This window comes from Arvicola amphibius, chromosome 2 (assembly GCF_903992535.2).
Source record: "Arvicola amphibius chromosome 2, mArvAmp1.2, whole genome shotgun sequence".
Lineage (NCBI taxonomy): Eukaryota > Metazoa > Chordata > Mammalia > Rodentia > Cricetidae > Arvicola > Arvicola amphibius.
In genome coordinates, this window is record NC_052048.2 from 24,959,759 (window position 1) to 25,031,847 (window position 72,089).

The 72,089-nt window shown below is 44.7% G+C and overlaps 1 protein-coding gene across 8 annotated transcripts; it reads left to right on the plus strand.

Annotated features, from left to right (window-relative positions):
* The first annotated feature begins 6,219 nt into the window (after positions 1-6,219).
* On the plus strand, positions 6,220-25,593 carry Pex5 (peroxisomal biogenesis factor 5). Of its 8 annotated transcripts, none has more exons than XM_038318450.2 (16): positions 6,220-6,292; positions 6,873-7,039; positions 7,605-7,640; positions 7,942-8,074; positions 8,245-8,376; positions 16,177-16,282; positions 16,736-16,826; positions 17,215-17,325; positions 17,521-17,616; positions 17,986-18,105; positions 22,219-22,362; positions 22,485-22,555; positions 22,959-23,171; positions 23,488-23,653; positions 23,947-24,104; positions 24,244-25,593. In XM_038318450.2, exons 2-16 carry the CDS (start codon positions 6,893-6,895, stop codon positions 24,443-24,445), a joined length of 1,926 nt encoding a protein of 641 aa, XP_038174378.1. In that variant the 5' UTR covers positions 6,220-6,292; positions 6,873-6,892; the 3' UTR covers positions 24,446-25,593. The 8 variants fall into 8 exon arrangements, with proteins under 8 accessions (XP_038174378.1, XP_038174377.1, XP_038174380.1 ...); XM_038318449.2 differs by lacking the exon at positions 6,220-6,292 and adding an exon at positions 6,386-6,545; XM_038318452.2 differs by lacking the exon at positions 6,220-6,292 and adding an exon at positions 6,386-6,545 and having other exon boundaries at positions 18,010-18,105.
* The last annotated feature ends 46,496 nt before the right edge of the window (positions 25,594-72,089 follow it).

Here is a 72,089-nt window from a genome sequence, read left to right on the forward strand (position 1 = left end):
TCTGTTTTATAATGCTCTCTGGTTCTGGGATTGAAGGTGTGCACCACTGGGATCAAAGGCTTGCGCCGCCTGGTTTCTATGGCAACTAGTGTGGCTACTGGAATTAAAGGTGTGTGTTACTACTGCCTCGTCTGTAAGCCTGGCCAGTGGGGCTTTTACTCTCTGATCTCCAGGCAAGCTTTATTTGTTAAAATACAAATAAAATGCTACTATATCCTTCTCCTCCCACATCCCCCTCTTTCTCTCCAGGGTTTCATTCTGTAGGTCTGGCTGGCCTAGAAGTCATTTTGTAGTCTAGGCTGGCCTAGAACTTGTGGCAATCCTCCTGCTTCAGTTTCCTGAGTGCTGAGGTTACCCAGGTGAGCCACCATGCCCAGCTGCCCTTTTAATAAATGACACCAAGATATTACTGAGGTGTTTCCATCACTTTATTCAATCTTTCTGTATGACTTCCTGTGAATTACAGTGGGTAACAAGGCTGACCATACACGAGGTGGAATTAACCACGAACCAGAAGGTCAGCCTTAGGCACAGAGTAACCTTGAAGTAATTTAACAAATCTGAAGTATTCACACAGACCTTCTGGGAGGAAAAGCTAAGTTGTACATCTTGCTCTAGGCTGATTCCTAAGGAGGAGAGGCTATCACTGGGAAGTAGTGTCGTGGGGAGCAGCTCTGTTTTTCTAGAAGTCGCCACACCCTTGGTTGACAACAGGCTTAACAGATGCCCAAGATCAGCAGATAAAGGGAAACAAAATGAGTGGTTGCTCTCAATCCATCAGGAGGCATGGTGCTACTGGCCCCCATCTCCCACAGGAGGGCGAGCTATCTGACATCTGGTGAGCTGACATTCAGCAAGCCATGGTTTTCAAAGCAGGGGAAACTAATCTATGAGAAGTGTAAGAACTTCCTTCCTTCCAACAGGTCCGATGTTCTGGAAAACTGTATGGGCTCCAGAGACCTCAGTGTTCCCTGCGGAGCTGTGCCAAGCCCTGGAATTCCAACTGGAACTGTATCAGCAAGCTTGTCCCACAAAATAAAACTACATCCTCTGACTTCGGTTTAACGACTATAAACTGAAATTTGAACTTGACCTCCTATCTTTTGTGCTTTCTTTCTCTGCACTCAGAACATAATTATCACTGCTCAAAACCCAACAGTCATAAAGTCATTCTTTTATTACTGTTCTGCAAATATTTATTGACGATATTATCTCTCTCTCTCTCTCTCTCTCTCTCTCTCTCTCTCTCTCTCTCTCTCTCTCTCTCTCTCTCTGTGTGTGTGTGTGTGTGTTATAGAGTCTTCCCACAACTCTGACTTTTCTAGTTAGGCACGAGCGACCCTGTGGTTTGGATCCTTGGCCGGCTATTTAGGTGTTGATAGTTATAGCAGTATTTAGGAAAAAAAAAAAAGAAGAAGCACATAGAGAACCTAGGGGTATTCTGAGACCAGGCATAACTTTCTTCACTTGAGGAAAAGGTGAAAACCAATTGGTTGCTTTGACATCCTGGAGTGGCCTGTCCCACTGGGAGAAGGTGTGTTTGGGGTCCTCGTCCTGCCCTTTAAGCTTGTTGTCTGGCAACGTGGAAAGAGTCCCACATCACTCCCCAGAATTCCTCCTTGTTTGCACACATACTGAAGCCTATTAAGATTAGTTGAAGTCGGGCGGTGCTGGCGCCGCCCTTTAATCCCAGCACTTGGGAGGCAGAGGTTCCACTCCCATGTTGTAGACGAGAAAATACGATGAAAGCCAGAGCAGTTACTGCAGCTAATGTGATTGTAAGTGGAGGATCGTGAATCAAATTCTCTCCACTAGAGCTCAGACCCAGAAAAACGGTGATATGGTGTGTAGTACTGGATATGCCTTGGACTTTCTTCTTATTGTTACTTTGAACAATTTGAGCAGACTGCAGTTTCCCAGAGTATGTTCAGGGGGCCCTGGCTTTGGAAATGGCTGCATCTTATCACACACAGTTTTCTTCTGTTGCCTCATTGCCTCTGTCAGGGATGACTACTAAGGCTGAAAGGAGTGATCGGCAGTTATAACAGATCCTTCCAAACGTGCCTGTGTGAAGACCGGACCTTGGTTTTTCTATTTCTAGAGTATGGAGACTACTCGTATTTCTGCATCTGTCTAACTAAAATACGGAAGAAACGTAGCTGGGGGTGGCTCAGTGCTAGGGCACTTGTATAGCAAGGCGAGGCCCTGAGTTAGAGCCTCAATTTCTTTTTTTTATTCTTTTAAGACAGGATCTCTCTACATAGCCCTAGTTGTCCTGGAACTCATTATGTAGTCTAGGCTACCTCAGACTCAGAGAGCTGCCTGCCTCTGCCTCCTGAGTGCTGAAATCAAAGGTGTGCAGTGCCACCTAGTCTGGCTGGATCCTCATCTTGACAACAGCAACAGCAGCAGCAGCAGCAGCAACAAAAACATGGTAGGCTGGCCTCGAACTCGTGATCCTCCTGCCTCTGCCTCCTTCAGCAAATCCTACCTGAGTCGAGCCACCACAACCAGCTCAAAAACAAGCTAACGCATACCCCTTCAATAGAAAAGAATGTGGGCTTGAAAACACACAAAGACATTTGTTTATGCAAGTGAAACTGTGTACATTATTGGCACTTAAAGGACACAAACTACACAAAGTTATATCATGAGCTAGATTTCGTTACTGATTAGAGAATTGGCCTAGGGATCCATGGCAGGGACAGAGCTCATGTCTGAAAAGGAGGGTAACGGGTTAGACGTGATGTCACATGTGTGCAATGCCAGTTCTCAGAAGGTAGAAACGGACCAGGAATTCAAGGCTAGCCTGAGCTACATGAGAATGATCATAATGCCCCTCCCCCCCAGAACTAGACATAGCAGCTCATGCCCCATGATCCCAGCACACAGGGTGCTGAGGCAAGAGGACTGCAGTAAGTGTGAGGCTGGCCTGGGCTACACAGTGTGGCCACCACAAACATGAAAACAAGCCAAACACAAAGGCAAGTGTAGTATAGCCTAGGCTATAAGAATATGGATGTGGGTTGTGGTGGTGCATGCCAGCAGGATTTAATAAAGGAGGCAGGGGCAGCAGGATCATGAGTTTGTGGCCAGCCTGGGCTCACATTTAAAAGGGGCTGGAGAGATGGCTCGGTGGTTAAGATTACTGATTGCTCTTCCAGAGGATCTGGGTTCAATTCCCAGTATCCTTATGGCAGCTCACAACTGTCTATAACTCTAGGATTGAACACCCTCACACAGACATACAAACAGGCAAAACACTAATTAAAAAAAAAAGAAAAAGAAAAAGAAAAAAAAAGGACTATGAACTCTGAAACTGAAATTTCTAGGTCAGAGGTCAGCAAAGCAGGGCCTGGCCTGTTCCTTGTTTTTGCATAGTCTAAAAGCTAAGATTTTTTTTTTCTAGACAGGGTTTCTCTGTAGCTTTAGAGCCTGTCCTGGAACTAGCTCTTGTAGACCAGGCTGGTCTCGAACTCACAGAGATCCGCCTGCCTCTGCCTCCCGAGTGCTGGGATTAAAGTCGTGCGCCACCACCGTCCGGCTAAAGTTGACATTTTAAAGCACTTTTACTTCAAAGTCAAAAGAATGGTATGCCACGAAAATGATACAAAACTGTGACTTCAGAGCTCATAAGAACTTTGACTGGAACTCAGCCGTGCTGGCCCACGGCTCTATCATGAAAGGACAGCACAGCGGAGAAGCCGGGACAGACGACGTGGATCCAGATGTGCTCATTGTTTGGCTCTTTACAAACGTTGATGGTACTGGCTTAGGTTCAAATCCCAGCTCTTAAAACTCGTATCACAATCCTGGGCATGTCTCAAGGTTTCTGAGTCTCAATTTCCTCACCTGTTAAATGGGGACCGCGTAATATTAATAGTTATTAAGTGGATTACATAAGTCAATACTTGAAAAGTGTTTAAAAGCACAGCTGGTATGTGGCAAATGTGTCTGAAAATTAGAGAACTTCAGCCTGTTGAATTTGCTAAATATTAAGGAACATTTACCTTTATTTTATAAAAATTATTTCTTTTATGGATAAATGTATGGTTTTAAAGTTGAACTTAGAGATTTGATTTAGAACCTCGACAAGGGGCTGGAGAGATGGCTCAGAGGTTAAGAGCATCGCCTGCTCTTCCAAAGGTCCTGAGTTCAATTCCCAGCTACCACATGGTGGCTCACAACCATCTGTAATGAGGTCTGGTGCCCTCTTCTGGCCTGCAGGCATACACACAGACAGAATATTGTATACATAATAAATAAATAAAATTTAAAAAAGAACCTTGATAAGGTAAATGTCAAAATATTAGCACCCACATAACTTATCTAGTCTTTCCCCAGCACCTCTGGGGTTGTGGGCCAGGCTCTGTGAGAAGTCTTTGGCTTATATCAATACTTTAGGATCTACAAGAAAGATCTCTCTCCAAGTCTGGGAGGCAGAATTGTACATGGGTCAGTGTCTGGAGTTATCAAAATGTGGGGTGTGTGTGTGTGTGTGTGTGTGTGTGTGTGTGTGTATAGAGGTCAGAGGACAACTCTCAGAGGTAATCAGTTCTCTCTGCCACTTTGTGGGATCAGGGGATTAAACTTAGGTCATCAGGCCTGTGTGCAAATGCCTCTACCCGCCGAGCCATCTTGCCAGCTCTGTTTGAGTGGATTCTGACTTCCTAGATGCTTTATTTCGGGCGAGTCTTATTTGTAAAACATGGTTAGCGATATCTTTTTCATAGGAGTATTATGAAGATTATGATGATTAAAAGTGCTAATGTTCACCAAGTGTTTAGGGTAACACTTGGGGTTTAACAGGCATTTCATAAAGCTTCAGTTATTACACCCATTCTCCCAGGAGCGTGGCCTAGTGAATTACTGCTAATCAGTTTCTAAACGTCCTAGCAGAGCAGAAGGTTATATGTGTTGTGTGCTTTGAGTGCTATTGGGAGATGCTTTCCTGTTTCTCTGATGTTCTGAAATTCAAACATCACATGCGTTCCTTAAACACTGCTTTCTCCAGAAAGCCTCCTGTTTATAGTGTTCATCTTCCAAGAGGGTGTCCTTTTCTTGTTGGTGCGGTCAGTTTATGAGATGCTAGGTTTTTTTTTCTTTACAATGGTAGCTTGGGAACGGTGGGGACAGCCAAGGGCTGGGATTTATTGTCAATAGGAGAATGGGGTTAGAGCCTCTGAAAGATACCGACAATGTCCCAAAGACAGAAATATTGCACAATATTCTGCCTTGTTCAACACTAGTTTATAAGGGCAATTTCTAGCTTCCTAGGGATGAATTTAAACATCCCTTATTCCCCCAATGAAGGCTACCTTTGCTGCAAAGATCAAGCCTGCCCCAGGGCGCCACCTGCTGACTATCTCGGCTCCCGCATTCCTGGCTGGGACGGTCTGGCCTTGCTAGCCCTAATCTTAACCGAGCCCACCTAAAGGCACTCTGTCCCCCTCCCCTTCCCTAAAATGTCAGGGAGTCCCTTGGTCTGGGACCTAGGTGAGATCGCAAGGTTTGTTTCCCAGTGACCTTGAGGTTTGGCACCCAAGCCAGGCTCTCTGGCAGATGGTGGAGCCTGAGGCTTAGGTTCATATTCCCTCCTCAAAGGTATTTCTTGCCACGTTCTCCCTGCTTGGAGGAATCAGGCCATCATGACCTTGACCAGTAGAGATGCTGGAAGGAGAGGAGTGACTCACCGCACCGGCCCCATCCATTACCGGTTTGAGGTCTTAGAATGCGTAGGACCCTATTTTAGTCGCCCGAATTTGTCATCATCCGGCGCTATTTTCCTCATTACACAGGCACGGGAGAGAAACTGGGGGCAAGTCTCTGCCTCCCTGGAGGTTGTGACGCTGTCCAGGAGCACAGCGGTAGGGGGTCAGATCTACAAGGCCGAAGCAGGTCACAGGTTCTGTTTGGGCGATTTAGAGAAAGAGAAGACCCAGGAAAGAGAGCTGGGCCTTGGACTCTGCAACCCTGGTTTTCCGCAAAAGCCCTAGAAGCCTCTCCTGGCTCCATTCCTCCGCATTTTCCACAAAATAAATCCTGGCGTTCTAGGGACCGCTCGAGCGCTGCCCGTGCCAACTGCCCAGGACTTCCTCTTTAAGGCTCTTGGCTCCGCCCCTCACGCTGCGCCGCTGAAGGCCCCGCCCCCTCACCCGCTTCCGTTGAGCAGGGCCGCAGCGCGCCGGTCCGGGTCCCTTTAAGGCCGAGCCCCGCCCCCTGGCTCCCGCCCCCTCCCCTCCCCCAGCCCACCCCGGGTGGCCCGGTGGGTCCTACCGTGCGGCCCGCGGCGGTGAGCATTGGAGCCTAGGGGGCGCGGGGTCGGGCCCCGCGAGTCTCCGCTGCTGCGGTGGCCTTGCGGGGCGGGGGCGGGGCCAGCGGGACAGGGGGGCGCGGGGCGCTGGGCCCGGACGGGCACGGCGGGTGAGGGGCTCAGGTGACGCGGACCGGGATCGGGTCCCTCCGCGCACCCCAGACTTGGTCCAGGTGTACGGTCGGCGGCGTTCCGGCTCTCCCTTGTCCGGTCAGAGTCCCCGTCTAGCCGGGTTGGTGACGTCTTTACCCGTGCTCCCCAGGGGTCCGGGCCCATTTGTCTGGCTGCAGTGGGCGGGTGGTGTGTCTGAGATGCAGTTGTGACAGCTGCGGGAGGACCCCAAGCCGAAAGCCGTGGCTTGGAGTGGGGAGGCGGGAGGAATCAGACTCCCCTTGGGCTCCGGACACAGCTAGGGGTTAGCCAGCCGCAGGTCGTCTGGCCCCGGAGGCCTGGTACCCCCCATGGGACCGTCGTGGGCCCACCTGCTTTAGATAGGGGCTGGGGCGTGCGTTGGGAAAGTCTGGCCCTGGGACCACAGTTCTAATCTTCTGTCCATCAGGGAGCTAGCTGGTGGTCACCATGGCAATGCGGGAGCTGGTGGAGGGCGAATGTGGGGGTGCCAACCCGCTCATGAAGCTGGCCACCCACTTCACCCAGGACAAGGCCCTTCGGCAGGAGGGACTGAGGCCTGGCCCCTGGCCCCCAGGAGCCTCGGCCGCGGAGACGGTGAGTGTTCTCAGCCCAATAGCTGCTTTCTCTGTTGTCAGACACTGGAGTGAGCAGTGTGCATCTTTACACAGATGAGGACAACTATGTTGTGTGTGTGTGTGTGTGTGTTTGTTTTTTGAGACAAGGTTTCTCTGTGTTGCTTTGGAGCCTGTCCTGGAACTAGCTTTTTTTTTTTTTTTTTTTTTTTTTTTTTTTTTTTTTTTTTTTGAGACGTAGCTTTGTAGCTTTGAAGCTTATCCTGGAACTCACTCTGTAGTCCAGGCTAGCCTGCCTCCCGAATGCTGGGATTAAAGGCGTGCACCACCACCGTCTGTCTTGGAACTAGCTCTTGTAGGCCAGGTGGCCTCGAACTCACAGAGATCTGCCTGCCTCTGCCTCCCAAGTGCTGGGATTAAAGGTGTGTGCCACGGCCCGAGGACAAGTATTTTCTAGACAGAGAAGCTGAGGCTCTGTGAGGGCTCTTGGCTTGCCTCAGGTCAAGATTAGATTTAGAGTTGGGCTGTGCTGTGTAAGTCTGTGGCCTTTCTCAGTGTGTATATTGCCTCTTTTCTTCCTTTCTTAGGTTTCCAAGCCTTTGGGAGTAGGTTCTGAAGATGAGGTAAATAAAACAAGTTTCTTTTCTGCCTCTCTCCATGTTTTTCTTGTTGGTCCATGGTTTTATTTTTAAACCTTTAAACAGTCCACTCATACTTCACTTTGAACTCTCTTCACCAAATGAGATTTGTGTGCCAATCTTTTCTTCTACTCTTTTTGGTTTCCAAATTTACATATAGATTTTTTCTTTATTGTCTCCAGTTTCTGTTTTTCTTTCTGACATCAGTAGCCCCATCCAGTTGGCCCTACCCCTTTGCTGAGGCCCCCTGATCCTAACGGCTCATCTCACCGTCTCTTTACAATAGTTGGTGGCAGAATTCCTGCAGGACCAGAATGCATCCCTTGTATCCCGTGCCCCTCAGACCTTCAAGATGGACGACCTCCTGGCAGAGATGCAGGAGATTGAACAGTCAAGCTTTCGCCAGGCTCCTCAGAGAGGTGGGGTGAGGGCTTGGTTCCGGGAAGGCCAGTGTTTTCTGTGCATGGAGGCCAGAGTGCTCCATCCTTTGATTTTGCTGGTATCAGCAGACTAAGGAGACAAAGGAGGTGGCATCCAGGAGCGACGGGTGCGTTTCTGTTTTCTTTAGTGGTCTCTTGTCTCTCTGCAGCCCCCGGTGTAGCAGACTTGGCCTTGTCTGAGAACTGGGCCCAGGAGTTTCTTGCTGCTGGAGATGCTGTGGATGTAGCTCAGGATTATAATGAGACTGACTGGTCTCAAGAATTCATTGCTGAAGTTACAGGTGAGGCTTGTGGGGAATCGGTACTCGTGATGGAGCGTTGGAAGGTTCTGATCTGAAGTCCTGACTCCTCTTAGGGTCTGAGGTGATTTGGACTGTAATGACTTTTCTAACTTAATTTGTTTCTGTGGGGTGTTAGATGTGACTTCTTGACGGGTTGTAGGGAATGAAAACATTAAAGAGAAAACCGGGTTTGAATGAAGAAAAAAGGAGGGGGAGGAGGGAGAGCGTGAGAGAGAGGAGAATGAGAATATGAATGAGTGCTTAGGGTCTGCCTCTTCCCCAGAACCTTGTCGGCTTTAGTCTAGTGGAGAGGAGCTGGAGATCGGATGGTCCTGGAAGAGAGAAATCGTCACCGTAGCATCTGGGAGTCTGGCATCCAGCCATCTTGAGTAGAATTGGGGTCTGGGAAAGTAGGATTGTGGGGTTCAGAAACTTAAAGTGTAGCTAGGCCATCTGTGTAGCTGTAGGTTTCTCATCTGTAGATTGAACAAATTGTGGATGGAGAACGTTTGGAAGAATATACATACCTTTTGAGTCTTTAGACAGGCTGTTCTCCAAATCTCTACATAACTGAGATCTTCCTAGGATGGCCTCTTAGGTATGAACCACTGTGCCAGGCCATTTGTGTGTATGCGTGTGTGTGTGTGTGTGTGTATGTGTGTATTTATTATTTCCTAATCCACGTAATTACTATATACATAGCATTTATATTACATTGGGTATTATAAGTCATCTAGAAATGTTAAAATAATGGAAGGTTGTGTGTGGGTTCTGTGCAAATAGATCATTTCCTATAAGAGACCTGAATCTTCAGCATTTTGTGTCTGTATGAATTCCAGGAATCATTCTTTCATGGATATTGAAGAATGAATAGGTTTTGAGGGGAAAGACCATCTCTGATGATAAGAACAATATTAGTTTCTGTGTATTACTGTGTTCTGAGCTCTGTGTTGAGTGCACTGAATATGTTGCTTATTTAAGCTCCATGAGAATCTAAGTTCTAACTATTGTTTCTAGAACCACTTTACAGATAAGAATATTGAGTTTTTGAGGTAAAGTAACTTGCTTATGATAGCACTATATCATAGTATTGTAAGTGATTTAGTTTTTTGTTTTTAATAGAATAGCTTATATTTATTCTTAGGCATTTTCATACATGTAAACAGTTTATCTTGATTGTATGTAACCTCAGCTCTCTGGAAGAACTCCTGACTCCTCCCTCTACCCCATCTAGATAACCTCAACATGCCCTGCTTCCCTTTTGTATCCTTTCCTCTCTTTTCTTTTCCTTTCCTTTCTCTCTCTCTTTCCTTGTTTCTCCTTTTTTGTTGATAACCCACGGAGTCGGTTAATGCTCTCTGTCAGAGGTCACCTGATCTCGCTGACTTGCTCTAACAGCTGAAATGAGTCCGTGGGTGCACTGGGCATATCATGTCCTTAAGACAGTATGTCACAGCTCCCCAATCCATCCTCTGCTTTCTACATTCTCTCCACCCCCTCTTCTGAGATTTCCCTTGGGCAGGGGGATTAGGATAGATGTCCCATTGAGGGCTGAGTGATTGATACTTTTTCTCAGCACTTTGACCAGTTCCAAGTCTCCGTCTTCCCTGCTGACCACTGCAGAGAGAAACTTCCCTGGCCAAGGTTGAGGGCAGCACTGATCTATGGCCTGAGCGTAGATATTCAGGAGGTGTTTGACAGCACACATTGTTTAGCTTGCTCCCTGGGGTGTGGTGGGGGTTTTGACTGGGAACCAAGCTGTCATTGTGTCTTGCCAGGCCTGTACTTTATGTTCTTTCTCTCTTGGCTACACACTTAGTCTCAGCCCTGTATGGTCTTGGGGACATCTTCTGCTCACTGCCTCCCTGCGGATTGACTTTTCTTCCCCATACCTATCAGACTAGGGCAAAGGGGAAGGGCAGTCTTCAGCCTTCTTCTTCCTTACTGCTCACTGAGAGAAGCACTGTTTGTTTCTTTTGCTTTGAGAAATCCAAGGATGAGAAGAGATAGGAATGGAGAAAGTTACAAAGATTCTAGCCTTTCAGGCAGTCACGGTGTCCTGAACAGTTGAAGGCTTTTGATCTAATGGGACCTGGTTGGCTTCTCCTCTGACCATTTCTTGTCTCCTGAAGGTAGGGCTTCCTCTGCGCACAGGAGGAATGCTCAACCACTAGTGTAAGCTGCTCCAGACACCCTTTCCTCAAGTAAGGTGCAGACAGTGCTCTAGGGAGTGCTTTAGTTTTAAGCACTCCCTGCTAGGCGGAGGTTTGGAACCCTCTTACAAAGTGTTAGTAGGAGACATGATACCTAGGTGCCATACTTTTTGAACTATTATTCCAAAATCTCGATTTTAGATTACTCTCAAGTCCTCCCTGTGGAATTGCCTCAAGTCAAAATTTGAGCTATACAAAGACCTCTGCTGGACAGGGCCTTTCAGGTGTCCACATAAACCTTAACCTTAAGTGATACATCTGAGTACAGAGAGACTTCTGTTGGAATGGGTGGGCATTAGTCATTTCTATAATTTAAAGCTAGCCGACAAAAATACCAAAACAAAAACGAAACCGTTCGTGCAGCTAAGCACAATTGAGCCTGAGTTTATTGTAAGTAATTGCTTCCTGCCTGTGGAAGCCTCCCTAGCTCACAGCTGAGAGCAGCCTTAGGAAACATGTCGGACCTGCCTCACCTGTTTGCTGCCTTTGGAGAGCTCGGCTGTTTTGCACATTCGTTGGCACCTGTGCCCACTTCCCAGAGGCCTGGATGTGGGCACCTGAGGTTGCTGTGTGAAACTGGGCTCTGTAAAATTGTCCTATTGTAGTAGGCCTGTGATAGTGAGTGTATGGATGGATGGAGATTTAGGAGCAAAAGCTAAAAGAAATGGATTTTCTAGGAACTTATATTTTATTTATTTAAAAGGTTTGTTGTTATTTTATGTGTATGGATCTCCTGCTTGCATGGCTTTCTGTGTGCCACATATGTGCATTACCTGCAGAAACCAGAAAAGGGTGTCAAATCCCCTAGCATTGGAGTTTGAGACTGTTGTTAGCTGCCAAATGGGGCCTGGAAATTGAACTCAGGCCATCTGGAAGAACCCTTTAATAAGCCAGTGCTCCTAACCACTGAGCCATCTCTGCAGCCCCAGGATTCATGCTTTAAAATGGCTTTCTCAGTGCTTGTAGCTGATATGTTAGTGATATAAGTTAACTGTTGTTTTATGGATAAATAGATTTGAGACAAATTATTTTATACTCTTTAAGGTCTTATTAATTAATTACTTTTTTGGTATTTGTGAGACAGTAATCTCACTTTTGGATGCCAGACTGGCTTGAATTTGGCTGTCTCTGCTGACTATTAGGATTACTGGCATGTATCCTTATACCTGGCTTATTTTGTTTTGTTTTGTTTTTGTTTTTGAGAAAAGGTATTACTGTGTGGTTTGAGCTGGCTTTGAATTCACATCTGCCTCTGTGTCCCAAGTGCTGGGATTATAGGCACGTTTTGTAGGTTCTTGTCTTTTAAATTCCCATGTTTAATATTCTAGAATTATTCAAAAAGGAACATTGAAGTTCATCTTTTTATTTTAGTTGTTTTTTATATGGAAAATTTTATAGTCTTGCTGGTAATTGTGAAAAAATAAATAAGTAAACAGAAAACATAGAAGAAAGTTTTGTGTTTCTACCTCAGTCTCCCAGTGGTAATCAGGAGATCCACTTTGGTATAGTCCCTAGCTCATTGGTTTTCTTCAGTTTTACATCTGTGCGTGAACAGTATTATGCAACTTCATCAGATGTGTAGATTTGCATAAGTACCGTCCTAGTCAAGAGCTAGTACATCACCATACAAGACTCCCCCTCCCCCTCCCCCCCCTTCTCCACTTTTGGTCTGTCACACAGATGGAAGCATCTGTCGTGTTTTCTGGCCAGTCTGCATCTTGTGCTTACTCAGATCTGGAGATGAATACAGCCCATAGGTATTCTGAATTTAGACAGACTCACTTGACATACTGTGTGTATTAATCAGGGTTCTCTAGAGGAATAGAAACTTATAGAATATGCATGCGTGCACACACACAGACACACACAGACACACTCATAGCTGGGCGGCCAGGACGAACAAGCAGGCCCCCTCCCTCCTACAATAGGGGGTTTATTAGAGTGGTTTACAAGATGTGGCCCATCTAGTCCAACAATATCTACCAGGAGGCCTAAGAATCCAGTAGTTATTTAGTTCATGAAGCTAGATGTCTCATCTGGTCTTCAGTATATGCCACTATCCCAACGACTAGGTTCTAATGCCAGAAAAGGAATGGGCTTGCCAGTGATAAGGAGAGCAGACAGAGAGCAAGCTTCCTTCTTCCGTGTCCTTTATGTAGGCTGCCAGCGGAAGGTGTGGCCCAGATTAAAGGTGGATTGTCTCATCTCAAAAGATCCAGATTAAAAAGTAGGTCTTCCCATTTCAAATGATTTAATTAAGAAAAACTCCCTCACAGGTGTACCCCGCTTCTTGGGTTTTTGTTAATTCCAGATGTAGTCAAGTTGACAACCAAGAGCAGCTATTACAGTGTGTGAGGTTCATAGAGCAGCTATGAAATACCATCTTGTACTGTATAGGAAGGGTTGTAGGAAGCAGTGGCAGAGGCGGCCGGTGATAGTTCTTCCATGATTAGAGGAGGAGTGTGGAATACAGGAGCCACAGTCTCCCTGTGATGTTCTGTCAGGTGCCCTCCCAGACAGTAACGCTAGCAGTCCCCCTTTGTTTCTTATCTGTTTTATAGATAAGGAAGTAGAAACTTAGAATTTAACAACTCTAAAATCCACAGTGAATGATGTGTGGAGTTGGGGCTTGAGTGTGGGTGACCCTGGGCTTCCTGGTGAACCTACACTCTTCTCAGAGCCCGCACTGCTTAGGTAGGGAGTTCTGAGTGTAGGAGATGTGCTCAGGGAGAAGGATGGTGCAAACACGAATGTGACTCCTAGGCCGCTGGTCTCACTGTGCTTATTAATGTGGCCAAAGACAATCACTTTGTCTCCTTTGGCCTTTGTTGCTTCAGTTTCAGGTGTACCCAGGTGGATCTGGTTTTCTGTAATGATTTCTCAAAAAAGTTTGTGAGGCCAAATGTTCATTTGGTTATTTTGTCTGATTCCTTTGTTGGTCAAGTTCCCGGTGCCGGGCAGTTCCGGGTCTTGAGAGCAGTATGTGTGACCCAGAGACAGACTGTCAGGTTGCTGTCGCTATTACTATTACGTGTGGTCCTGAGACAAGCTGTGTCAGGTTGTTGTTGTTATTACTATTATGTATGGCTCAGAGGCAAACTGTGTTAGGTGGTTGTTACTACTGTTTTGAGCTGTTGGGGATTGAACTCACCCCCTTTCAAATGCTAGGCAGGAATTTAACACTGATGTGCACGCCTAGCCCCGAATTATAGCAGTTTAAGGATGATGCTTCTCACCTGTGTTTCTTTCCGCTGAAGTGTGGTGTGCATGTGATTCGTCCGGGCACTTTAGATTTTTCTTTGTTTTGTTGTTGGCAAGAACATTCTACAGAAATGGCTTGTGACTTGTGGTCTCGGGACCACTCACAGCCCGAGTGAGGGTAAGGAGGGAATGGAGAGTGGGCAGTAAAGAGTGGTTCTTTTCAACAGACCAGGACTACAGAGCTGGGGTGTTACTGAAGTCTGCCTCGATAGTAAACATTTGATTTTCAGTATTCACACGTAAGCCACAGTCTAGTTATAGTAAGGGAAGAAGAAAAATGTTACCTGCAGGATCTGAGGACAGAACCTGCAGTTGTTGAGGGTTCTTGAAATAAAACACAGGATCTGTAAACCTAAACAGTTGCCAACCATGCAGTTTTTGTTTCTTGAGACAGGATTTCTCTGTGTAGCCCTGGCTGTCCTGGAACTAGCTCTTGTAGACCAGGCTGGCCTCGAACTCACAGAGATCCGCCTGTCTCTGCCTCCCGAGTGCTGGGATTGAAGGCGTGCACCACCACCGCCCAGCTCAACCATGCTTTTTTATTACATTAATTATGCACGACTTCCTCCCATTAGTTGTGTGATCTGAGAGCCTTGATTCTTTTTTTTCTTTAAGATTTTAACATTATTTTCTCAGATTTTGAGATTGCTTTGTTGAAATTATTCAGACTGAGTCTTAGGTAACGTGGGATGTAATCAATACAAAGGGCATGAGGCGCCTACTCAGTGTTAAAGCCGACAGTCAGATCTTCTGGGACAGAAAGATGGGGACAAAGTAGGAGGCCCAACCTGGGCTTGTGCCTTCTCTGCTACCTCGGCAACACAGTGAACAATCTGTTCACTGCTTGGCAGGGCAAAGTTCAAGGAGTTGAGAAACAACAGTTCAGTGCCCTTATTCAGTGTTTGTTCCCGTGTTCACAGTGCCCTTTGTCACTAGAGTTTCTAAGATAACTTTAGAATTTGACTGAAAAACATGGCCTCTTGAAATGAATCAAATGGCTCATGCCCATAAACCCCAGCTGTGACTGAAGATCTTGAGATCAAGGCCAGCTTGGGTTACACAGTGAGTCCTTATCTTAAAAAACACCAAGCAAAGTCGTGTGATGGTGGCGCACGCCTTTAATCCCAGCACTCGGGAGGCAGAGGCAGGCGGATCTCTGTGAGTTCGAGGCCAGCCTGGTCTACAAGAGGTAGTTCCAGGACAGGCTCCAAAGAGAAACCCTGTCTCAAACAAACAAACAAACAAACAATTAAAAAACAAAACCAGCGACAGCACAGTGACCGGAGCCAGAACAGTGTTTACCTGTGGGTGTAGGGCCTGCGGCATCCGATGAGGATGCAAGCACCCCTGAATTTTCCCGGGTGGGGTTGTGAGTGCTGCGGTGTGTCCAGCTTTGGCACATACTTCTTGTATAGTTTGTAAGGAAGCCCTGATGGTCCCTGCTTCTGAGGACTGTAGACTTCAAGGAAAAGGATTCGGAAGGATGGGGAAGGGGAAGAAAGAAAAAAGAGGGAAGTTTGGTAATAAAGGGTGTGTGTGTGTGTGTGTGTGTGTGTGTGTGTGTGTGTGGCTGGGCATGGTGGCTCCTGTCTTTTACCCCAGCCATAGGCAGGTAGATCTCTGAATTCGAGGCCAGCCTGATCTATGTAGTGAGCTCCAGGACAACCAGGACTGCATAGAGAGGCATCCCAACACCTTCATCCCCCCAAAGAAAGGGAGTAAATGTGATCAATACTCTGTTTGAATGTGTGGGAATGGTGTATGGAGGCCCTAACTTTGTGTAGCCGATATATATACACTAATAAAGGCTTTAAAAGTTTTATTTTATGTGTATTTTTTTCCTACATGTGTCTGTGCCCTACTTGTGTGCTTGGTTTCCTTAAGGTCAGAAGAGGACATTGGGTCTCCTGGAATTAAAATTACTGTCTGTAAACCACCATATGGGTTCTGGGAATTGAACCCAGGTCCTCTGGAAGAGCAGCCAGTGCTCTTACCCACTCTAAGCCCTCTCCACCGACCCTCCTTTACAGATAGGCTCTTTCTATAGCCTGCAGCTTTCGAACCTCTGGTTTAGCCTTGGGATTGCTCTGTTCTTTCTTGATCGCCCTTAGAAGGTCTCCTGTTCCCAACTCTCCATAAACTTCCATTCAGCCCCCTTGGGAATGGCTCAGCCACCGAAGAGGCTGTTGGGGTTGTTAGAGTTCTCAGGGATTCTACAGGGTTCTGTTTGCGTTGGTTAGGTTAAGAGGGTCAGTGAGTCTGTATTACTTCTTCTTTCTCTGTCATTACCGTGGAGCCTTGATGAGCCCACAACTGCTCTTTGCAGATCCCTTGTCCGTGTCCCCTGCCCGATGGGCTGAGGAGTATCTGGAGCAGTCTGAGGAAAAGCTGTGGTTGGGAGAGCCGGAAGGAACATCCACCACTGATCGATGGTGAGTCCAGTGTCTTCCTGGATGCTGAGAAGAGAATAGTTTGAGGCAGTTTTCCCAGCCTCGTCCCTCCACATTCTACACCCACATCCAGATTGCAGTTTTTTCTTTTCTACTTCATTTATTAACATCGCCGCTAGCGTTCTTGGTATTTCACCTATTTGTAGTGATCCTAACTGTTTCATAGGGAATTGTCAGTGGCTCTATGCACCATGTTGCCCTGAGCACCTGCTCTCTTCTCCCTCCCTGAAGAGCTGTGTTCGGCAAAGGAGAGGGTAAAAAGACTTCGCAGCTTCCACTGAGATATCTCTTAATCGTACCTTGGAGCTTGTAGCTCCTTATGGTAGTAGTATAGGATTATTGTTCTTCCCGCTAGGAATTCTGTTTGCCGTAGACTGGGATTGGGGAAGAGCATGGGCAATGGGGTGGGTGACTTGGTCTTTCTTCCTCACCCAGGTACGATGAATACCATCCCGAGGATGATCTGCAGCACACAGCCAGTGACTTTGTGTCCAAGGTGGACGACCCCAAATTGGCTAACTCTGAGGTGAGTCGCCTCCTGCTGTGCTCAGCGGAGCTGGGACTGAAGGCAGAAACCTTCTTCCCCCACCATACTGTGCTGTAAGGGGGATGAGATTCTAGAACTGTCTCCCCTCCGGAGAATGGAGACTTGGGATCTGGCTGCATCGCCCACTTCTCCCTCATGCTTTATCTCTAACCTTTGTCTTTTCTGTGCCTTCTCAACTCTAGAGGCAGAAACCCTGTCTTTGATCTCTGCTTCTCCTCCCCCCCCCCTTCCAGGGCCTTTAGCATTATCTTGATGCAGCTAGAGATGGTCATAGGGAGGGTCAAGTGCAGGGTCTCCTTGGGCATAGTTGAGAGTGTGCACCTAGAAGTCCTGTCCCAAGGTGCCTATGTGTGTCTCTGTGCCCCAGTTCCTGAAATTCGTGCGGCAGATTGGCGAGGGGCAGGTGTCCCTGGAGTCCGCTGCAGGGTCGGGCCGAGCTCAGGCAGAGCAGTGGGCAGCAGAGTTTATGCAGCAGCAGGTAGGACACTGTCACTCCCCAGCCCGCCTCAGGCTGCTGCCCAGGGCCGGGTCAGTGCTCAGTGGGAAGGGATCTAGAGTGTGAGCGGGTGGGGAAGAGTCTGAGAGCATCCAGGCTGGTGGTATTCAGTGGTTTTCAGCCACTCTGTGTTACTGGGAAGCTGATGGAGGTGGTACTGATCAGCCTTTGTCACAGGGCACCTCAGAGGCCTGGGTTGATCAGTTCACAAGATCAGGAAACAGCACGTCTGCCCTTGATGTGGAATTTGAACGAGCCAAGTCTGCTATAGAGGTGAGAACAGCTGGTGTGGACACAAGTACCCCAGGGCCGGGCCTTCCCATGAGAAGCATGGCCTTGTTAGTGTCAGAGGTGATAGACATTGGCTCATAGTGTGCTGGATCATTGCTGTCAGGATCGCGTAGGTGTGGGCCAAGTGCTTTTTACAAAATGCAAAGTTTTGGACATCATTCCAGATTCCTGCATCAGAATCTGGGGGTAGGATTGGAGAATTTACATTTTACAAAAGCTTTGCTGATGATTGCTGAATACATTGAAGTTTAAGACCTGTTGCCCTAGGGACACATGGCAGTAGAGTGGAGGAGGGAGGGTGGGGTGGTCATGAAGCCTCTCCTTTCTCTACCTGCCTTCCCTTCCTTACAGTCTGATGTCGATTTCTGGGACAAGTTGCAGGCAGAATTGGAGGAAATGGCAAAACGGGATGCTGAGGCGCACCCCTGGCTTTCTGACTATGATGACCTCACGTCCACTTCCTATGACAAGGTAGGAGCCCCTGGCTTTCCGGGTTCTAGAATTTGAAGCCTTTCCACGCTGTTATGTTTTTGAGCCTACGTCTCTGAAAAGAAGTCTGGCTCCTGCTGTCCAGTGACTGAATGTGTACTATGTTCTCGAGAGTAAAGGTTCACAAGAACACCTTTGCAAATCCGACAGTGACATAATGCCTGTGAGGGAGGCTCACACAGGATGTGCTAAGAGCAGATGAGTAGGCCTCTTGGAGAGCTGCACTGGGACAATTTATCTGTAGACGGTGGTAGTTGATGGATCATCCCTGTCTGTCCATGCTGTGACACATACTTTGTTTTTTTTTTTTTGCTCATGAGTTCAAGCTACCCCCCTCCAAATCTGGGGATCAACCCAGGGGTGGTGTGCGCTAGGAAGGACTAGCTATCCTACTGAGCTATGCCCTCAGGTCTCATTTAAATTCTGATCTCTTCTTGTAGGAACCAGGCTCTTGTCCCAATTCAGGGGTTCAAAGAATCACATTAAATAATTTAAGTAATAGGAAGATTTCTCAGTAGTCTGTGGTGAAGATGTTTGGATCTTGTATGTAATGTGTGCTTTTAGCGTAGATGTCTGTGATTCTTCAGTTGTCTCTCTGTGAATTGATCTGCTTGTGAGTTGCAGGACCGCTGGGGATATGGCTGATAATTGAGCCTCTGGGTTGAAGCATGAGAGGGAAGGAAAAGAATTGCTTGGTTTTCAGGAAGACAGAATAGGAACAGAATAATACCTCTTTCTCAGCTCAGCTGTGGAGGAGAAAGAACCAGATCTTGAGATGTGATGCGGGGCAGTGGCGGTGGATGTTGACACAGGGAGCCGTGCAAAGACAGGAGACACCCAGGGGACTGTCAGAAGGCTAGAGCTTGAGAGCCTCAGAGAAACTGCTCCAAGGGAAAAGGCACTGTTTTGTTTCCATCCTTTCTGGGCTCGTCCAAGAATGGTCTTGTGTGGTGCACTGAGGACCGCTGACTTCTAGGAACCTCTCCTTGTATTTGGCCACAGTATAGATTCTTCTTATAGGACAACACTTTCATTGTCCTACGTTAACAATTTGATACGCTGTTAACTTATAATTGGCATTTCCATACATTTGAAAATTTGAGATATAAGTACTACTTTCATTTGGGTAATATTTCCTCTTAGTGTCGATTATTCTGGCATTTATGACCTGCTACACAGAATAACTTTTTAAGTTAGAAGCTTCATTTAGCACTTATTCTTCCCGTATCTATGACATGCTGGGCCAAATACACCTTTAAAATTAAGAGCTTGAAACTATAACAAGGGATCTAGGCATAGTGATGCCCAGCTGTAATCCTAGTACTCGGGAGGCTGAGGCAGGCTGACTATAAAAAGACGAGTGTAGGTTAGTGAGATTGTGTTTCAAAACAAACAAAAACTATAATTAAGTTATTAGATCCATGAATTCTATTAAATGTCAGTGATACCTTGAAATATTGCAGAACTAGGCTTAGAAAAAGTTATATGGATGCTTCATAAGAATGCTCCACGTTATTAATCACTAATAGTGAAAAGTTAAGATCTCTCTGTCCATAAACTAAGTTGTACTGAATTGTATGGGGTACTTTAAAAGGGTGGATATGAGCTCATTGTCAAATATATCCATGGGTCATTTTGTACATTTTACTTGTTGTTTATTTTTTTGCTTGTGTCTGTGGTGTGCACATGTGTGCTGAAGCCAGCTATTAACATGGGGTGTTTTCCTTAGTGCGTTCCACTTTCCTGTCTGGGGCAGAGTCTCTCTGAACCCAGAGCTCACTGACACAGCTCTAGTCTAGCTGGCCAGCTTGCCTTGCAGATCTCCTCTCTGACTGGATCACCACGCCTACCTGCTTTTTATCACAGGAGTTGGGGATCCGAACTCTGGTCCTCCTGCTTGCCTGCAAGTGCTTTATCCACGGAGCTATCTCCTCATCCCTCTTTATCCTTTTTTAAAATTAAACATTTTTTTTATTGATAACCTTTAGATTTTTCAGAGGCTGCATATACTTGTGACTTAAAAAGACGTGTACAGTGTTGCTGAAAGAGTTTCTGTGGCACTGAGACTCTGAAGCACTGCTCTGTCTGCAGTGGGATCCTGTGCGGTTTTGGACCAGCCCAAGGCAGGGGGTCAGACAAGATGACTGGCTGGCTTCGAGCTTTCAGGATGCGAAGCGACGCTCACTGCACTCCATAGGCTGTGAAGGGTTCCTGAAGAGTATTCTTTTTCCATCTGTGCAAATATTTTATTGCACAAGGGAATAATAGTTAATTCCTCTTTGAGCAGTAATTGATGAGACCTTAGAAATGGTAGGTAACGGGGTCTAGAGGTGACTCGTGTCTGAACGACAGTGGCATTCATTTGTCACATTGTCTGCTGAAGACACGTGAGAACCTTCATCTCTGCTGACTGCTACACACAGCCATTGAACCTTAAGGAAGTAGCTCCAATCACCATTAGTGAACAGTGTTTAAGGCTTTTATAAGGCTCTCAGTAGCTTTGAGGCATAAATTATATTCATTAGGAAATTACATTATATGTGATGTGATAACATTCTCTGTAAGAGTGGCTTAAAGGGTGGATTGATGATGGACAGTAGTTAAAATTGAATGTAAAAATATTTATTCTGTTGAATTCAGATGATCTAGAGCCTGTGGAATAAATGAATTTGCTACTCATTTGTAAATGGTTTAGTGACTGAAAATGGTTTTAGCATTTTTAAATGGCTGGAAGAAATTAAAAGAGTAATACAATTTGTAATACCTGGAAATTAAAACCTAAACTCCAGTGTCCATGAGTAAAATTTGATGATGATACAGCCGTGCGCATTGCTTACGTACTGCCCTGACTGCGTGGCCCTCCTGTGGTGGAGTTGGGACATTGCAGTAGGACCCACAAGGTGTGCCGTCTTTATTGTCTGGCCATTTACTGAGAAGGCAATGCTATCCCTTGCAGTAGGGTCATTTCTGAGTTTTTAATGTTTCCCAGCTATCCACGTGACATGTTCCCCTCAAATCCATTTCCAGCAGTGAGTCTCATGATTTGGATCCCGCTGCAGTTGTTGACTGTTCTCTGCAGCTGATGACTTGTGGTTTAGGATGTAGCGCTTCTGGCTCTTTGTTTCACAGTGATGAGCAAACGGGACAGCTTGTCTGTATTCTGTCCAGTTTACTGCTGAGTTCTCTGTGTCTGCTCTGTATTTGAAACTGTGGTCACCAAACTGTCTGGTGACTATATATGGTTTTAGTTGTTTTTTGTGGTAGTAACTGTTTACGTCCCCCGAAGGAATATTTTATTTGCCCAGAGCCTTGTGGCTTACCAGTGGTTTTTGACCTTGCCGTATTATCTTCTACATCATATCAAATGTCAGTTGGGAAAACTTTTTAGGGGCACCCTAACTTTCTCATTTGAGACCCTCCCCCCAGCTGGAAGAGAGCAGTGTCTTGTAGAAGCCTTCTCTGCTAGCCATATTTTGGGGTCCACATTGTATTTAAAATCTAGAAGCCCAATATGGTGGCTTATGTCTAATGTCACTACTTGGGAAGCTGAGGCAAGAAGATGTGAGTTTGAGGCCAGCCTAGGCAACATAGCAAGACCCTGCCTAAAAGTCAAACAAATGGACAAAAAGAGAGAAACTTAGTTATGGGGAATAGATTAAGCACTTCTGATGTACCCAATCAGTTGGGAGAACCTTGCCTTGAAGGCAGGGCCTCTGACTCATGTTGCACTCCCCCATCTGCCATCACACTGGGAGTTGGGGCTCCGAGAAGAGCTTTCACTGCGATCAGCGGGTGCTGTTGAGAGGCGTGCTCTGTTTGGTGGCAAGAAATTGAAGATACAGAAATGCAGGTGTGTAAAGACTTCCTAAAATAAGTTTATAATCTCAGCATAGGTACTTAGAGTGTCAGGCAGCTTCTCAGCCACTGTAAATAGGAGATGGCAGCTGAGTTGGTACTCACCTTTGCTTTGTTATGGATGGTTTTCATAATTCGGAGACTTTGATACGCCTGTGTGGCTACTGTTTTCCTAGCCGTGCTGCCCTGACTGGATTCTCTCTCAGAAGTCCCCTCCCCCATCACTTCCCTTCCTTCTAGGGGTACCAGTTTGAGGAGGAGAATCCCCTGCGTGACCACCCTCAGGCTTTTGAAGAAGGGCTGCGACGACTTGAGGAGGGAGATCTGCCCAATGCTGTGCTGCTTTTCGAGGCTGCTGTGCAGCAGGATCCTAAGCACATGGAAGTGAGTGGGGCTTTGTCCAGGGCCCAAAGAGGCATGCGGATGGGGTGCAAGCGAGATGGAGAGTTGGGGAAGCCAGTGGAGGGGAGATGCAAAGTCAATGAGAATTGTCAACTTCTCTCTAGGCTTGGCAGTATCTGGGTACCACCCAGGCTGAGAATGAGCAGGAGCTCCTGGCTATCAGTGCCCTGCGGAGGTGAGTGTGCCACTGTGAAAGATGTAGGTCTGCAAGTAGCCGGTAGCCACTGGGCACCAGAACCAGGTCCTTGTCTTTCCTGACCGTTGTTGGCACAAAGGAACCTGGGAGATTGTTCCTAGTCAGACGGCTCAGCGATGGCTAGAGGAGTGAGCAGAAGGCTTGATTCGCATCCTTCGTCACTTTTGACTGTATTTGTGGGATCCTGGTTGGTCTTCGACTGCTAAAACTTTGCCTTCTCAGGTTGGGATCTTTAATATTGACTTGAAGTCCAGAGGATTCTTCTCTAGGTTAAGCTGAGAGGGTAGAAGTCAGGCCTCCATCAATGTATTTGAAAGCTCGGCTGTGGACCCCTGGTGCTGAGGGCTGCTGGTGTCAGTCTGCTCATCTTTGTCCCCATCAGGTGTCTGGAGCTAAAGCCAGATAACCGGACAGCACTGATGGCGCTGGCTGTAAGCTTTACCAATGAGTCCCTGCAGCGACAGGCCTGTGAGACCCTGCGAGACTGGCTGCGCTACTCACCAGCCTATGCCCATCTGGTGGCTCCTGGTGAAGAAGGGGCTAGTGGGACAGGACTGGGTCCCAGCAAGCGTGTCTTGGGATCTCTGTTGTCTGAGTGAGTGCATGGGATTCCTGGGATGAGGAGGGTAGTGTGAGTCCTAGTAAGAGCATGACCTTGCTCAGGGAGCTCTCAATATGCTGAGATCGAAGGGTCTAAGAGTAATGGTTTACCCACGGTCAGCTTGAAGGAGGTCAGTGTTCTACATGCAGTACCGTAAAGAGAGCAGGCTGCAAAGTGGGATTTGGGTAAAGAGATGACTGATACATTGACGAACCCTGGGAATATGGTTGCCTTTTTACAGGGCTGTTTGGAGGCTAGGAATACAGATAGACCATCTACCTACTGCTCTGCTTTTCTTCTCCTTACCTAGCTCCCTGTTTCTTGAAGTGAAAGAGCTCTTCCTGGCGGCTGTGCGTCTGGACCCTACATCCATTGACCCTGATGTGCAATGTGGCTTGGGAGTCCTCTTCAACCTGAGTGGGGAGTACGACAAGGCTGTGGACTGCTTTACGGCTGCCCTCAGTGTTCGTCCCAATGTGAGCCTCAGGAGGAGGGTTGAGGAGTCATTTGCGCTTGGGAGATTTCATGAAAGCCTTGGAAAGACTAGGAAATGAATGACATGGTGTGTGGGAGGGAATCAGAGGAAAACAGGAGCATATGGACATGGGGTGTGGGTCTGCTTGGATGACCCTGTGACCACAGTGGGAGTTGCTGAGGGCAAGAGGATGAGTTAGTAACCTACATTAACCAAACAGTGGCGAAGCAGGTGGCGGGATGGCAAGTTGATCCACGCCTAGCTCGTATTTCCAGACCTCTCTCTCTGTCCCAGGACTATTTGTTGTGGAACAAACTTGGGGCCACCTTGGCCAATGGGAACCAGAGTGAAGAAGCAGTGGCTGCGTACCGCAGAGCCCTTGAACTACAGCCTGGGTACATCCGGTCTCGCTATAACCTAGGCATCAGCTGCATCAACCTCGGGGCTCACCGGTGAGTGTTGGCTCCTTTGTGAGCAGATATACCTTGTCTTCTTTCTTGGCTTTGGTTCCTAGCATTCTGATCCTTCCTCCCCATGCCCCATGCACCCACTGTTGATTTGCTTACCTGCTCCCATTCTTCTTCCCTACAGGGAAGCCGTGGAACACTTTCTGGAGGCGCTGAACATGCAGAGGAAGAGCCGGGGCCCTCGGGGTGAGGGGGGCGCCATGTCAGAGAACATCTGGAGTACCCTGCGATTGGCGTTATCTATGTTAGGTCAGAGCGATGCCTACGGGGCGGCTGATGCTCGGGATCTGTCTGCCCTCCTAGCTATGTTTGGCCTGCCCCAGTGACAGTGGGATGAGCTGCCCTGTGAGTGTCTGCCTGGAGGGCTTCTTGCTCTGGGTGTGACTCCCACTCCTCCAGTGGGCCTACCAAGGGGTTGGGCTGATGACCACGAGCGGTACGACCTCTCAGGAGCTGCCTCGATGTAGGGGTGCATAGTCTGTGTCCTAGGTCCTACATAATTGTAGGGAATGAGCTGTCTCTGTCCCTTGGTAATTCAAGGGCTGTCTATCCAGCTACAGATCTCTTTCTGCTCATCATTGCCCTTTCTTGGTGCTGCTTTTTGGGTAGGACCCAATGACATAGGGAAATTGTTGTCATCGGCTGCCATTCATGATAGGGTCTACCACATTTGTAAGTCTCTCCTTGCCCTACTCTTACTGGGAATTGGCAACAGTCCAGCTTCCTTGGGCAGTGGTGTGTAAGAGTTCTCACAGTCGTGTGCCGCTGTGTGGGATGGGTATTAGCAGTTGGCCTGTTAACTGAAACGCTGATGTGTCTCCACAGATCTGAGCTTGGGACAGGTGCTCGTAGTTCTGTCAGTCGTGGGAGTGAGCTGGGATGCTCTGTGGTTGGACACTGAAGTAGTGGATGCTTATGTGGCTACTGTAGTGTCCTCAGGGCCTGGGCTCATTACTGCAGGGAGCATGGGCTATGAGGAGCAATGAGCCCAGAGTCTGAGGTGGGACAGCAGGGGTGTGGTCAGTACTGCAGTCCCCTCTGCTCCTTGAGAGACCTGTAAGCAGGAACTGAGCAAACTTGTAGCAAACTGGTTCAGAAGTTGTGTTCTTGCCAAATTCCCAGCCAAAGGAGGGTTCAGTGTTACCATAAGCCTTCTTGAAACATTTGTAGGGGATAGCATTGAACAGCCCCCCCCATTACCTCCACAAGGGGAAGATCAAGGGATGCCGAGGGAGCAGCTGGGTTCTTTTCCACTGTCCTCTGTGTGGGGAGACACACAAGCCCCCACAAATGACTGCTAAGCCTCTTGCCTTGTCTTCAGGAGCTAATGATCAGAGATTTTTTTTTTAAACTGCCATGGTCCCAAGGTTCCATCCTGAAATTTATTTTTCTTTGTATGCATATGTGTAAATGATATAAAAATAAAAGTGTAAAATATTTGTATGAAGAATAAATTGAGCTGATGTGGATAGGATTCTGCTGCTGGCTGAAGTTGGGGTGATGGGAGGCTGGTCAGTGTTTGGCAGATGGGTGTTCAGTTTTCCCTGCTCTGTCTTCTAAGTTCTCACTGGCGTACTGATTACTTATCCAGCCCTCCAGAAGTATTGAGTGCGAGCAACCTGCCAAGGTTCAGAAGTGTTTTAACACACACTTCCTTTCTCTTCCCTTCTTCCTTCCATCTATCCCTCCTTTCCTCTTCCTCTTTTTCTTTTTACTTTTTTCTTTTAAACATTTGTAGACTGGCATAGACCCAGGGGCTGCATGGCCCTTGAACACCACCATGGCCTCAGATAGTGGCCCAGATCCCAGGCATCCTCGCTGCCCTTGGCAACAGGGGCCTCAGACATTAGTGCAGACCCTGGCTGTAGCTGAACCATGGACCCATACATGGCCCTGGCCATAGATCTCCCCTTTTGACACCATAGTCCAGGTTGGCAGTGCACATCACTTAGGTCTGTATGGCCCTGGCAATGGCATGGCCCTCAGACATCAACCTTTACAACAGGTGGCAGTTCAGATCCTGGACATCGTGTGGCCTTTGGTGGCAACACAGGCCATGGATATCAACACAGACCCAGGCTGCGGTAGAACCATGGACCCAGATATGGTCCCTGGCATAAGCTCTGGCTGAGCTTATGTGTGCATTCAGGTCTCACAGATCGACATGGCCCCAGTGGCAATGTGGCACTCAAGCACCAGCATGTCCCAAGGTGGCAGTCTGGTTCCCAGGCATCTGCTTGGCCATTGATGGTAACAGGAGCCATGCACATCAATGCAGATCCTGGCTGTGGCAGGGCCACACATCCATACATTGCCCTCTGCTGCAGTTTTGGTCCAGATGTCACCATAGCCCTGGATGGCAACACGGGCCACCCAGATCTGTATGGCCCTGGTGGCAGCTTGACCCTCAAACACCAACATGACTTCAGGTGTTGGCCCAGACTATGGGGCCTCTGCATGGCCTTCAGTGGCAACAGGAACCATTGACATCAGCACAGAGCTTAGCTGTAGTAAGGCCACAGATCCAGACATAACTCTCATCAACAGACCAGGCCCAGACATCACCCTGGACCCAGGTGGCCACACAGGCCTCTTAGAACAGCATGGCCCCCACTATGGGGGCATATTTCTCTGGCACTGACATGGTCACAGGTGGTATTCCAGCTTCCAGGCGACTGTAGGGCCCTTGGTGGCAACAGGAGCCATGGACATCAACACAGTGATGTGGGATGTCCTTCTGTATATGTGTTGTTCTTATTGGTTAATGAAAAAAGCTGCTTTGTCCAATGGCTTAGCAGAATATAGTTAGGCTGAAATATATATATATATATATATATATATATATATATATATATATATAGAGAGAGAGAGAGAGAGAGAGAGAGAGAGAGTAGGTGGAGTCAGAGAGATGCCTTGTAGTTGCCTAAGGAGGCAGATGACATGTAGCTGCCCTGCCCAAGAAGCAAGAGGTAACAAACCATGAGCCTTGTGGTAAATTATAAAATAATAAAAGAAATGGACTAATTTAAGATGTAAGAACTAGCTAAAAATACACCTAAGCTATTGGCCAAGCAGTGTTGTAATTAATGTTTCCCTGATCATGGTTGAGGACAGCATTAATCTATGGGCATGCGCAAACATATTCGGGGGGTGTTTGACAGCATGTCCACTTAGCAAAACAACAGTAGTGGATCCTCATAGGTCCCATGACCTCCAGACTCATGGGCTTTTGACCAGGTTTACAGTACAAAGCCTGAATTCCTTCCTGTAGAACAGGCCTCAGAAACAACCCGAAAGGCCAGGCAATGGTGGTACACACCTTTAATTCCAACCCTTGGGAGGCAAAGGTAGGTAGATCTTTGTAAGTTTGAGGCCTACAGAGCAAGTTCCAGACCAGCCAGAAACTCTGTCTCTGCCCTGCCACCCCCAAACCCACAAAACAAACCAAAAAAACCTCAAAGGGGTTGGTTATCCACTGTTGCACATCTTGCCCAGAAGGTTGGCACTGTAGCATACAGAAATAACTGCAGAGATACTATCTTTTCTCTCTCTGGCCTGCATAGCATCTTTCAGCTCTATTACACATATTTTTGAAAGTTTTAAAACATTTCCCATGAAATTGTTTTTTATTCTGGAAATGTTTATAATTAAGTTTTAATTTAAAAATTATCTTGGACACTAGACATTGTAGGCAGCCTTGCATTTTAAAGAAAAAGAAAAAGTGAAATTAGAGAAACATCCCATGACTCATGATAGTCTTAGGATAAAACACCTAAACAGCTAAGATTTCTGGTGGCCCACAGCGTTTATTCTACTCTGACCTATATTTCAGTTGAAATGTGCCAAGCCATCTGGGAACTAAATTCCCAAACTGGAAATAAGAATTTCTAATCCTTCCTGAATAGCTAGAAAATGTCACAAACTTTTTGTCTTAAGTTGACATTTCTTTTCACTTGATAAAAATATTCAAGTTGGGAAGGGGCTCATAAGACCCCACTCAGAGCTTGCTGGGGGACAGAGAGCCATTTCCTTCAGTGGTATAGCCACTGGTAAGTGCTCAAGTGCCAGGAAATAACCTCTGTCCCTGAGAGCAATTGATGTGGGATTCCCCTCTGTATGCTATGAATGTTTTATTACCATTGGTTAATAAAGAAGTTGTTTTGGCCAATGATTTAGCAGAGCAAAGCCAGACAGGAAATCTGAACAGAGATAGAGAGTAGGCAGAGTCTAAGGGACACTATGTAGCTGTGGAAGGAGAAGGACACACCAGAAATTTAGGGACAGCCTCATGGTGATACTCAGAATAATAGTAATGGGTTAATTTAAGATATAAAAGTTAGCCAGAAATATGTCTAAGCTATTGACCAAGCTTAATATAATTATATATATATATATATATATATATATATATATATATATATATATATATATAGTTTCTGTGTGATTATTCAGGTCTTGGTGGCTGGCAAACGAAATGCAGCATTCACATAAAACCTGAGAGAGCTTGAGAAGAAATTTTAGACACAAAAGAACATAGCTAAGCACGGCTTCTTGGTAACAGCAGTTTCTGAGGTGAACTCTGTTTGCTGGTGGTGAGCAGAAGTGCGACTTCTTTAAGAAGATTTCCTGGACCCTGCTAGTTGCATGGACAGCTCTGGCTTTTTCAGGAGGTCCTGCACTAAATGGGGTTTATGAGCAGCATGCTACTATTTGCTTAATGGTAGCATAGAGGGGGCTGGAGAGATGGTTCAGTGGTTAACAGCACAGGTTGCTCTTCCAGGCATCCACATGGTGGCTCACAACTATTTGAATGAGATCTGGTGCCCTCTTCTGGCCTGTAGAGGTACATGCAAGCAGAACACTGTATACATAATAAATAAATCTTTAAAAAGTAGTAACATAGACTCCCTGCGTTCCTAGAGCTGGAGCAGTGAGCATGGCTCACAGAGCAGGCAGTGAACAAACATTCCTCTGCCATGTTGGAAAAAGTGGAGCCAATTGGTCCTAGCCACACCACTTAGCATTTCAAGAAGTGCTTCTAGTCAGAAAATGATTACAGATACACAACAAAGACAGATTCAGACAGAAATAAACCTCTGAATGGGTCACAGTGTGTTTAAAGTGTACACAGACTTGGGAGAGAAAGAAAAAAGAGTACAGACAATTATAAAAAGAAGTAAAGTCTTTAAGGAGACAGTAAAAGTTATATAAAAGAGTACAGTCAGTCATAGATTAAAGGAGTAAAGAAAAATAAGCCCACAAAGATGGAAAATACACAGAGAGTCTGGATTATGTATATTATTGTGTATTCTTTGAATTTTTTGACTGCAGAGAGACATTTGTTTCTGGGAACTGCTGAGTTTAACCAATATAAAGGTATCTTGATTTCAAAATTAAGGTCTAAGGATATGTTGCTTTGGAAAAGAGATCCTACTTTTGTTTCTATAGAAGATGAGAACATGTGGATACCTTCCAGGCTAATGTGGTTTAAAGGAACAAGACTCCACAAAAGTTCTCCATTAATCATAAAAATACTTTGTCCAACAAACAACAGGAAGCAGTTTGGAGAAAACTATGCCCAAATTCCCAGTGATTATTTATAAATATTTGTTTTCATTTAAAAGGGGTTGGGTATAAATTGTTAATGGTCACAGATAATTGCTTTTTTTTTTTTAAAAAAAGGAGAGATATGATATAGAGATGAATACTTTTGGATGTTGGTCTATTAATACAAATTTAAGGTCAATTTTGTTTTATGCATTTTTGTACTTGTTTAAGGTATTATATTTAGACTGCTCCTTTAAAAATGTAATGATTAGCCCTTTTGTCCGGGCGGCGTCCCTGGGCTGCCTGGAATCCCTGATCCTGTGCCCTGGAGTTCCATCTGGACTGGTGAGTGGGTGCGACCCTGGGGCAACCTTCCCTGGAAGAGAGCACAGACCCCCCTCCCCCAGCTCCCTCTGCAGGCTTGTCTTTGTTTCTCAAGTCCCTGCCTCTCCCAAGCCTTCCCTAGTGTTTTCAGGTGTCCTGTTCCTGTACTAAGGCCATCCACCGAAAGGGGTCAGACTCTGGCCTCCAGGCAGGTCTGAGGATTCCTGCAAGGGAGTGCGGGCTCCTTCAGATTGTGCTGCCAGGTTCGCTGTGTGATATTCCATCCAGCCCTGCCACCACCTTGGCCCTTTTGTCCGGGTAGCGTCCCTGGGCTGCCTGGAATCCCTGATCCTGTGCAGTGGAGTTCCATCTGGACTGCCTTCCCTAGTGTTTTCAAGTGTCCTGCTCCTGTACTAAGGCCATCCACCCAAAGGGGTCAGACTCTGGCCTCCAGGCAGGTCTGAGGATTCCTGCAAGGGAGTGCGGGCTTCTTCAGATTGTGCTGCAAGGAATAGGTCCTGCTCTGGCACTGGGGAGATCCAACCAGATTCAGTCACAGCAAAGATTGGTCTAGGACACCAAGCGCCTCCCGGCTCCATTTGAAGGAAGAGATGGGCAGGCGCCAATGCAAGAACTCCTCCAACAACATGAAAGGCAACATGACATCACCAGAATCCAGACATCCCGAAACAACAAGAATTGAACACCCTACCCCAGAAGATATAGAAGAAACCGACCTTAAACAGTACTTTATGAAAATAATAGAGGACCTTAAACAGGAGGTAAAAAAACTGCCATAAAGAAATGGAGATGACAAACAAAAAGGTAGAAGAAATAAATAAATCTCTCAAAGATACCCAAGAAAAACAAGAAAAAGCAATCAAACAGGTAAGGGAAACAGTACAAGACCTGATAAATGAAATGGAGGTAATGAAGAAAACACAATCTGAAAGAAGACTGGAAATGGAAACTCTGAGTAAACGAACAGAAACTTCAGAGACAAGTATTTCCAACCGCATACAAGAGATGGAAGAAAGAATCTCGGACTCTGAAGATACTATAGAGGAAATAAATTCACAGATTAAAGAACTAAACAAATCTAACAAATTCTTACCACAAAACATCCAGGAAGTCTTGGACACCATGAAAAGACCAAAGCTAAGAATAATTGGGGTAGAAGAAGGAGAAGAATTACAACTCAAAGGTCCAGAAAACATATTCAACAAAATTATAGAAGAAAACTTCCCCAACCTAAAGAAGGATGTTCCTATGAAGGTACAAGAAGCCTACAGAACACCAAATAGACTGGATCAAAAGAAAGCATCCCCAACCATATAATACACAAAACACAAAACATACAGAATAAAGAACAGATATTAAGAGCTGCAAAGGAAAAAGGTCAAGTAATATATAAAGGGAAACCTATCAGAATTACACCCGATTTCTCAATGGAAACCATGAAAGTCAGAAGAGCTTGGATAGATGTGCTACAGGCACTAAGGGAACATGGATGCAAGCCTAGACTACTATACCCAGCAAAGCTTGCATTCACCATCGATGGAGAAAAGATATTCCAGGACAAAAACAGATTTAAACAATATATAGCCACAAATCCAGCCTTGCAGAAAGTAATAGAAGGAAAATCACAAACCAAGGAGTCCAACAACGCCCACAATAACTCAGGCATATAGCGACCCTTCACCAGCACAACTAGAAGAAGGGAAACACACAAAGTCTACTACAAAAAAATGACCAGAGTTAACAACCACTGGTCATTAATATCACTTAATATCAATGGACTCAATTCACCTATAAAAAGGCACAGGCTAAGAGATTGGATACGAAAACAGGATCCAACATTCTGCTGTTTACAAGAAACACACCTCAACTACAAAGACAGACATCTACTCAGAGAAAAGGGTTGGGAAAAGGTTTATCAAACAAATGGACCTAAGAAACAAGCCGGTGTGGCCATACTAATTTCTAACAAAGTTGACTTCAAACTAAAATCAATCAGAAGAGATGGAAAGGGACACTATACTCATAACAGGAAAAATCCATCAGAATGAAGTCTCAATCCTGAATATCTATGCCCCTAATATAAAAGCTCCCACTTATGTAAAAGAAACACTTCTAGAACTCAGGCAGCCATCAAACCACACACACTAATAGTTGGAGACTTCAACACTCCTCTCTCACCAATGGACAGATCAATCAGACAGAAACCTAACAGAGAATTGAAAGACTTAATGGAGGTAATGAACCAAATGGACTTAACAGACATCTATAGAACATTCCACCCAAATAGGAAAGAATATACCTTCTTCTCTGCGGCTCATGGAACCTTTTCGAAAATTGACCATATTATTGGTAACAAAGCAAACTTCCACAGTTACAAAAAAAATATTAGTAACCACTTGTGTCTTATCGGATCACCATGGATTAAAATTAGAAATCAACAACAATGCTACCCCCAGAAAGCCTACAAACTCATGGAAACTGAACAGTCAATTACTGAACCACACCTGGGTCAAGGAAGAAATAAAGAAAGAAATTAAAGTCTTCCTTGAATTTAATGAAAACAAAGACACAACATACTCAAACCTATGGGACACTATGAAAGCAGTGCTAAGAGGAAAGTTCATAGCACTAAGTGCCCACTTAAAGAAAACGGAGAAAGCACTCATTGGTGACTTAACAGCACACCTGAAAGCTCTGGAAAAAAAGAAGCAGACTCACCTAGGAAAAGTAGAAGACTGGAAATAATCAAACTGAGGGCAGAAATCAACAAAATAGAAACACAGAAAACAATCCAAAGAATCAATGAAACAAAAAGCTGGTTCTTGGAGAAAATCAACAAGATTGACAAACCCCTAGCCAAACTAATCAAATGGCAGAGAGAGAACACACAAATTAATAAGATCAGAAATGAAAAGGGGGACATAACCACAGACACAGAGGAAACTCAGAGAATCATTAGATCTTACTACAAAAGCCTGTATGCCACAAAATTGGAAAATGTAAAAGAAATGGACAGTTTTTTAGATAAATACCATATACCAAAGTTAAACCAGGACCAGGTAAATGCTCTAAATCATCCTGTTAGTCGCGAAGAATTAGAAACTGTTATCAGAAACCTCCCTACCAAAAAGAGCCCAGGACCAGATGGTTTCAATGCAGAATTCTACCAGAACTTCCAAGAAGACCTAATACCTATACTCCTTAAGGTATTTCATAATATAGAAACACAAGAGTCACTGCCAAATTCTTTCTATGAAGCTACAATTACCCTGATACCTAAACCACACAAAGACTCAACCAAAAAAGAGAATTAGGCCAATCTCACTCATGGACATAGATGCAAAAATTCTCAATAAAATACTGGCAAACAGAATCCAAGAACACATTAGAAAAATTATCCACTATGATCAAGTAGGCTTCATCCCAGAGATGCAGGGCTGGTTCAACATACGAAAATCTATCAATGTAATCCATCAGATAAATAAACTGAAGGAAAAAAAAAACATATGGTCATCTCATTAGATGCTGAAAAAGCATTTGACAAAATTCAGTACCCTTTTATGATAAAGGTCTTGGAGAGATTAGGGATACAAGGGTCATTCCTAAATATAATAAAGGCTATTTACAGCAAGCCGACAGCTAACATCAAATTAAATGGAGAGAAACTCAAGGCTATCCCACTAAATTCAGGAACACGACAAGGCTGTCTACTCTCTCCTTATCTCTTCAATATAGTGCTTGAAGTTCTAGCAATAGCAATAAGACAACATAAGGGAATCAAGGGGATTCGATTTGGAAAGGAAGAAGTTAAACTTTCGTTATTTGCAGATGATATGATAGTGTACATAAGCGACCCGAAAACCTCCACCAAAGAACTCCTACAGCTGATAAACTCCTTCAGTAACGTGGCAGGCTACAAGATCAACTCCAAAAAATCAGTTGCCCTCCTATATACAAAGGATAAGGAAGCAGAGAGGGAAATCAGAGAAGTATCACCTTTCACAATAGCCTCAAATAGCATAAGATATCTGGGAGTAACTCTAACCAAGGAAGTGAAGGATTTATTTGACAAGAACTTTAAGTCTTTGAAGAAAGAAATTGAAGAGGATACCAGAAAATGGAAGGATCTCCCCTGTTCGTGGATTGGGAGGATCAACATAGTAAAAATGGCAATTCTACCAAAAGCAATCTATAGATTCAATGCAATCCCCATCAAGGTCCCATCAAAATTCTTCACAGAGATTGAGAGGACAATAATCAACTTTATATGGAAAAACAAGAAACCCAGGATAGCCAAAACAATCTTATACAATAAAGGTACTTCTGGAGGCATTACCATCCCTGACTTCAAACTCTATTACAGAGCTACAGTATTGAAAACAGCTTGGTATTGGCATAAAAACAGAGAAGTCGACCAATGGAATCGTATAGAAGACCCGGATCTTAAACCACAAACCTATGTATACCTGATTTTTGATAAAGGAGCCAAAAGTACACAATGGAAGAAAGAGGGCAACTTCAACAAATGGTGCTGGCATAACTGGATGTCAACCTGTAGAAGAATGAAAGTAGATCCATATCTATCACCATGCACAAAACTCAAGTCCAAATGGATTAAAGACCTCAATATTAATCTGAACACACTGAGCTTGACAGAGGAGAAAGTGGGAAGTACTCTACAACAAATGGGCACAGGAGACCATTTCCTACGTATAACCCCAGCTGCACAGACATTAAGGGCAACATTGAATAAATGGGACCTCCTGAAGCTGAGCAGCTTCTGTAAAGCAAAGGACATTGTCACTAAGACACAAAGGCAGCCTACTGACTGGGAAAAGATCTTCACTAACCCTGCAACTGACAAATGTCTGATCTCTAAAATATATAAGGAGCTCAAGAGACTAGACTTTAAAATGCTAATTAACCCAATTAAAACATGGGGCGCTGAACTGAACAGAGAATTCTCAACAGAAGAAGTTCAAATGGCCAAAAGACACTTAAGGTCATGCTCAACCTCCTTAGCTATCAGGAAAATGCAAATCAAAACAACTTTGAGATATCATCTTATACCTGTCAGATGGGCTAAAATCCAAAACACCAATAATAACCTTTGCTGGAGAGGTTGTGGGGTAAGAGGTACACTCATCCATTGCTGGTGGGAATGCACACTTGTGCAACCACTTTGGAAAGCAGTGTGCGGTGTCTCAGGAAATTTGGGATCAACCTACCCCAGGACCCAGCAATTCCACTATTGGGAATCTACCCAAGAGATGCCCAATCATACTACAAAAGCATTTGCTCAACTATGTTCATAGCAGCATTATTTGTAATAGCCAGGTCCTGGAAACAACCTAGATGCCCTTCAGTGGAAGAATGGATGAAGAAAGTGTGGAATATATACATGTTAGAATACTACTCAGCGGAAAAAAACAATGACATCTTGAATTTTGCATGCAAATGGATGGAAATAGAAAACACTATTCTGAGTGAGGTAACCCAGACCCAAAAAGATGAACATGGGATGTACTCACTCATAATTGGTTTCTAGCCATAATTAAAGGACATCGAGCCTATAATTCGGGATCCTTGAGAAGATAATAAGAAGGTGAACCCCCCCCCCCCCAAAAGATATAGTAATCCTCCTGGATATTGGAAGTAGACACGATCGCCGGGCAAAAATTGGGAACTTGAGCCGGGCGGTGCTCGCGCACGCCTTTAATCCCAGCACTCGGGAGGCAGAGGCAGGCGGATCTCTGTGAGTTCGAGACCAGACTGGTCTACAAGAGCTAGCTCCAGGACAGACTCTAAAGCTGCGGAGAAACCCTGTCTCGAAAAAACAAAAAAACAACAACAAAAAAAATTGGGAACTTGAGGGTGGGGGGAGATGGGGCCAAGGGAAGATGGGGAGAGAAAAGCATGAAGGGGAGAATGGGGGGAGCTCGGAGGAATGGGATGCTTGGGATACAGAAAGGGTGGATACGGGAGCAGTGAAGTTTATATCTTAATTTAGGGAGCCATCTGAGGGTTGTCAAGAGACTTGACCCTAGAGGGGTTCCCAGGTTTCCAGGGAGACGCCCCCAGTTAGTTCCTTGGGCAGCTGAGGAGAGGGAGCCTGAAAAGGCCAGTTCCTATAGCCATACTGATGAATTTCTTGCATATCACCATAGAACCTCCACCTGGCGATAGATGAAGAAAATGACTGAGCCCCACATTGGAGCACTGGACTGAGCTCCCAAGGTCCTGATGAGGAGCAGAAGGAGAGAGAATATGAGAAAGTCAGGACCGTGAGGGGTGTGTTCACCCATGGGGAAGGTGGGACAGAACTAAAGGGAGATCACCAACTCCAGTTGGATTGGGACTGATGGAACATGAGACCAAACCAGACTCTGAATGTGGCCGACGGTGGAGGCTGACTGAGAAGCCAAGGACAAAGGTACTGAGCTTTGACTCTTCTGCATGGACAGGCTCTGTGGGAGCCTTCTCAGCTTGGTTGATCACCTTCCTGGACCTGGGGGGAGTTGGGAGGACCTTGGTCTTAACATAGAGTAGGGAACCCCGATGGCTCCTTGGCCTGAAGAGGGAGGGAGGGTGGTATGGGTGGAGTGGAGGGGAGGGAAGGGGGAGGAAGAGGGGAGGAGATGGAAATTTTTAAATATAAAAAAAAAACCAAAAAAAAAAGAAAATGGCAATCTAGCGTCAAGGAATATCAATATGAAAAAAATGTAATGATTAATAAAATTTTCAGATTCATAGATAGTCATCTATAATAGACAAACTTGTAGTCATGTTAATTAGGTTTTCTAGATATACAGATATTTATTTCTGTTAGATAATGTTCAATCCTTTTATAGACCTACAGAATATGGTATTTTAAATGTTTTAAGATCTTAGACTTTTCTCAACAGTGAGACATATTTGCTTTTGGTAGCACTAATTACTTCAGAGAGGTTGATGGATATTGAAGAAGCTCTTTATGGAATTTGCCTTCTGTAGTGTACGACGTCCATCTGCGCTCTATGTGCTACCATACAGTTTGTGAACCGGGCAAAGGGCTGGAGTTTGAAACACACAAAGACTCATAGACAGAGACACAGACATGGGTCATCCTTGAAACAGGAATGCCCCCTTATTGTATCCAGGGGCAGCTGATATAAGGATCTTTAACTGAAAGCCACGCCCCAGCCAAATGTACCAGAAACCACTTTCCTGCCATCAGAAACTCCTGAGGGTTTCGTGCTCAGAGCAGCTGCAAGCATTAAAAGTTGTTTACCAGAAATTTAGGATCTGGGGGTTCACAGCTCCCAACAGCCTTCAATGTGACATGACTAGTCATTTGGGCAAGAAACTGCTCTTGCCTGGACTGCTCGATAGTATGCTGTTATGAACTGGACATGCAGGACCCACAGAAAAGTGACTGCTGAACATTCCAAAAGATGGGATGGTCCTTCAGGGTTCCTGTTTTATAGACGAAACTGCCAGACATCCTGCAGGATACAAAAGAAAGTGACTGACAAACTGCCAAGATAAGTGAAACAGCCTTTCAAATTTCCTGCTTCATGGAAGAGTCTACCATGTCTATGGGTCTGAAGATGGGAGTCCCAATGTTACAGAATAAATTTGGGTTACTATCCAGGCAGCAAGATGTCTCTGTCAGTTCTAAAGTTTTGGAAGTTGCTTATAATTCACTTCCTGTTTACTTAGGCATTATTAAATCCTTCCTGAGTCTTTGATGGAGTTGAAGATAGATAGTTATAGTTTTCCTTAGTTATGGTAAAAGATAAATTAGATATGAAACTTTAGACTCACAAAGATAAAATAGGTGATAGTATATTTTCTTTAATTTTGCCAGATACAAATAGACTATTGTAAGTATAATTCTTGCTTGAACTTGTTTGTTATATGTAATTTTACAATGTTAAAGTTAGAACTTTCCTTTTTACTTAGACAGAAAAGGGGAGATGATGTGGGATTCCCCTCTGTAAGCTATGAATGTTTTATTACCATTGGTTATAGAGAAGTTGCTTCAGTCAATGGCTTAGTGTAGGGCCATATATTATACAGCCCCAAATGTCTACCTTGTATGGTAGCCAGACTCTCAGGCCATAGTTTGCACCTGGCCTCACAGAAGGTGGTCACCTAGCCTTTCCAGACAAACCTAACACAGGGTCAGGATATGCTAATGTTTTTCTGTTCCTTCTTTGTAATTTAGAGGATGCCTGGAAGAGATGTTAATTCAGCCTACGTGACAGAGCTGGCATACAGAGCAGGAAGATTGGAAGACGTGACAGAGAGGGCATAGAAAGGTGTGAACGTGACTAAAGCCATTCACCTGGTTACCTAGGAAACAGAATGCTAATGAATCTCCTCCTCAGTTTATGTTTTGGTATAAAAACTGAAGAATGAATGAGGGTAAATTTTCAGGATATGAACTCAGAATTTCATGAGGGGTCACTGAAAAACTCCCACCTGATATAGCCTTGTGAGTTGTGTCTTTATTCCCATGCCTCTCCTTTGGTCCGGAGAAATAATTTATGGTTCAGGCTGTCACCAGACCCAAACAGCTTAGCAGAGCAAAGCCAGGCAGCAGGAAATCTGAACAGAGATACATAAAGAAAGTAGGCAGAGTCGAAGAGATGCCATGTAGATGCTGAAGGAGAAGGGCATGCTGGAACCTTAGGAACCTTACCAGTAGGCCACAGTCTCGAGGCCATACTCAGAATAATAGAAATGGGTTAATTTAGGATATAGAAGTTAGCCAGAAATATGCCTAAGTTATCGGCCAAGCAGTGTTGCAGTTGATATCGCTTCTGTGTGATTGGGTCTGGATGGCTGGGAAACGAAACACAACATCTGTCTACAAGCAACCATAACCGAACTCACAAAAGAGGTGAAAACAGGAGAGGGGCTTGTTGGGGAGAAAGGGTTCACTATGAACTATGATGGGTAAGGGTACCCAGATCATAAAATTGTCAAGTAATAACAAAATATCTTAAAAATTCTAGAAAATAAACAGTCACTTCAAGAGGAAGAGCACCTACTTCGCTTCAAAGTTTTACCATACAGGTTTCAATATTCAAAAAACTTCTTTGCTATAACACCTCAAAATGTCTGGTAGGCAGTGTAAACTACCAGCGGCATTCTGACTACACAATGCATTTTTTTTGAGGCTCATTAGTCACCCCAGACTAGTTTTTAATTCATGAGCCTCCTGCCTCAACTCCTTTGAGTGCTGGGATCACAAGAAAGCAGTACAACACCTGGATACTTTTTGATGATTCATAAAGTGTCATCATCTCCGCCACCACCACCACCATCATCCTCACCATCACCATCATCATCATCATCATCATCATCACCACCATCACCACCACCATCATGATCAATCACCATCACCACCATCATGATCAGTCACCATCATGATCAGTCACCACCATGATCAGTCACCATCATGACCAGTCACCATCATGACCAGTCACCATCATGATCAGTCACCACCATGATCAGTCACCATCATGACCAGTCACCATCATGACCAGTCACCATCATGATCAGTCACCATCACCACCATCATGAACAGTCACCATCATGACCAGTCACCATCATGATCAATCACCATCACCACCATCATGATCAGTCACCATCATGATCATCAGTCACCATCATGATCAGTCACCATCATGATCAGTCACCATCATGACCAGTCACAATCACCACCGCCACTACTCTCAATCACAATCATCATTGTTTATTTCTCATTCCTTATCTTAATTAGCAAAACTGAGTCACATTTTAGTGTGAATGAGAACAATCTCAGTTTCTTTGAGAATTGTACACCACTAGAGTAGAAAATAACATGTTGCAATCAGAGGAAGGAAAACACATCAGTACAGGGTCCTGTTTGGCACTGCCTACCCTGGATCAACAGCAGATGTCACCAAAGAACCTTAGGATCAACTAAGAGACTTGGTGTATTGTTACTATAGTTCGATTTCTGCTTTATCTCCCAAAGATTCTTCTGATAAGAAATTCTGGTTAAAAACACAGTCTCAGGTGTGTAGTTGGGCATAATACACAATCAATTCTTTTTTCTTTTTGGTTTTTCGAGACAGGGTTTCTCTGTGTAGCTTTAGAGCCTGTTCTGGCACTAGCTCTGTAGACCAGGCTGGCCTTGAACTCACAGAGATCCACCTGCCTCTGCCTCCCAAATGCTGGGATTAAAGGTGTGCGCCACCACCACCCGGCCCTCAATTCATATTTTTTGAAGTCATTGTGAATGAGAGTATGTTCAATGATATCTTTCTCAGCTAGTTGGTATATAGAAAGGTTACTGGTTTTTCTGAGTTGATTTTGTTGGTTATTCCTAGAGGTTTTCTGGTGGATTTTTGGGAACTCATGTATATAATCTGTAAATAGGAGTAATTTGATTTCTTTGTATACCTTTAAAGTCTGACGCCAAGAGATACTCTATGCAGCACATGGTTTTTCCTTGTTCATCCTGGCTTTAGTAAAGATGTGTTTACATAACAGCACTGTGCTATTGGCTCTCTGGGGGAGCTTTGCTTGTCACTGTTAATAAACTGCAGACCTAATACCATGTTTGCTTTCTTTTAAAAAGCCTTTGTGTCTCCGAGTGCTTGCCTGTGCATGCACACAGATCACTGTTGGTCTGTTTTCCCTCCCATTTAGATTGTTTTAGTCAACCATCTGAATCTAGACTCAGAAATAAGCCCCATAGAAGAAGTACTGCTCGTCTGTTTTCCCCTGCTCTGCCCCAACCCTCTTCCTATCTCCTCCAGCTGAAAACTCATTCTCCATCTCCCAGTGTTGCTGTCTCAAGAATTTTAGATAAATGGAATTGCATCATATATAACCTTTCAAAGTAGACTTTTGCTAATGCAATAATCTTGAGGTCTACCTAGATTCTTGTATATACCAGTCGTTATTTCTTTTTCATTTCTGAGTAGTATTCCATTGTATGAAATAAAAATGCTAAGGATATTTGCGAACCGGCATTTTAGGAATGCTGTTCTCCCACCACCCGAGGCCTTTTCTTTTCATACTACAAGGCTTAGGAGAAGGCAGAGCTCTGTGTGGCTGTTTCCCTGAGCAGTTTCTGATTACCTCTTGACTCCTGTGTTATGGAAAGCCTCTGTGGTGATATTCCTGGAGAGGTCCACGAAGTCGAGACGGTAAGTGGGTGTGAGTCAGTCCCCTGAGTCTGAAGTCCGTAACTTCCACTGACCAAGTCATTCTGTACCTGTAGGATTCCATTAGAGCCTCATCACAGGAGCCGGCTTCACCCCTGTGGGCCTTAGGATGACTTGGAGGTCTTGCGAATCCAGCTGGAGGGATGAGAGAAAAGAGGAAGGTGCACATTTGGAGCTTGTCCATCTCCTGAGTCACCAGATGAGGAACATGGTTCTTTGGCTCAGGACACAGGCAGATGTCATCGCTTCTGGGATGGGCACAAAAGCAGATAAGCCTGACTCTTGCTTCCCAGATATGACAAAGGCATTGCTCTACCTCTAGGCTAGGTGTAAGAAGTCCTCCCGAACCCAGAAATCAAGGCTAGCACGAAGCAAGAGCTTCTGCCCACAGGGGAGAAGCACGAAACAGCTGGGTTTAGATAACCACAGGCAGATCTCTGAGCCTGGTTCCTTTGAAAAGAAATGCGGTTTCTGCAGAGTTCAGTTCATAGTTTTAGGAAGCTGCAGAGGGTCTTGGGATGTAATATTCGTGTGCAAGTGGAGAAACTGTGTCTTCAACTACAGCGAGATAAAGTTGGGAGTCAGTAACAGAGGTCTGAGTTGTGGCAAGTAAATAACACACTATGAAACAATGAAACCTAATAAATTAGAGGTCAAATCAGGAACTACTTAGAGATGAATGCAAACGCAGCCACAGCGTACCATACCGAGGCTGTGGGATGCAATGGAGCAGCGTGGAAGAGGGATTTTAACTATTCATGTGTACATGAAGACTACCCCCATCTCAAATCAGCAGTGTAACTTCAGGTGTTGGGTGACTGGGAATCAGAGAGCCAGCTAGCACAGAGACAGAGATAATAGCACAGAATGGTGATGGAGGTACCAAGAGTAGAGAAAAGGAAAGTTGTAGGGAAAACAAAAGTTTTTTTTTAAAGGGTCCACAGACCTGGTAGATCACAGCTAGATGAATGTAATATGTGATGGGTGATCCCCGTCAACCTGACTGGGTTTGGAATCACCTAGGAGACACATTTCTGAGTGTTGTTGTGGAGTTGTTTCTAGAGAGATTTACCCCCCTCCCCATGAATGAATGATTCCATGCCCTGGAGTCCCAGACTGAATGACACAGAGAAAGGAAGTGAGCTGAGTACCAGTTTCTAGTGCCCCTTGTTTGCTGGTCTCCCTAGGTGCGGTAGGCACACGCTGCTGGGACGCCCTTGCATGCTTCTCCTATTTGAGGTATGTCATCTTCAAGCTGACCCCACTAAGCAGGATCTGTGCATTCTGCCTGTTGTGGTCTAACCTGGACGTAGCTCCAGCAGGCACTGCCAAGCTTTGTGCAGAACAACTGGACAGAGTTTTCACATATAAACAGCAAGATTTGCAGTTCAGAACAGGAACCGGTCCACAGCCAACTCACTCATAGACTATAATCCAAACTCCAGTAATTAGACGTTGGCTGGCCCGCTGTAACACAGTAAAGGCTGTCAGTGCTAACTGCCACAACTAGGCATCGGCCGGCTGTAACACAGCACACGGTGTTTAATGTAACATGTTCACAATGTTTGGACTTCCCCACCACAAGTATGAACACAGCAAGTAGCCTAGATCGTAGGTAACACTTTGGGGGCACAGGACCGGTGATGAAATGAATTGAGAAGATAAGGATCTTGATCCTGTCTGTCCCGTTGCTTTTATTCTTTGCAGCCTCTTGCCAGGACAAAGCCCTTGGCCAGTCCCTGCGCTACTGTCTGCCTTCCATTGAGTTCCATCGAGGCTCCAGTCAACTGCAAGAATGGGCTCACAGGGAAGCAGAGAGTTCCTTGGTTGCTCAGGACTGTTTCTTCACAGTTGATCTTGGCTCTAGTGAGTTTACTGTTTTGGTGGAACTAGGCAGCTGCGTCTTAGAAAACAAACTATTCCCATTAGGAAGATGTATTTTGAGAACTTATACCTGATGTCATCATTTTGTTTGTTTGCCTTTTTTGAGGCAGGGCCTTGTTACGTATTGGCTAGCCTGAAATTTACTATGTAGACCAGGCTGACCTTGAACTCATAGAGATCTGCCTGTCTCTGCCTCCCAGTGTTAGGATTAACAGTGTGTACCCCCACACCCAGTTGTAGTAGTTTTTGAGTTGTTATACGGAATATAATTATAAGTAACATGCAATTGAGATTTCCTCCGTCCAATGCCCCTTTGTGTGTGGCGGGTCAGCAGTGAGCCTGCCAGCTTAGGAAATTCTGCTGACACAAAGTCTTTCCGAGAAATCTAGGATCCCAAGCCACACCCACCCTGCCAAGTGCCAATCAGCAAGGCCACCTCTCCACTATGCTTATTGGACACCATCAAAGATGCAGGATGCTTTCCTGTTCTTCCATGCAGCTGTTCTCACTTATAACTGCTTATAACTGGTTTCTAAAGAGGAAGGGAAAGTTGGCTACACCCAAAGAAGTGGCATCAGTTGCCTTTGCATCCAGGAAAAGGCACTGCATCTGTGGCCATTAGCACGGACACTGTGTGCTGTACTACAGCCGGCCAATGCCTAGTTGTGGCAGTTAGCGCTGACAGCCTTTACTGTGTTACAGCGGGCCAGCCAACGTCTAATTACTAGGGTTTGGATTATAGTCTATGAGTAAGTTGGCTGTGGACCGGTTCCTGTTCTGAACTGTAAATCTTGCTGTTTATATGTGAAAATTCTGTTCAGTTGTTCTGCACAAAGCTTGGCAGTGCCTGCTGGAGTTACGTCCAGGTTAGACCACAACAGGCAGAACGCACAGATCCTGCTTAGTGGGGTCAGCTTGAGGATGACATACCTCAACTAGGAGAATCAAGGAGAAAAAGTGGTTAGTCAGTGACTGGAGAAAGCGTAAGTATTTTATCTGATTTTTTTTTTTTTACCCGTGGACAAAGCGTAAGATCAGGAGTAGGGCACACTTCTACTTTGCCTCCGTGAGAGGAGGGGTTTTATTGGCTTTCCCTCCCGTCACCTCTATATATCCGTGATAGGAAGTCAGTTTGAAGAAGACTGATAGGAAAATCTTCTCAAAAGTTGTACAGGGGAAAAAAATGAGAAAAGGCTGTCCTCTAGAGAGACTGTGAGCCAAGTGGTGGCCACAGGGTGAGATGAGAAGGGGCACGAAGAGATGGGCTGGTGGGAGAGGAAGGTTGCGTGCGCATGCTAATATTTACGTTGTGCCCAGGCTGTAGTTGGCCTCACTTCCTGCAACGCCTTCCTTCCCTCAATTGATTTCCCCATCTTTCTGTTTCTATAAGGTGTTTCAGAAGTTTCTCTAGTTTTTTTTTTTTTTTTTTTTTGGATTAATTTGATTCTCTTTAAGAGGTTTTGTCACATCTTCATCTATTTCCATGTGACCAAACTCAAGTTACTGGAAAGTATCCAATAAAAGATATTATATATGCGAGCATAACACGTTTGCTATGTTTGAGTGACTTACTTTGAACTCCTCTGGATCCAGCATCTCCCTGTGTCTGAGCACATGTCACGCACTGGGGCTTCGCTCAAGAGAAGAGGGGACAAAGGTGAGCGCTGGTGGCTGCATTGCCATCTGTGAAATCATATCTCTAGTTGTTCACAAAGAGTGTCAATTACAGAGACCTGGTGAGTAGGACCAAATAGTTTATTATGGGAGAACTTAAGTATTAAAGGGGCCATGGTGCATCACGGTCCTCTCTGGGTACCACGGTGGTGGTCTGTGAACCTCTAGCCTGGGTCATAGTGCAGCTTGTTTCAGGTTTCAGTACAGACACTCCAACTCCTCCAGCCCGATCTTGGAGTCTCTGAGCGCAGCGATTTCAATAGAGGACTCCTCTTCCTCCTCCTCCAGGAGTTTCACCTTTTCCGGATGGTCTTCCTCTGAGCAGTGTGAAAAGCAACCAGAAACAGCGAATTTAGGGTCTCGTTATATTTAATAAGACCAAGCTGTCAGATAGTCTCATGGAGCCATGAAAATCATGGGTAAGGTAAAGAAGCAAGCCTAGGTAGCTAGGCCTATGTCTGCATAATATCAAATGCACAGGAAAGAAAAACTATGCTTAAAGAACCTCCATGTTGAAACCCAGGATAGCCAAAAAAATCTTATACAATAAAGGTTCTTCTGGAGGCATTACCATCCCTGACTTCAAACTCTATTACAAAGCTACAGTATTGAAAACAGCTTGGTATTGGCATAAAAACAGAGAAGTTGACCAATGGAATCATATAGAAGACCCGGATCTTAAACCACAAACCTATGAACACCTGATTTTTGATAAAGGAGCCAAAAGTACACAATGGAAGAAAGAGGGCATCTTCAACAAATGGTGCTGGCATAACTGGATGTCAACCTGTAGAAGAATGAAAGTTGATCCATATCTATCACCATGCACAAAACTCAAGTCCAAATGGATTAAAGACCTCAATATTAATTTGAACACATTGAGCTTGATAGAGGAGAAAGTGGGAAGTACTCTACAACAAATGGGCACAGGGAACCGTTTCCTACGCATAACCCCAGCTGCACAGACTTTAAGGGCAACATTGAATAAATGGGACCTCCTGAAGTTGAGCAGCTTCTGTAAAGCAAAGGACATTGTCACTAAGACACAAAGGCAGCCTACTGACTGGGAAAAGATCTTCACCCACCCTGCAACTGACAAAGGTCTGATCTCTAAAATATATAAGGAACTCAAGAGACTAGACGGTAAAATGCCAATTAACCCGATTAAAAAATGTGGCGCTGAACTGAACAGAGAATTCTCAACAGAAGAAGTTCGAATGGCCAAAAGACACTTAAGGTCATGCTCAACCTCCCTAGCTATCAGGAAATGCAAATCAAAACAACTTTGAGATATCATCTTACACCTGTCAGATTGGCTAAAATCCAAAACACCAATAATAACCTTTGCTGGAGAGGTTGTGGGGTAAGGGGTACACTCATCCATTGCTGGTGGGAATGCACACTTGTGCAACCACTTTGGAAAGCAGTGTGGCGGTTTCTCAGGAAATTCGGGATCAACCTACCCCAGGACCCAGCAATTCCACTATTGGGAATCTACCCAAGAGATGCCCAATCATACAACAAAAGCATATGCTCATCTATGTTCATAGCAGCATTATTTGTAATAGCCAGATCCTGGAAACAACCTAGATGCCCTTCAGTGGAAGAATGGATGAAGAAACTGTGGAATATATACATGCTAGAATACTACTCAGCGGTAAAAAACAATGACATCTTGAATTTTGCATGCAAATGGATGGAAATAGAAAACACTATTCTGAGTGAGGTAACCCAGACCCAAAAAGATGAACATGGGATGTACTCACTCATAATCGGTTTCTAGCCATAATTAAAGGACATCGAGCCTATAAATTTGGGATCCTTGAGAAGATAATAAGAAGGTGAACTCCCAAAAAAAGATATAGTAATCCTCCTGGATATTGGAAGTAGACACGATCGCCAGGCAAAATTGGGAACTTGAGGGTTGGGCAAGACTGGGCCAAGGGAAGATGGGGAGAGAAAAGTGTGAAGGGGAGAACGGGGGGGAGCTCGGAGGAATGGGGTGCTTGGGATATAGGAAGGGTGGATATGGGAGCAGGGAAGCATATATCTTAATTTAAGGAGCTACCTGAGGGTTGTCAAGAGACTTGACCCTAGAGGGGTTCCCAGGTTTCCAGGGAGACGCCCTCAGTTAGTTCCTTGGGCAGCTGAGGAGAGGGAGCCTGAAAAGGCCAGTTCCTATAGCCATACTGATGAATTTCTTACATATCACCATAGAACCTCCACCTGACGATAGATGAAGAAAATGACAGAGCCCCACATTGGAGCACCGGACTGAGCTCCCAAGGTCCTGATGAGGAGCAGAAGGAGAGAGAACATGAGAAAGAAAGTCAGGACCGTGAGGGAACCTCCAGCTGGCGACAGATGGCGAAGGTGACTGAGCCCCACATTGGAGCACTGGACTGAGCTCCCAAGGTCCTGATGAGGAGCAGAAGGAGCGAGAACATGAGGGAGAAAGTCAGGAACGAGAGGGGTGCGTTCACTCATGGAGACGGTGGGACAGAACTAATGGGAGATCACCAACTCCAGTTGGAATGGGACTGATGGATCATGCGACCAAACCCATCTCTCTGAATGTGGCCAACAGCGGGGGCTGACTGAGAAACAAAGGACAATGGCTCTGGGCTCTGATTCTTCTGCATGGACGGGCTCTGTGGGAGCCTTCTCATCTTGGTCGATCACCTTCCTGGACCAGGGGGGAGTTGGGAGGACCCTGGTCTTAGCATAGAGTGGGGAACCCTGATGGCTCCTTGGCCTTGAGAGGGAGGGAGGGGAGGTATGGGTGGAGGGGAGGGGAGGGAAGGGGGAGAAGGAGGGGGGGGGAGGGGGGGGGGGGGGGGGAGGGAGGGGGGGGTGGTGGGAGGAGGAGGGAAGGAGATGGAAATTTTTAAATATATAAAAAAAAATAAACCATGAGAGAGAGAAAAAAAAAGAACCTCCATGTTACAGGGACTATTCCAGATCTGCCTTGAAAACAGTAATGGCTTTAGAACAGGGATCCCACACTTCCCCCTTTGATTAGGGCCTGTAAGTTATGTAACTAAGGCCTGCTTTGGAGCTTAAAGAACTATGGGGTGATCCCTCAACTCCAAAGCCCACACTTCCCAGAGCGTTCTTGATATTTTGTACTATATGGTATCAGAATCTTAGCAGATCAGCATCAGTGATATTTTTTAAACTGCATTTCTCTTTTTGTTTTTTCTTTGTCCTGAATTAGCCCCAAATACTTTTTCATAAACCATGTGATTATTGTAACTGGGAACCACAAACACCATTGTTTTCATATCCTCTCCCAAACAGAAATAACAAAGATGATACGGGAAGGGAATCTTGAAACAGGAAGTGATGGACAGACTCAGATTTTGTCTTTAAAGGAAGCATTAACACTAAATAGCTCCAATGTATCTTTCCAGCAATAAGAATAGGAATAAATAATAGATAACAAGAACAAGTCACTGCTAGAGGCCAGCCTTTCTTTTACTGTGTATAGAAACATATAGAAACCCAAGACAAAAACCAAAGGGAAGAGTCTCTTATTTGAAACAATTTGGATTTTCAACACGGTGACTACAGAGAAGTGAGCCAGGCACAGGGTGCTATGCTGCTATAGGTCCCATTCCCTTGGCAGCAATCTTGGGCACACCCAGAACATCCACTCCCCAGACATGAAGCTCTGGAAGCATTGTAGGCTCAGCAACCTTTTATTTCTGTTATTGTACTCTAGGTCACTGGTCTTCTGTCTGCTAAGTGTAGACAAGGATCCTAGGTGAGAAGTGAGCAGATGGGGTGGACCTGTTCTTAGCAATCAGAATAGCATCTCTCTGAAGATAACAGGGCGTCTTTTGTGGCCTTGAAAAAGTTCTGTATTACTTCATAGGGCTGTGCAAACCTACAGCCCCTTCAAGTACAGACAATCCCAGAGCCTAAACTTGAGAGCATTCTAGGTAATCTTTGATTGTATCAGCTTCAAAATCTTATTACATTACCCGCATCAAACAAAACGTTCAGCGGATGCCAGGGTTTCAGCAAAAGAATACTTTGCTATTGTCTACCTTTCAGGGTTTCAACATTTTTGTTTTTTGCCGCAGTAGATGTTGTAGTTTGAGGAATACTGTCACAATATCTAAATCTTAACATATATCTGAAACTGTTAGAGCAGCCGTGGACAGGGTCACAAGGCTGTCACTTTAAGTGTCAGAGTGAAAAAGGAGAGTATAAAGTAGACAAACTATCCTTGTTCTTTCAGGATGGTCGCTCAAGGCCAGACCTCTCTCAGACAATCAAGACCACAGTTTCTCAAAAACCCTTTTCCCTTAACTTCTCTTCCACACAAAGCATGTCCTTCCTTTACATCTGTTCCCAAGGGCAGATTATTTTCTGCACTGGTCCTCCAATCAACTTCGCCATTACATTGCTTGGTGTGCAATGGCAGCTGGAGACAGAGCCATCTGCCAGGAAGGGAACATTCTAAAGATAGACACAAACAGTGACACACACACATGTGCAGAGGAGGTAAGGACCAGAGCAGAAGTCTCAGCCTTGACATTTTTTTCCCCTAAAGATGCAGTGTCTCCTGGGTCTCAGGAAGCTAGCATCTTCAAAGCGTGGCGATGGCCGAGGTTTTGAAGTGGGACTCAGAAGTGCGATATGCAGCCTGCACACCTCGATGATGAAAACCCCTGAGGTGGTGATTACAGATAACAGGGCATGTTAAGGAGGGCAAGGGACTTCCATATGATCCCTGTGCTTTCTCTTTCTTCTCTCATGACCACCATGGGCAACATTTACATATGTTCATGACTGAGACAAAACTTGAGTGAGAAAAATCAGTATTCTGAAACATCTTTACACTGCTCCCTCCCTGAAGTCTCTGGGGGGCATCTCTCACATAACCAGATCCCTGCCACTTTCATGGTTCATGGGTACCCCCACATTCCTTTAGCCTCAATTCAGTCCTTATCTACTTTAGTTCTTGGCTCTGTGACCCCACTGGCCTCATTGCTATCATAAATAACACCATATTGCCTTGGCACTTCTAATCTAAAACCACGTGGTCCGAGAGTTTAGGGAACAAGTGTTATCATCCAGAAAATACAGCTAGGACAGGATGTAGATTCAACTTCCCAAATAAGTGGCACTCCCCACCCTCTGCCCATGGCTTTCAGCATTACAGGATCCTGATATTTTCTAGAGCTACCTTGGCACTTTGGTTTCTTTCTGAATTGATGAATCATCAGGAGAAGGAGAAAAATAAGGAAGCAAGGTCCCAGGCTGAAACCAAGGATACTTGCCACAAAGAAGATCCCGGGCCTGGGGTTCGAATGGACTTCTTGCAGGAACATATTTTGAATATGGGAATGACAAGGAGGATCCTGTCTCTACTGATGATGCTTGTGGGTGCTTAGGGTGATGAAGTCACAGCTTCAGGAACAATGGGAGATTGTGAGAGCCTCGTAGCCTCCTTGGAGGAAATATGTCATTGGGCCTTGGAAGGTTGAATTTGTTCTGGTCCCTTCTCTCTCTGTGTTTCCTTGGTAACCATAAGACAAACAACTTTCCTGAGCCATGCCCTTCCCCCATGCTGTTTATGCCTTGGTACAAGTATAAGCACAATGAGACCAGCTGGCCATGAGATGAACCCCCTGAGTCCATGAGCCGAAATAAACCTCTCTTAAGTTGTTCATCTCAGGTATCTAGTCCCACTCAGAAGTTCAGGTTCCAGTTTCACCCAGTATCAAAATGTTTGCTCCACACAGGCATTTTTAATTTTTTTTATTTTTCCATTAAAAAATTTACACTTCCTCCCCTCCTCCCATTCCCCTCCCGCTCCCCCACTCACTCTCCTCCCTCCCCTTCCCTCCTTAAGGTTCCCTGCCCTATGGGAAGTCCAAGGCCCTTCCTCTCCATCCAGGTCTAGGAAGGTAAGCATCCAAATAAACTAGGGTCCCCAAAAATCAGTACATGCAGTAGAAACAAGTTCCAGTGCCTTTATCAATGGCTTCTCAGTCAGCCCCCATTGGAAGCCACATTCAGAGTCTGGTTTGATCACATGCTCATTCAGTTCTGATCCTACTGGATATGGTGTGCTCTCATTAGAACAGGCACACTGCCTCAGTTGGTGGACCAACCCCTCGCAGTCCTGACTTCCTTGCTCATCTTCTCCCTTTTTTCTGCTCTTCAACTGGACCTTGGGAGCTCAGTTTGTTACTCTGATGAGGGTCTCTCTCTCTATCTCCATCCGTCGCCAGACGAAGATTTTATGGTGATATTCGAGATAATCATCAGTGTGATAGTGGGGCAAGGACAGTTCAGGCACCATCTCCTCTGCTGCCCAAGGACCTAGCTGGGGACATCCCTGTGGACACCTGGGATTCCCCTCTAGAGCCAAGTCTCTTGCCAACCCGAAAATGGCTCCCTTAATGTAGATATCTTCTTCCCTGCTGCTATATCTGCCCTTCCTCCATCTCCACCCTCCCACTCCCCCAAGTTTTCCCAGTCTTTCTCTTCTCCCTTCTCTCTCCCCCCTCCCCTTCCTCCAACCCCCCCCACCCCTACCCCTACCCCCATGTTCCCAACCTTTGCCCGGTGATCTTGTTTGCTTCCAATTTCCAGGAGGATCTATATATGTTTTTCTTTGGGTTCACCTTGTTATTTGGCTTCTCTAGGCTTGTGAACTATAGGCTTAATATCCTTTGTTTATGGCTAGAGTCCACTAGGCATCCTACTGAATGGGAGATCTTCACCAACCCCGCATCAGACAAAGGTCTGATCTCCAAAATATATAAAGAACTCAATAAACTAGACACTAAAATTCTAATTAACCCAATTAAAAAATGGGGTATTAAACTGAACAGGGAATTCTCAACAGAAGAAGTTCAAATGGCCAAAAGACATTTAAGGTCATGTTCAACCTCCTTAGTGATCAGGGAAATGCAAATCAAGACAACTTTGAGATACCATTTTACACCTGTCAGAATGGCTAAAATCAAAAACACCAAAGATAGCCTATGCTGGAGAAGATGTAGAATAAGGGGAACACTCATCCATTGCTGGTGGGAATGCAAACTTGTGCAACCACTTTGGAAAGCAGTGTGGCTGTTTCTCAGGAAATTGGGAATCAACCTACCTCAGGATCCAGCAATCCCACTGTTGGGAATATACCCAAGAGATGCCCAATCATACTACAAAAGCATTTGTTCAACTGTGTTCATAGCAGCATTATTTGTAATAGCTAGAACCTGGAAACAACCTAGATGCCCCTCAATGGAAGAATGGATAAAGAAAGTGTGGAATATATACATGTTAGAGTACTACTCAGTGGTAAAAAACAACGACATCTTGAATTTTGCATGCAAATGGATGGAAATAGAAAACACCATCCTGAGTGAGATAACCCAGACCCAAAATGATGGCTATGGTATGTATCCACAGAGGCGTTTTTGCAGGGACATCTTTGCATTTTTCTCATACTTTGTGATTGCTGAAGCAAATCACAGAAAGCTACCACAACAGAATGTTTTCTCTCGGCTGAGGAGATGGCTCAGTGGGTAACAGTGCTTGCGTTGCAAACATGAAGACCTGAGTACTAATCCCCGGAAACTACATGAAAAGCTAGCATGACAGGATCAGATAGATTCTGAAAGTTTACTGACCAGGCAGCCTGGTTGGAATGGTGAGCTTTTGGTTCAGTGACAGAGCCTGTCTCAAGGCAATAAGACAGAATACTAGAATCTTAGCATCTTGCTCTGGCTTCCATGCGTGTACAAAGCAGCAGTGGTAAACTTACAAACATGTACCACACATGTGTCATACACACAGTCCAGAATCACAGTGTCAGTACGCCACGTTCCCTCCTGATGTCTAGAGAACACTTCCCGCCTCTTTCCAGCTTCCAGTGCTGTCCAACAATTCTGGGCTAGTTTTGGCTTATGGAAACAGTATACAGTTTCTGCCTCCGTCTTCACGGGGTGTCTTCCTCTGTGCAGAACTTGTCTTCACACAGTGTTCCTCTCTCTGTGTCTAAATCTCCTCCCCTTGTAAGACTGTGATTCATTGGATGATAGTCTACCCTTATCCATTATGACCTCACTTTTTACATCCATAAAGATGCTATTTCCAAATAAGGCCACAATCTGTAGTTCCAGATGACAAGGATTTTTTTTTTGGGTACATGATAAAGCCCAATACATATTCATTTTTGAACGGCCAATAAGTAAGTCTCACCTACAGAACTTCGATTCTTAGGTCTGATGTTTCTATTAACCAGACTGTCTCACTCCAGCATCCTTTTACCCTGATTATCTGTCTCATCGTGACAGTAGCACAGAATGGCATAGCATAGCGTAGCATAGCATAGCACATCACAGCACAGCATAGTGGAGCATAGCATAGCATAGCATATCATAGCACAGCACAGCACAGCACAGCACAGCACAGCATAGCATAGCATAGCATAGCATAGCATAGCATAGCATAACATAGCGTAGCATCGAATAGCATAGCACAGCATAGCACAGCACAGCATAGCACAGCATAGCATAGCGTAGCATAGCATAGCATAGCGTAGTGTAGCACAGCATAGCACAGCACAGCACAGCACAGCTTAGTGGAGCATAGCATAGCATAGCATATCATAGCACAGCACAGCACAGCATAGCATAGCATAGCGTAGCATCGAATAGCATAGCACAGCACAGCACAGCATAGCACAGCACAGCACAGCATAGTGTAGCATAGCATAGCATAGCGTAGCACAGCACAGCATAGCATAGCATCGAATAGCATAGCACTGCACAGCACAGCATAGTGTAGCGTAGCATAGCATAGCACAGCACAGCACAGCACAGCATAGCACAGTGTAGCATAGCATAGCATAGCGTAGCGTAGAGTGCATAGCATAGCATAGCACAGCACAACACGCACAGCACAGCATAGCATGGCATAGCATACTCCTTGCCATTCACTTAACCTTTCCCAGCCAGATGCTCTCATCCCCAAGACAGATTCAGACTTCTCAGGTAGCCAGAGTAGAAATATACACACAAGGACAGAAAGTACAGAAAACAAGATACACATTTAGTCATCCATGAATACATAAATCTTGGAGGCATTACAAATTATATAGCCTAAGTGAATTGTGTTCATTTTTTTATTTCCAATACAATTGGTACCAGGTCTGCAGCAATCCATGCTTAGGGTGAGTGCTCTCAGAAAGCCACTGAGGTGCACAGCTTCATCCTGAGTGTGAGCAGCACTATTTCATAAAAGAGGGCCCCAGACTGAATGAAAAGCAAACACAGAAGGCTGGTTTAGCATGCTTTCCGACCGTCACTGCAGACCAAGCTATTCCGTCTGTGATGTCATCCACACCATGGTAGATTGTACTCCTCTAAACTGTGAGCCACAGGGAACCTTGCTAATGTTTCTCCTTTGTCAGGCGTTTGGTGACTGGGATGGGAAAGAAACCAAGACACACACAATGCTGCACAAATGGTCCAAGATAAAGGCTGAGAGCCAAAATTTTGAGTCCCAAGTAGCAGTCTCTGTATAATATATTATTATTATAATATTATATCAATATAATATCATATATTATATTAATATGTAATAATATATTATTATAATATATATCATTATTATATTACTATAAAAGAAACATGTTTTCCAGGAAGCAGGCTTCAGGCAGAGATTGGCAGTAGGCAGCTGACTGACGAATACTCTCCAAACTGAAGGAGAAGGGCTCCTTTGATACCACAACTAGCACTGGATTGTGAAGAGCATTTCACAGCTGTGCAAATGGAGACAAGGGGCCTTTATATCCTTGTTGGAAAGAGCCACCAGACAAGGACAGTCCCAAGCATATCCACATCCACCATCGCTATAGCATTTGGGTGTCTGTTTCACTATGGCCCCCTCTGATTTCCTTGCTTGTGTTTAAGCAAGGAAATTACCTATTAAACTCTGAGAACTGATTCTTATTGGATGTTTGCATGCTCCTTATATACAGAAAGCTTTCAACAGAAGTGCGAACAGCACAAGGTGCAGGCACAACCCTGCATTTACCACCTTTGCTTGCTCCTTGCCTGCTCCACACCTTCTGCATTTTCCTCACACACCGGTGAGTACCCTTGCTGGCTAAAGTGATCCACCTGGTGGGGTCACTCAGATTCTGAAACTCTGGCAACCATGTTTACTTCTCAGGCTGCAGGAATTGGATATTTATTCACAAAACAAGGGAAGGGAGGGTCATAAGACAGTTATAGAAGGAGAAAAGAGATGATGTGGGCCCAAAATAGTTTCTAACTTCTGAAGGTGGAAGAGGATGAAAAAATATTCTTTAAGTGAGTTAGAAAAACTCACTGGAAACCACAGAGACCAGAAGGAGGTGGCACAAACAGTCCCTGAGTGATAAAGGAGTAGACATGCTAATTTAGGTTACAGGGAGACTATCCTTTTATCATGCAGAATAAATAGAGATGCTTTTGATGAGGGGAAACAGCAGAGTTGTGATTAGCAGGTCCGCCCTGACAAGAGAGCTGAATGAAGTTATTCAGATGAGAGGAGATTGTCTTAGTTAGGGCTTCTACTGCTGTGAAGAGACACCATGACCACAGTAACTCTTACAAAGGAAAAACATTTAATTGGGGTGGCTTACAGTTCAGAGGTTTAGTCCATTATCACCATGGTACAATATGGTGCTGTGCAGGCAGACATGGTGCAGGAGAAGTAGTCAGGGATCCTATCTCTTGTCTGGCAGGCAATAGAAAGCGGTGTAAAACACTGGGTGGTATCTTGAGCATATATGAGTTCTCAAAGTCACCTTCACAGCGAGACACTTTCTTCAATAAGACCACACCTACTGGTTTCAATAGTCTGCCTGCAGCAAGGTAGGCCCTTTGTCAGCGAGCTGCTTGGCCAGCAAGGAGACCTGACTGTCTGCCAGAAGATCCATCATTCATTGGGGTGAGTGAGTGCCTGAACCGCGGCAGCTGCCCGGAGAGGGACCACCGACATTCCCCAACCCCACCCCCCACACACTTCCTGCTCTTCCTGCAGGGTTTATTCTCCCCGGATACTGCCTCTCTCTTCCTGTCCCTTTCCAGCTTGCAACCAGAACCCCCCCTTCATCCTCCCGTCTTTGGGGCCACAAAATCCCACAGCTCAGCCTGTTTGGGCACCGGGACTGGGAATTGAGTGCACCCAGGCCCGTGGGAGGCCCCCTGTTTCAATAGCCTGCCTGCAGCAAGGTAAGCCCTTTGTCAGCGAGCTGCTTCGCCAGCAAGGAGACCTGACTGTCTACCAGAAGATCCATCATTCATTGGGGTGACTGAATTGAATTCATTGGGGTGAATTGAACTTCTAAAAGAAGACCCAAAGGGGATTATTCAGAGGAAGAAATGGGCAGGCGCCAATGCAAGAATTCCTCCAACAATTTGAAAAACAACATGGAAGCACCAGAACCCAGCGAACTTATAACAGGAGGACTTGAACACACTAATCAAGAAGAAGTAGAAAAAATTGACTTTATGAAAGTAATAGGGTCCCTTAAACAGGAGGTGAAAAACTCCCTTAAGGAAATGGACGAGAAGAATAACAAAAAGTTTGAAGAATTGAGTAAATCTGTAAATGATATCCTAGGAAACCAAGAAAAAACAATCAAACAGATAATGGAAACAGTGCAAGACTTGAAAACTGAAATGGAGGCAAGGAAGAAAACACAAACCGAGGGCCAGCTGGATATGGAAAATCTATGTAAACGAACAGAGACTACAGAAACAAGCATAACCAACAGAATACAAGAGATAGAAGAAAGAATCTCAGATTCTGAAGATACCATAGAGAAAATAAACGCACTGATCAAAGAAAACAGCAAATCCAACAAATTCTCATTACAAAACATTCAGGAAATCTGGCACACAATAAAAAGACCAAACCTAAGAATAATAGGTGTAGAAGAAGGAGAAGAATTACAGCTCAATGGTCCAGAAAATATATTTAATAAAATTATAGAAGAAAACTTCCCAAACCTAAAGAAAGATATTCCTATTAAGGTTCAAGAAGCTTACAGAACTCCAAATAGACTGGATCAAAAAAATCATCCCCTCGCCATATTATAATCAAAACACAAAACATACAGAATAAAGAAAGAATATTAAGAGCTGCAAAGGAAAAAGGTCAAGTAACATATAAAGGTAAACCTATCAGACTAACACCTGACTTCTCTATGGAAACCATGAAAGCCAGAAGGTCCTGGATAGATGTTTTGCAGAAACTAAGAGACCATGGATGCAAGCCTAGATTACTATACCCAGCCAAGCTTTCATTCACTATAAATGGAGAAAACAAAATATTCCAAGATAAAAACAAATTTAAACAATACGTAGCCACAAATCCAGCCTTACAGAAAGTAATAGAAGGGAATTCACAAACAAAGGAGTCCAGCATTGCCAAAAATAACTCAGACATCTAGCGACCCTTCACCAGCACATCTCAAAGAAAGGAAACACACAATCTCTACTACCAAATAAAAAATGACAACTGGAGTTAACATCCACTGGTCATTAATATCACTTAATATCAATGGACTCAATTCACCTATAAAAAGGCACAGGCTAAGAGATTGGATACGAAAACAGGATCCAACATTCTGCTGTTTACAAGAAACACACCTCAACCACAAAGACAGACATCTACTCAGAGTAAAGGGTTGGGAAAAGGTTTATCAAGCAAATGGACCTAAGAAACAAGCCGGTGTGGCCATACTAATTTCTAACAAAGTTGACTTCAAACTAAAATCAATCAGAAGAGATGGAAAGGGACACTTTATACTCATTACAGGAAAAATCCATCAGAATGAAGTCTCAATCCTGAATATCTATGCCCCTAACACAAAAGCACCCACTTATGTAAAAGAAACATTACTAGAACTCAAGGCAGCAATCAAACCAAACACACTGATAGTGGGAGACTTCAACACTCCTCTCTCACCAATGGACAGATCAATCAGACAGAAACTTAACAGAGAATTAAGAGACTTAATAGAGGTAATGAACCAAATGGACTTAACAGACATCTATAGAACATTCCACCCAAACAGGAAAGAATATACCTTCTTCTCTGCGGCTCATGGAACCTTTTCGAAAATTGACCACATACTCGGTAACAAAGCAAACTTCCACAGTTACAAAAACATATTAGTAACCACCTGCATCTTATCGGATCACCATGGATTAAAATTAGAATTCAACAACAATGCTACCCCCAGAAAGCCTACAAACTCATGGAAACTGAACAGTCAACTACCGAACCACACCTGGGTCAAGGAAGAAATAAAGAAAGAAATTAAAGTCTTCCTTGAATTTAATGAAAACAAAGACACAACATACTCAAACCTATGGGACACAATGAAAGCAGTGCTAAGAGGAAAATTCATAGCACTAAGTGCCCACTTAAGAAAAACGGAGAAAGCACACATTGGAGACTTAACAACACACCTGAAAGCTCTAGAAAAGAAAGAAGCAGACTCACCTAGGAAAAGTAGAAGACTGGAAATTATCAAACTGAGGGCTGAAATCAACAAAATAGAAACACAGAAAACAATCCAAAGAATCAATGAAACAAAAAGCTGGTTCTTGGAGAAAATCAACAAGATTGACAAACCCCTAGCCAAACTAATCAGACGGCAGAGAGAGAACACACAAATTAATAAGATCAGAAATGAAAAGGGGGACATAACCACAGACACAGAGGAAACTCAGAGAATCATTAGATCTTACTACAAAAGCCTGTATGCCACAAAATTGGAAAATGTAAAAGAAATGGACACTTTTTAAGATAAGTACCATATACCAAAGTTAAACCAGGACCAGATGAACAATCTAAATAGTCCTGTTAGTCGCGAAGAATTAGAAACTGTTATCAGAAACCTCCCTACCAAAAAAAGCCCAGGACCAGATGGTTTCAATGCAGAATTCTACCAGAACTTCCAAGAAGACCTAATACCTATACTCCTTAAGGTATTTCATAATATAGAAACAGAACAGTCATTGCCAAATTCCTTCTATAAAGCTACAATTACCCTGATACCTAAACCACACAAAGACTCAACCAAGAAAGAGAATTAGGCCAATCTCACTCATGAACATCGATGCAAAAATTCTCAATAAAATACTGGCAAACAGAATCCAAGAATACATTAGAAAAATTATCCACTATGATCAAGTAGGCTTCATCCCAGAGATGCAGGGCTGGTTCAACATACGAAAATCTATTAATGTAATCCATCATATAAATAAACTGAAGGATAAAAACCATATGATCATCTCATTAGATGCAGAAAAAGCATTTGACAAAATTCAGCACCCCTAAAGGTCTTGGAGAGATTAGGGATACAAGGGTCATTCCTAAATATAATAAAGGCTATTTACAGCAAGCCGACAGCTAACATCAAATTAAACGGAAACTCAAGGCTATCCCACTAAATTCAGGAACACGACAAGGCTGTCCACTCTCTCCTTATCTCTTCAATATAGTGCTTGAAGTTCTAGCAATAGCAATAAGACAACACAAGGGGATCAAGGGGATTCGAATTGGAAAGGAAGAAGTTAAACTTTCGTTATTTGCAGATGATATGATAGTGTACATAAGCGACCCGAAAAACTCCACCAAAGAACTCCTACAGCTGATAAACTCCTTTAGCATCGTGGTGGAATACAAGATCAACTCCAAAAAATCAGTTGCCCTCCTATATACAAAGGATAAGGAAGCAGAGAAAGAAATCAGAGAAGCGTCACCTTTCACGATAGCCACAAATAGCATAAAATATCTTGGGGTAACTCTAACCAAGGAAGTGAAAGACCTATTTGACAAGAACTTTAAGTCTTTGAAGAAAGAAATTGAAGAGGATACCAGAAAATGGAAGGATCTCCCTTGCTCTTGGATTGGGAGGATCAATATAGTAAAAATGGCAATACTACCAAAGGCAATCTATAGATTTAATGCAATCCCCTTAAAGATCCCATCAAAATTCTTCACAGATCTTGAGAGGACAATAATCAACTTTATATGGAAGAACAAGAAACCCAGGATAGCCAAAACAATCTTATACAATAAAGGAACTTCTGGAGGCATTACCATCCTGACTTCAAACTCTATTACAGAGCTACAGTATTGAAACAGCTTGGTATTGGCATAAAAATGGAGAAGTCGACCAATGGAATCGAATAGAAGACCCAGATCTTAACCCACAAACCTATGAACACCTGATTTTTGATAAAGGAGCTAAAAGCACACAATGGAAGAAAGAAAGCATCTTCAACAAATGGTGCTGGCATAACTGTATGTCAACCTGTAAAAAAATGAAAGTAGATCCATATCTATCACCATGCACAAAACTCAAGTCCAAATGGATTAAAGACCTCAATATCAATCTGAACACACTGAACCTGTTAGAGGAGAAATTGGGAAGTACTCTACAACATTTGGGTACAGGAGACTGCTTCCTACGTATAGCCCCAGCAGCACAGACATTAAGGGCAACATTGAATAAATGGGACCTCCTGAAGCTGAGCAGCTTCTGTAAAGCAAAGGACACTGTCACTAAGACAAAAAGGCAGCCTACTGACTGGGAAAAGATCTTCACCAACCCCGCAACAGACAAAGGTCTGATCTCTAAAATATATAAGGAACTTAAGAGACTACACTTTAAAATGCTAATTAACCCAATTAAAAAATGGGGTGCTGAACTGAACAGAGAATTCTCAACAGAAGAAGTTCGAATGGCCAAAAGACACTTAAGGGCATGCTCAACCTCCTTAGCAACCAGGGAAATGCAAATCAAAACAACGTTGAGATACCATCTTACACCTGTCAGAATGGCTAAAATCAAAAACACCAATGATAGCCTTTGCTGGAGAGGATGTGGAGTAAGGGGTACACTCATCCATTGCTGGTGGGAATGCAAACTTGTGCAACTGCTTTGGAAAGCAATGTGGAGGTTTCTCAGGAAATTTGGGATCAACCTACCCCAGGACCCAGCAATCCCACTCTTGGGAATTTACCCAAGAGATGCCCAATCATATTACAAAAGCATTTGTTCAACTATGTTTATAGCAGCATTATTTGTAATAGCCAGGTCCTGGAAACAACCTAGATGCCCTTCAGTGGAAGAATGGATGAAGAAAGTGTGGAATATATACATATTAGAGTACTATTTGGCGGTAAAAAACAATGACATTTTGAATTTTGCATGCAAATGGATGGAAATAGAAAACACTATTCTGAGTGAGGTAACCCAGGCCCAAAAAGATGAACATGGGATGTACTCACTCATAATTGTTTTCTAGCCATAATTAAAGGACATTGAGCCTATAATTTGTAAAAAATCCTAGAGAAGCTAAATAAGAAGGTGAATCCAAAGAAAAACATACAGTTATCCTCCTGGATATTGGAAGTAGACAAGATTGCCGGACAAAAAATGGGAACATGGGTGTGGGGTGGGATGGGGGTGGGGGGGATGGGGAGAGAAAAGTGTGAAGTGGAGGATGGGAAGAGCTTGGGGGAATAGGATGGTTGGGATATAGGAAGGGTGGATATGGGAACAAGGAATTATATATCTTAATTAAGGGAGCCATTTTAGGGTTGGCAGAGACTTGACTCTAGAGGGGTTCCCAGGTGTCCAGGAAGACGCCCCCAGCTAGTTCCTTGGGCAGCTGAGGAGAGGGTGCCAGAAATGTCCAGATCCTATTGCCATACTCATGAATATCTTGCATATCACCATAGAACCTTCACCTGGCGTTGAATGGAGAAAATGACAGAGCCCCACATAGGAGCACCGGACTGAGCTCCCAAGGTCCTGATGAGGAGCAAAAGGAGGGAGATCATGAGCAAGGAAGTCAGGACCGTGAGTGGGTTCGGCGTAATCACGAGAAAACATCCTCCTAGTCAAAACTACACTTCTCCAGCCCTTTCGAACCAGGTGGTGGGAACTGTGTGCTGGATCTTGGCCAGTACAGCCCCAGCAGAAGCAAGAACCTTCACCTGGCGTTGGATGGAGAAAATGACAGAGCCCCACATTGGAGCACCAGACTGAGCTCCCAAGGTCCTGATGAGGAGCAAAAGGAGGGAGATCATGAGCAAGGAAGTCAGGACCGTGAGGGGTGCATTCACCCATTGAGATGGTGGGACAGAACTAACGGGAGACCACCAAGTCCAGTTGGAATTGGACTGATGGAACATCCGACCAAACCGGAATCTCTGAATGTGGCTGACGGTGTAGGAGGACTGAGAAACCAAGGACAATGGCGATGGGCTTGGACTCTACAGCATGGACAAGCTCACTGTGAGCCTTGTCAGTTTGGTTGCTCACCTTCCTGGACTTAGGGGGAGTTGGGAGGACCTTGGACTTAACATAGTGAAGGGAATCCTGATGGCTCTTTGGCCTGGAGAAAGAGGGAGTGGGGTTATGGGTGGGAGGGTGGGGAGGGAAGAGGGAGGAGGAGGGGAGGAGATGGAAATCTTTAATAAAAAAATGAGGAAAAAAAAAGAAAATTTTGCTGGGAAAAAAAGGACCGCACCTACTTCAAAAGACCACACCTTCTAATAGTACCACTCCCTGTGGGGGTCATTTTCTTCCAAACCACCACAGAGAGGGAGCAAAAGGACATGGGGAGCATCTGCAGTGAAGAGAGAGAGAAACAGCATGGGCCAGCACAGAGGCGTGTGGAGTAGATTAGCATTGTTCTCTTGAGTTTTAAAATTATGTTTGCCAATTGCACCCAAAATTTATTGTTATTTGGTGTGGTTATATATATATATATATATATATATATATATATATATATATATGGGATTATTTAAGAAGTGATTTAATAAATGACCTCAAGAGGAAAACTTCTTTGTACTGTCTAGTTTCATATCAACTTGACACAAGCTAGAGTCATTTGGAAAGAGAACTTTAATTGATAGAATGCTCCCACAAGACTGGCCTATGGGTAAGCCACTGTTACATTTTATTTACTAGTGATTGATGGAAGAAGGCCTAGTCCATTGTGAGTTATAGCATCCTTGAGCTAGTGGTCTTGGGTTTTATAAGAAAGTAGGTTGAGCCATTCTTGAGGTACAAGCCAGTAGGCAACATTCCTCATGGTCTCTGTATTATCTCCTGCCTCCAGGTTCCTGCTCTGATTTTCCTTGTTGATGGAATAGAATTATAAATGGAAATAAACCCCTTTCCCCCAAGTTGCTTTTGGTCACAGTGTTTTATCACAGTAATGGAACCCTAATTAAGACATTGTACATTCCCCTAAAGGAAGTCAAGTATCTTTATCTACTGAGCCATCTTGTTGGTCCAGATTTCTGAAAAATGTTTGGGAAAGCTTCAAGAAAGATGTCAAAGGAGAAACAGAACAATTAAAAAGAGAGTGGACAGAAAACAATCAGTAAAGGGTGAGACACAAGCCCCAACATACCGGTAGAGAAGAAACTCAAAGGAACACAATTGGTGCTATAAAGGATTTGCTAATAGATTTGCTTTGGAGATATAAAATCACAGAAAGTAGAATTTAGCTAAAGGAGCACTGGTTCCAAAATACTTCAGCGATAAGCAATATGCTAACTGGGCCTGTTAGAGACAAGCAAAAATTATGCTAGGATATAAATGTCCATCCATTAGACCCCATGCCAAAAGAATTATGCTTTAACTAGGCAGCTCAAGGCGGTAGCTCTGCTGACCCCGAGCACACACTAGGACAGTGAAGAGGAGAGAAGGAAGTCCCAAAGAAAGCAGCATCCCTGCTTAGGCATTTTGTCCTCATGCTTTCAGGTCACAAGCTTCAGCTTCCTCGGTGTGGGAAACCCTTCCAACCCTTAACGAGGCCCCTGCAGCAGCAGGCCATCTTCCAGGATCTTTAACATCTTCCCAAACGAGCTGGCAATTTCTAGACAGGAGTGCAAACGGCTGGATTGGACAGTGGAGGTGAGGTGGTCATCACGGTGGTGACGACACGCGCACACGTGATGAAGACTGACACGAGAACTTTGCACCTCCGACGAAAACCTCCCAATTGCAGCTCAGCCCCGGCTTCCTCCGGAACGCTGTCTTCCAGCCTGTGTTGCTGCCTTCCCACCTCCCGGGAAGCCAGGCCTCTAATCCCACTGCACAGGAAGAAACTGATGGCAGAGGTAGGTGATCGTAAGATATTAGCACTGAGAGAGGACAGAAGCATGCATCGCCTCAGAGACTTTGAAATGTGCCTCTCCTGATCAAACTTGCCTTTGAACTCTTCTGTGACATCCTAGCGAGCCAGCTGCTTGGAAGAGCACCATTCCTGTGAATGTCTTCGTGGTGAGCAATCTTCCTTATGGCTTCCTGACCCTGTGTGAAATCTGGTTTCTGCTGGGCATAGGGTTCAGCGGAGTTAGAATGCCCGTTTGAGCTCTTGAGGTGCAAATCTTACGGCTGTGTGCCTGGAGACCTGCTCCCCTCGGTGTGGCATTGGGCCTGGATACCGTGGCTGTGTTCCTCATCTCCCTGCACCCTACCCATCCCTACACCCCATTTCAAGCCCTTCCAGTCAACATCCCTGTCTCTCCTCTCTGGGAAACTGCACCTTCTGAGAAGAAGAAGCAATTCTGATCTCCACTCTCCCATTGCGTGTTTTGGAACAGCAGGTTCATGGGGGTTTGGTACAAGGCAGTGCGATTGTCCTTTCCCAGGCTTTGCTTGCAGAGGTGTCAGTAGACTCTCAAAACGTACACAGAATCACCTTATGATGACATTGGTCTCTCCAGGGAATGGGTTTCTTATGGGTTAAAAAGGAATCCTCCCCCCACCAAAGAACATTTTCCTAAGCTTGTATCAGAGCATGCTAAACTCTCAGCACACAAGTTTGTATGTGTATGAGTGTTTTCTGCCTGCATGTATGCCTGCCTGTATGCCAACATTTATGTTTACAGACATGTCAGGGTGGGCCTCCTGACTGGGTCCACAGCTTCCGGTGAGTTGTGAAGCTCAACTGTGGGACTTAACTTAACCCTGGCTTATCTCAGGCTCCCACCTTGGGCTCATCGCTCCTGCTGTGAGCTGCAGAACTCCTTATGCTTGTTGGCTTCTAGGACAGCTCAGCCCTCATTCTCGGATTCGCAGTTCCTGCCACCCTTGGTTTGTGGAACTCCCAGTGCATCTGTCAGCCTTACCCTATTCTCTGTCCCCAGCTTGCACTGAGTTGTGACACATCCGACTCTTACAATTCTGTGTTTTGTGGACTTTTCCCCTCCAGAATTTGCCTCCCTTGATTTTCAATCAGTTGCCTTCTTTTTAAACCCACACCATTTGTCAGTTTAATAAAATAAGTTATTTTTATTAGCCCTGCTGAGTTAACCCTGTTGCTGCAGACCTAGAATCCAAAATGACTCAGGAGGCTACAGCAGGAGGAGTTAAGTTCAAGGCTTACCCATGCCAGCTTAGTGATAGTCTGTCTCAAAAAGCAGAAGCAAAAACAAACAGTGAGTGTGGTGGTTTAAAAGAAAATGGCCCCCTTTGGGAGTGGCGCTATTAGGAGGTGTGGCTTTGTTAGAGTAGGTGTGGCCTTGTTGGAGGAAGTGTGTTACTGTGGGGGTGGGCTTTGTGGCCTCTTTTGCTCAAGCTACACTCAGTGTGTCACACAATTCACTTCCTGCTGCCTGCAGATCAAGATGCAGAACTCTCAGCTCCTCCAGCACCATGTCTGCCTGCATGCCACCATGTCTTGCCATGATGATAATGGACTAAACCTCTGAAATTGTAAGCCACCCTAATACGCTTTTCTTTATAAGAGTTGCCATGTCATGATGCCCGTTCATAGCAATAGAAACCCTAACTGATACATTCTCCCAGGGCAGAGGCTAGCCAGCTCCTGCCTGGCTCTCACAATCTCCCATTGTGCCTGAAGCAGTGACTTCACCACCCTGAGATACCCTACCAGTACCAACAAGGGGCAAACAGTGTTTGTCCTTCTCTACTCAAGACATGTTCTTTTCAGGGATCCACTCCAGTCCTGTTCCAGGGACCTTTTTGGTGGCCAGTGTCTTCAGTTTCATCCTGGGACACTGTGTTTTCTTTTTTCTCATTATCATGGTGACTCAACAGCGCAGAAAGAGAGGAGCATTCCACGGTAGAGAACGGCAGGATCCTGGGATGCTGAGAGCTAGGCAGTGGGTGGGAAGAACCAGTAGATGTTGGACTGCATCTGTATCCAGTCTTCTCAAATTTTCTGAGTACTCTAAACTCTCAAACGCAGTGATTTTGGATTAGAAGGGTCAAGAAACACAGTGCCAGGGCAAATGCATATTTATGATCAGGAGTAGAACATGAGGTCAAGAATGAGGTTATGACTGGGGCAGGAATTTTAGGGTTGTCCAGAAGGTAGAAAGAGAATCGGGATCTGATGGTCGGGAAGCAGATTAGAGAGCTCAGCGGGGAGCCTATGTCAAGGCATTTCAGGGTGTGAGTTTGCTTATTCTACAAATTTGTTTCAGTCATGACCACCTGCAAATATTATCTCGGTACAGTTGCAAGTGAGGATGACCATGGTGGCCATGAGACAGGGAGGAGGAGAAGCTGGAGTCAGGTGGAGGTTCCTTGACACCCCTAGTATGTTCTTCTGTCTTCTCTATCATATGGGGAAACTCCCAGTGTGTGCACAGTATCTGCAGATGGCATCCTGAGTCCTACCTGAGAGTTGTGTCCATATTCTGAAGATGCCAAGAGAGCTCTATGATCCCCAGAAGACATCAAGTCCTCTGTGTTTTCTGGTAGCAAACACTTCAAGGCGGAATTTCTGCTCTGAGCCTTATCTAGCACTCACATATGTGAATGTCTATGCTCATGTCTGTCCTTGGAATGTTCCTGGTTTTATGACTCAGTGGCTAAGCTGTGACAGTGTGATGTCAAAGTTGGTCTGGATATGTGCTAGGAAGTGTGGGAAAACGGCTCTGGAAACAGGTGTGGCTGGGTGTGGAGGGGACACGGAAGGGGACATAGCTTTGGAAAGCTACAGTTTTCATTCTGGAGTGGGACAGTGTAGCTTTGGGGAGGGGATTATTTAAGGAAAATGACCTCTCATCCAACTGCTTCACATTCTACTCGATACCTGGATAGCTCCGTGACAGCCTTGTGGTCCATATCCATAGCTGATCTAGCAGGTTCACATAGATGTTTGTATCTAAATTATGTGACAGAATTTTTCAAACCAATGGAGGAAAAGAATGTAATACTAAAGGGTGACCCACAATGACAAAGTACGCTTTGAAAGATACTGGGGTCTGATGCACAGTTTATTTGAAGGAAATAATACATAATGATCATAATAACAGCTGTTGAAGTTGATGTATCTAACAATTATCCAGAATGCTTTCAGGTAGGAAATCTGGGATTGTCAGTACCTGAAGACACCACAGGGTTTACATAGCCAATACCTCTTCACACATAAAGTAACTGAAAGTAGGTGACAGAAGTTTCTCAGGGTTATAAAAAAAATGTCAGAATGAACAGATTCAGCGTGAACCTATTTTGAGTCCCATGGAAAAGTCCACCACCTCTCCACATTTCCCACCCTCGTTTTCTCTTGGACATGAAGCTGTTTACAGAAGTTGAAGGGTCTGCTGGGCTTGCAGTCCTCCGAGTGTCAGTCACATCTGTGAAGCAGATAAGCTGGACATCCCAGGGCTACTACCATGGCAATGGCACCCAAGGGGCAGCACAGGACACTTAGCCTCTTTTCTAGGCACCTGTAGGTCTTAGATTTATAGTCCATCCCCTCGTTCAAAAGTGTTAAGAGTCCATAAATGAATTAATCCATTGTTGAAATCAGAGCACTCAGGACCTATCCCCCACCTCAGAGCGCTGCTGCCCCAAGGGAAGAAGCCTCCAGCAAGTGAACTTTGTGGAGATATTTAAAGCCCATATTTTAATGGGCATCCATCTCAGGGCCTCTAGACGGAGCTAGGGTTATCTCTGTTGGTTGTCGGGAGGTTGGGATCTGTTAGATGTCCTCATAGACTAGATGGCACCAAATGTGTACTTTCCCACCACCAGGTTCCTGAGATTTTGCCATGGGAAAGCAAGGTATTTCTAGTTCTGTTCTCTGACTCTATGTCCCTGTTTGTATGGACAGACGGAGAAACATCTCTTTAGAGTTTCTGAGTTACCACCAACCGGTAGGAAAGACATTCCTGAGAAAACCATCTGAGATTTCTCAGGACATGTTTCTTTGCAGCTTGTCCATGGTTCAGATGCCCCCAGAAGGCTCCTGTTGTCTTTGGGTTATAATTATAACGAGACCCTAAGATTTCTATTTCTGTTTGTTTTTCATATTGCTCAGAGAAAGAGCTGATGAAGGCGAGACTCCTGAATGAGGACGAGGAGGCTGGAAGTCTGGCTGCTGTGTTCAGAGACCCTAGGACGTCACTGAAGGAACCAGTGTAGCTGTATTGAAACCATCTATGCTATTGTCTAGGCTAGGGTTCCCAGACCACCACAGTGGTTACCAGATGTCTCAGCACTGCATTGTGTCCTCTTTTTGCATAAAGTATCCCATAATAAACACTGTGTTCTCACGCTGATCTGTGTAATTGAGAAGTCTGCTGATGGGGAAACTCTGTCAACCAATCACATCTAATTAAGGCTTGGTGACCTGGAGCCCAGAAAGAAAAACTGGGAGGACCCAGGTGCGTGCTCTCTCTGTGCAGTGCCCGCCGGACATATAGGAAGTTGGACCTCCCACTCTTTTTTTTTTGGTTTATTTTTTTATATTTAAAAAAATTTCCATCTCCTCCCCTCTTCCTCCCCCTTCCCTTCCCTCCCCTCCACCCATACCACCCTCCCTCTTCAGGCCAAGGAGCCATCGGGGTTCCCTACTCTATGTTAAGACCAAGGTCCTCCCAACTCCCCCCAGGTCCAGGAAGGTGATCAACCAAGCTGAGAAGGCTCCCACAGAGCCTGTCCATGCAGAAGAGTCAAAGCTCAGCGCCTTTGTCCTTGGCTTCTCAGTCAGCCTCCACTGTCGGCCACATTCAGAGAGTCTGATTTGGTCTCATGTTCCATCAGTCCCAATCCAACTGGAGTTGGTGATCTCCCTTTAGTTCTGTCCCACCGTCTCCATGGGTGAACGCACCCCTCACGGTCCTGACTTTCTTTCTCATGTTCTCTCTCCTTCTGCTCCTCATCAGGACCTTGGGAGCTCAGTCCAGTGCTCCAATGTGGGGCTCAGTCATTTTCTTCATCTATCGCCAGGTGGAGGTTCTATGGTGATATGCAAGAAATTCATCAGTATGGCTATAGGAACTGGCCTTTTCAGGCTCCCTCTCCTCAGCTGCCCAAGGAACTAGCTGGGGGCGTCTCCCTGGAAACCTGGGAACCCCTCTAGGGTCAAGTCTCTTGACAGCCCTCAGATGGCTCCCTAAATTAAGATATATGCTTTCCTGCTCCCATATCCACCCTTCCTGTATCCCAAGCATCCCATTCCTCCGAGCTCCCCCCATTTTCCCCTTCATGCTTTTCTCTCCCCATCTTCCCTTGGCCCAGTCTCGCCCCACCCTCAAGTTCCCAATTTTTGCCTGGCGATCGTGTCTACTTCCACTATCCAGGAGGATTACTATATCTTTTTTTGGGTTCACCTTCTTATTATCTTCTCAAGGATCCTGAATTATAGGCTCGATGTCCTTTAATTATGGCTAGAAACCAATTATGAGTGAGTACATCCCATGTTCATCTTTTTGGGTCTGGGTTACCTCACTCAGAATAGTGTTTTCTATTTCCATCCATTTGCATGCAAAATTCAAGATGTTATTGTTTATTACCGCTGAGTAGTATTCTAACATGTATATATTCCACACTTTCTTCATCCATTCTTCCACTGAAGGGCATCTAGGTTGTTTCCAGGATCTGGCTATTACAAATAATGCTGCTATGAACATAGTTGAGCAAATGCTTTTGTAGTATGATTGGGCATCTCTTGGGTAGATTCCCAATAGTGGAATTGCTGGGTCCTGGGGTAGGTTGATCCCAAATTTCCTGAGAAACCGCCACACTGCTTTCCAAAGTGGTTGCACAAGTGTGCATTCCCACCAGCAATGGATGAGTGTACCTCTTACCCCACAACCTCTCCAGCAAAGGTTATCATTGGTGTTTTGGATTTTAGCCAATCTGACAGGTGTAAGTTGATATCTCAAAGTTGTTTTGATTTGCATTTCCCTGATAGCTAAGGAGGTTGAGCATGACCTTAAGTGTCTTTTGGCCATTTGAACTTCTTCTGTTGAGAATTCTCTGTTCAGTTCAGCACCCCATTTTTTAATTGGATTCATTAGCATTTTAAAGTCTAGTCTCTTGAGTTCCTTATATATTTTAGAGATCAGACCTTTGTCTGTTGCAGGGTGGGTGAAGATATTTTCCCAGTCAGTAGGCTGCCTTTTTGTCTTAGTGACAGTGTCCTTTGCTTTACAGAAGCTGCTCAGCTTCAGGAGGTCCCATTTATTCAATGTTGCCCTTAATGTCTGTGAAGCTGGGGTTATGCGTAGGAAACGGTCTCCTGTGCCCATTTGTTGTAGAGTACTTCCCACTTTCTCCTCTATCAAGCTCAGTGTGGACCTCCCACTCTTGTAGCATGAATTTTCCCCTTATAACCAATAAATAAAGCTGGCCTTGTTATTTATCGTGCCGACAGAATCCAGAACAGTCTGCTACCATCTAATGGCTTTGGTAGGAACTGATTTTATAGAGACGGTAATTCAGCCCCTTGATACAGCTTGTACGTCCTCCTCCTTGGTGACACTCTGGTGGAGAGATATTGGAGAGCTGAGGTTTCTCTCCCAACAGGCAACCTCCCAGTGAAGATGGTCAAACAGTCTAGAAATGCTCCAAACTTACACATTTGGGCCTTTCTCTCAGTGACTGTGGAATACGGACCAGGAGGCACATTTAGGAGTGACAAGTTTCTGAAAAAAATTTGAGTAAAGCTAAAATATAAAAACTTAGACACATTACTGCAACAAGTAGGTAAAGAAGTTGGTTCTGGAATAGGTAGATACAGATGTCTGTTCTGGAATAGGTGGATACAGAAGTCGATTCTGGGCTAGGTAGATACAGATGTCTGTTCTGGAATAGGTAGATACAGATGTCTGTTCTGGAATAGGTGGATACAGAAGTCGGTTCTGAAATAGGTAGATACAGAAGTCGATTCTGGCCTAGGTAGATACAGATGTCTATTCTGGAATAGGTAGATACAGATGTCTGTTCTGGAATAGGTAGATACAGAAGCCTGTTGTGAACTAGGTAGATACAGAAGTCAGTTCTGGAATAGGTAGATACAGATGTCTGTTTTGGACTAGGTAGATACAGATATCTGTTCTGGAATAGGTTGATACAGATGTCTGTTCTGGAATAGGTAGCTACAGAAGTCAATTTTGGGATAAGTAGATACAGAAGTCAGTTCTGGAATAGGTAGGTACAGAAGTTGGTTCTGGAATAGGTAGATACAGAATGTGGTTCTGGAATAGGTAGATACAGAAATCGGTTCTTGAGTAGGTAGATACAGAAGTTGGTTGGAAGTGGAATATTTTCAAGCTACTAACTTTAAAATTTTGACCAAGGGGCATTTATTATATTTCAATATACTTCTAAGCGTAATGGAGTCTTTTAATGGTTGAGTTACTGGGGCAGCACCTCAGATGTTTACGTCCGGATAGTGAACACGAACCTCTAGCTCTCCATGAAGCCTTTCTCGCACATTCTCAAGCACAGGTATTTTTTATTAGTCAGTCAATTAATTAATTGTTCCTAGCCCAATAATAGTTTCCCCCTTTCTCCTCTCCTCCTAGCAACCCCCCCATACCCACTCCTTCCCTTTATCTTCAGGAAAGAAGCACAGGTATTTTATTTTGTTGATTAACTTTTTTTTTGTGCTGATGACTGAACTTAAGTGATGTGAGATGTCCTTCTGTATATGTGTTGCATTTATTGGTTGATGAATTAAACTGTTTGGGTCAATAGCTTAGTAGGATAAAGATAGGTGGAAAATCTGAACAGAGATATACAGAGAAAGTAGGTGGGGTCAGAGAGACGCCATGTAGCGGCCAAAGGAGAAGCCTACTAGTAGGTCACAGCCTTGTGGAGATACATAGACTGATAGAAATTTAAGTTGTAAGAGGTAGTTAATAAGAATTTTGAGCTAATAGGCCAAGCAGTGTTGTAATTAATATGGTTTCTGTGTGATTATTTCAGGTATGGGTGGCCAGGAACGAACAAGCAGCCTATGCCCACACTTTGGGTCTCATACAAACC

Excerpts from the sequence above, each read along its gene's own strand:
- Pex5 (XM_038318450.2), top strand. The coding sequence starts at position 6,893 with ATGGCAATGCGGGAGCTGGTGGAGGGCGAATGTGGGGGTGCCAACCCG. Across the intron at positions 7,040-7,604 it reads GAGCCTCGGCCGCGGAGACG|GTTTCCAAGCCTTTGGGAGT; the intron begins GTGAGTGTTCTC and ends TTCCTTTCTTAG. Across the intron at positions 8,075-8,244 it reads TCGCCAGGCTCCTCAGAGAG|CCCCCGGTGTAGCAGACTTG; the intron begins GTGGGGTGAGGG and ends GTCTCTCTGCAG.